The sequence below is a fragment of the Pseudonaja textilis genome, chromosome 9 (assembly GCF_049901715.1).
Source record: "Pseudonaja textilis isolate UNSWEBS1 chromosome 9, rPseTex1.2, whole genome shotgun sequence".
NCBI classification, from domain to species: Eukaryota; Metazoa; Chordata; class Lepidosauria; order Squamata; family Elapidae; genus Pseudonaja; species Pseudonaja textilis.
In genome coordinates this window covers 7,047,828-7,108,775 of record NC_141998.1, presented here as the reverse complement: position 1 = coordinate 7,108,775, position 60,948 = coordinate 7,047,828, and the positions used below count along the sequence as shown (strand labels likewise).

Genomic DNA, 60,948 nt, shown 5'->3' with positions numbered 1-60,948 from the left:
AGCCAACTCACGTTTTACACGTTGCTGTTCCATAGTGTCGCCCTATATGTGTATTGTATGTGTATTGGGTTTTCTGTGTACGTGACTTCCTACTGATGTGTCATGATATTGCAACACATGGGGGCTCCTCTATGCCTTTCCTCCACTGCCCCTGATCCCAGAAACTATTGGGGGAAAAGGCAGAGCTCATACTTGTTGCCCCTCACTGGCCCAGAGGACCATGGTTTGCAGACTTGGTAAGCCTCTCTGTGACCAGTCCTTGGAGGATACCAGCAGACAGAGAATCACTCAGCCAGGGACCCTTGTTATATTTGGAACCCTGGTGGCTTCAATTGACCACTTGGAGATTGAGCAGGGATCTCTAAGCATGTGAGTGGCTCCATCGCTGTTCTTCACATCCTGGCTTTTGATTGAAAAAGCAGTCCCTAGGATGCAAGAGAAACATTACATCAAGCAACCTGGGAGAACCTGTCAGTCAGCAACCCATGCATTTCTTTTGCATACCAATAATGCACAGCTGTGAGTTGAGATGAATATATAGCTACCAGCTCTGGATGGCATCTTCACATCTTGCTGTTTGAGGAAGTCGTACAACATTCTCAGAGACTCTTCCCACCCTGCTTATAATCTTTGTGAACTGTTACCTTCTGGCAGAAGATATAGAACAATTAAAACTCAAACCACACATTTTCTGAACAGTTTTTATCTCAGAACTATAATTGCACTTAACAATGAACTTAAGGACCAGTATCAGTGAGTTGTTGGACAGTATTACTTGGTCTGTTGTGTGGATGCTTGTGTGTTTTTTTTGGGGGGGGGTGAATTTGGTGAGTGGGGATGAGTTTGGAGATTGTCATGTGTGAGTGTGTGTTGGGTCTGGTCAGGGTGTTATGTGAATTTTGTTGTACGTGTATACTGTGCATATACGTACAATAACAATAAAGTATATTTATTATTTATTTATTATATGTTGGAAAGTGACAATCTTTGACCCCTAAGATGACTCCTAATCATCTTTGTTGTTCTTCTCTGCATTCTTTCTAGAATCTCAACATCTTTTTTAAATTGTTACGACCAATCTGGATGCAATATTCCAACTGTGGTTTTACTAAGGCATTACAACACTTCACATGATCTTGATTCTATCCATCCATTAATGCAGCCTAAAATTGTATTCACTGTTTTTAGCAGCTGCAGCTGGCTCATATTTAAGTGATTGATGTCCATTAGGATTCCAAGATACCTCTCACATTTACTACTATTGAGCTATGTACCTCCTATATTATATCTGCTTATTTGGTTTTACCTTGCCTAAATGTGCAATAAAATCTTACTACTCTGTAGTTATGGCGAAAGCTTGTTATGCACCTGGGAATTCATGCTGTGACAGAACTACTGAGAATCTGGGAAGCTTTGCTCCTATAGATGAGTAGCGGTTTTGAATTTAGTTTGGGAACTATTATTTAGATTTGTCTGCTGTAGGTTATCTGCCCATTTTTCTTAATTTCTGAGCTTCATCCTGCAAATTTTGCAATCACACAGTCTGGAGCTAGGTTTAAACCCATTAATAATGTGAGATTATTTTAATAAAAAAAAATTTAAGGCTTAGCTTTTCTGAAAATATGATTCCCACAGGCAATGGATTATTTTTTTTAAAAAAATGAACTTTACCTATTGATTGGATTGAGTGTTTGAGGATATTTTACTGCTAGGTGAAAACTTTCAGAATTAAGGTATATGTGTGCAAGGAGACATGGGTAGAGATTCATAATTAGCTAAGGATAAGTGAAGTTTGAAGCTTGACTTGAGGGTGAAATCTATTATAGCAGTGTGAGGATGAGCAACGTAATGTTTCACTGTGGTTCTTTGTGGGCTAAGTTCTGGTTGTCCTCTTGCTCCTCCCCATCCATGGGTTCTGCACTTCAGGCAATCCAATCCTTGGAAATTGCCCTGAAACCAGGAAAGGAATATGTGCAAATTAAACAGTCTGATCTTTCAGAGAAAGCTAGGGCAGAACTCATCTCCTACAGTATAATTTTCTCAAGAAAAGGAAATCTTATTTGAATACTTCAATTCTGCCAGTTAAGAAATGTGATGGGTCTTTTCATCCGGACTTGAGAATTATCAATTTACTCACAGTGAAAACAATTCACCCTACAGTGTCAAAACTTGGATGTCTTTGATTTCACCTGCCTTTGCATGGTTTACTATATTGCACTTAAATGATGCCTTTTTCTGTATCCTTTTTCAAGAAGGCAGTCAGTGGTTGTTTGCTTTCCAATGATCTGACAATGAATAATAGAACAATAGAATTGAAGGTCTTCTAATTCAACCCCCTTCTAATGCAGGAAACATTATACCTTATCTGATGAATAATTGTCCAATCTCTTAAAAATGTCCAGTGTTGGATCATTCATACTTCTGGACGCAAGCCGTTACACTGATTCATTGTTCTAACTTCAGGAAAATTCTCCTTAGCTCTAGGTTACTTCTTTCCTTGATTAGTTTCCATTCATTGCTTCTTGTCCTGCCTTCAAGTGCTTTGGAGAATAGCTTGACTCCCCCTTCTAGATGGCAACTGGAGATATCGGAACACTGATATCTGTGTCACTCCTAGTTCTTCTTTTCATTAAACTCGACATACCTAATTCTAGCAATTGTTCCAGAGGTTATTCAGCAGGTTCTGACCAGTTCTGGAGAACCAGTAGCGGAAATTTTGAGTAGTTTAGAGAACCGGCAAATCCCACCTCTGACTGGCCCCACCCCCATCTATTCTCTGCCTCCTGAGTCTCAGCTGATTGACTGGGTCTTCTTTTGTTGCCCCGCACAAGAGAAAGGAGTTGGAAAGCAGGTTAGTGGGGTGGGGAAGGAATTGGGATTTTGCAGTATCCTTCCCCTGCCATGCCCACCAAGCCACACCCACAGAAGCAGTAGTAAAAAAAATTTGAATCCCACCACTGAACCATTCCTTATATGTTTTAGCCTCCCGTCCCTTAATCATATTTGTTGCTCTTCTCTGTACTCTTTCTAGAGTCTCAACATCTTTTTTACATTGTGGTGACCAAAACTTGATTCACTATTCTAAGTGTGGCCTTACCAAGGCATTATAATGTGGTATTAACACTTCACCTGATCTCGATTCGACCCCTCGAACATGTAAAGGGAACCAGACTGATTTGAAAATAGCCCAATCATTTTTGGTAAAGCTCTTGGCTCTGACCTACTCAGATAGACCCCACCCCATAACCACGAACAAACAGCTCTATAGTGCCATATGTGTATGATGTATTGTTAAGGGCTCCCTCTGAGAACAAAATACTAGCCATCTTTTTCTGGCTGATTGAATGAACTAAATCTACCCTTTTTAATGCCAGCAGATAATTCACTTCATGACTGCATGTAAATACTTGAGGACCAAATTTGAACATCGACCTTTACTAAATGCAGAATTAGATTTGTTTATTGATAGAAGCAGCTACATCTTTGATTGTCAGGAAGAAAATTTTGGAACAGAATTCATTGCCTTTGAAGATGCCAGCTCCAAAAGTAAAACTAGTTGCATTAAAATGTGTTTTGCAATTGGCAAAAGTAAAATAGCCAATGTTTTTTTCTTGACAGCACATATATCTTTGGTGTTGTAGATGCTCACGGAGCCTTGTGGCTGGGAAAGGGTTTAATTACAGCAAAAAGTAGTCAGATTAAACATGGAGAAGAAAAATTGCAGATTTTAGATGCCATCTAGAAGTTAAGAAAGATTTACTAGTATGATGAAGAGAGATGGGTCTTTTGAGGGAAGTCAAGCTTTCTGGAAAGTGGATCTCCAAAATCACATTTGAGTGAAGTTATTGGTTGCTCCAAAGGCTGTTTCTAGGGTAATACACTGCCCGAAGCCACAGACCTGAAAGTCAATGTCAAAGATTATCAATAGAGTAAGACAGCATTTTCCTACACAACTCAACTCCCTAGAACTAGCCCAAGATATTCAATACACTTCTTTCAGGTTTTATACAGTGTAAAAAGACAGGAAGAAGTGATTCCTGATCCTTTAAGAAAAGCTTTAGGATTGATTCAACACTTCTAAATGGCTTCATTGAACTGGTGACTTTTAGGTCAAAACCAACTCTGCCCTGATTTTTTCATCTTTCTTCCGCCTTCCATATAGAGATACCTTAGATACAGACACAAATTAACAGAATTGGAAGGGACCTTGTAAGTTATCTAGACCAACCCCCTACCCAAGCAGACCCTACAGCATTTCTGACAGTGGCTGATATGTGAAGAAAGACCATTTTGCAACATGCAATCCCTAGTTTTTTGATGAAATGATAATGGCTACAGACAATACTTAGGTACATGCAGGGGGTGGGATTCTACCAGTTCTGTCCACCTACGTAGAACCGGTAGTTCTGAAGAACAGCAGACAGAGAGCATACATAGAACCGGTTCTATGTCTGCTGCTATTTTGGCCCACCCGCCCACCTGGGCTCTTACCTGTCCTTTATTTCCTGCTTTTTCAACCACAGCTGCTTTGCGCAACACAGCTGTGATTGAAAAAGCAAGAAAAAGGGGCTTTTCCAACAGCTGTGCACTTGCACGCAGCGCTGCTCAGCTGTCCAGGCAACTCAGCAGGTCGTAAATTGCACCCACGTGTCTCATGCGCAAAGCACACATGCACACCCAACACAGAGCAACAGAACCGGTAGTTATACCAGTCGGATCCCATCCCTTGGTACATGTAGTTCTGGATAAATTAGATTCACAAAATGAATGTGATTTGAAAGCAGCAGAATTGTTAGAAAGAAATATAGAGTGTACAGATTTAGAACCGAGTTTAATTGTACATGGGTTTCTGAAGTGGAACCCTGCATTTTTTTTTTTTACAATAGCAGGAATCTGACGAAGCGATAAATTGGTTTTTCCTAAAAGGATTGGGGATTGAGAAGGGATGCGGTGGCTCAGTGGCTAAGACACTGAGCTTGTCGATCAGAAAGTTTGGCAGTTCAAATCCCTAGCACCACGTAATGGAGTGAGCTCCCGTTACTTGTCCCAGCTTCTGCCAAACTAGCAGTTTGAAAGCATGTAAAAATGCAAGTAGAAAAATAGGGGCCACTTTGGTGAGAAAGTAACAGCGTTCTGTGCACCTTTGGCGTCACATGACCACACAGATGCTTTTGGACAGCACTGGCTCTTCGGCTTTGTAATGGAGATGAGCACTGCCCCCTAGAGCCGGAAATGACTAGCACGTATGTGCAAGGGGAACTTTTACCTTTACCTTTAAGGGGATTGTAGGTCAATTGGGAATGAATTTATCATACTTAACTGGAAAACACTTTCATCTGTACTTTTTTGGGAAAATAGACAAACTTTGAACATTGTATTTATTATATTTAACCTGACATCAATTGATAAGATGGTATTAAGAAAAAAATGTGAATATTTGATCAAGGATGAATCACTGTTAATACTTGGGCCAATTTGGGAAAGATAAGATGCTGTGGTAAATTTTCTACGCATTAATCAGAATAACAGTTTGTTAACAGAGGGTTAATTTTAATTTTGTTTTTTTATCATCATTCTTGTTAATTATTTTGTCATTAATATAGTATATAGATGGCAAGTTAATAATTTGAAAATAGTTTTAGTAGTTCAAAAATTGGTGTTTCTCAAGAGGTGGGAAACTACTATTGCAGTAATGTATTAATCAGTATTCAACTAGGGGGGATAATATATGTTTATGTGTTAGGAGTGTTGGTTTTTTTTACTTTTTTAATGTCTTGTTTCCTGTTTTTTCTTCATTTGTTTGGGTTTTTTAAACAATTTTTGGAATTTTACATTTTAACTCTTTAAAAAAATAAAATAAAAATATAACCAAAAAAAGAGAATCTAAGCTAGCTTTTAGCAAGATCTGTTGCAAAATTATTTCAGTGATTACCCCTTGGAATCAGATCTTCCAGCAGACAGATAAGAGCTAATCTTTTACTCACCATTCCTTCTCCACACTTTGTTCCAGGTTCAACCATTCCTAAATTGGCATTTTCGTTTGAAAAGTAAAATTTGCACGAGTTCTCTTCAGTTGAATTATCTACGCAGAATAACCTGCCACATTTAACATCCCTGAAAAAGAAACAGTCAGTTCCGTCTAATGAACAAAGTGTCAACTTGTAAAGCATTCCCATGCCTGTTTCAGAGTTGCCATAAGCAAGTGTGTGTGTGTGGGGGGGGAATCTGAAGGAGCAGGGCATCTTAAAACCAGAAGTACATTCCACACTTATCTTACAAAGATTGTAACTAAGCTACCAAATCTTCTGTCCATGAAAATCCTTCAGTGGAGAATGTGACTGATGACACCCAGACCATGAATGTGCTTCATTGGAAAATCTGATTTATGATACACCCAGGAAGGAGGGGGGAAACAGGGTCAGAGGTGACTGTAAATTACATATGCCAGAGTTGGCGTCATACAGGCTATGCCGGATATGTTGCTCCTAATCTTCTGGTTTCTTTTGAAGCTTGGCTCGAGGCTCATGATTTAATTAGGGCAATCACTGGAATCCTGATACAGAGTGGATTAGTGAGATGTCTCTTTTTTTGCTCTTTTGAAAATATTTAAGTTAAAAATTGAAAACAGAGATGGAGAATCCAAAGCTTGCTCAGCCTCAAAATGAACTGGGTTGCATTTAACAGTTAAATGAAAAATTTCACAAGGTGTTTCAGGATTTGGAGTAAAAGTAGAAAACACAATTCCAACAAGCTCACATGGTTTCCCTGTTTATGAAAGTGAAGATAGTTTGAGTCAGGATTCTTATCATCAGAGTAGTAACATATTTATTATCCACATGGAAAACTCCTAAGGCAGACTTAGGCGGGTTGATTTTTCCAGATCTCTAGCCTAAATTTCTGGTAATCTGTGACTTAGTGAATGATGGGGGATGAGGTGGGTTGAAATCTAAAGGTTGGGGGAATTGCACTGAATATTAGAAAGGGAAATTGTTTTGAAAGATGATTATTACTCCATTTCCATATTAGTCCATTAAGATTGAAATAGGGATATATAAAATAAGGACTGCCCTTCTTTTAGTAGAAAAAAAATGGCACAGGATTCTGTGGGTTTGTGTAAGACCTAAAGGCAGAGTGAATTTGCACACATCATGAAAAGGTACTGCAACTAATTGTTTGGATTGGGTTCAATTTGTGGTGCAAATCTCGCTGTTGTGGTTTCTAAGTTATGGTTTATGACTAAGTGCAATTCATATTCTTGTGGCGCTCATACGCTACCTCCCGTTGTTCCTGACCCTCCCTGTAGTTCATGGAGGAGCTGTGGGTTCTGCCTAGATAGCCTCTGGAGGAAGAAAAGGGATGACTCTGTTGAGGTCTACCTCATGGCAATAAGAGTGATGAGATAGCAGTATTTCTATGCTCTTATTGTGTCCTCAGAATGCCACCCAGAGGCATTGTTTCAAGTGAATCCTGGCAAGACCAAACGGCTTTGGGTACATGGGGCGCCAGGACCCAGGACTCTTCATCTTTGACTCCGGATGGGGTTGCTCTGCCTCAAACAGATTCAGTCTGAAACTTGGGGATTATCCTGGAGCAGGAGACAGTCTTGGCTAGGAGATGCACCTGATGCGGCCTTTCCTGGATCAAAATGGCCCCCGTTAAACCACTGCTCTGCTGCTCTGCGAGCTCTATTGATTGCCTATCTGCTTCTGGGTGCAATTAAAAGTGTCAGTGACCACCTCTAAAGCCCTTCATCATGGCATGTGGAACCAAGTTACTTGATCTCATCCCACCGGGATTGGCCCACCCCACTCGTGCTGGCAGAGGCATGCTGCAGGTCCTGTCAGCCCAATTATTCCAGCTGGCCCGCATCCATGAGGAGGGCCTTCTCTCCTTTTGCTCCTGCCTCAACATCTTGCCACACCAATATGAGGTTATCGCTATAAAAGGATCCAGAATTTGCATTGCTAAACAAGTCTATTGTTCAGTGTCTTGCAGCTGGTTTTATGATGTTTTTGCAACTATTAAGTGAATCCCATTGTTCTTAAGCAAATCTGACTTCCCGCTTGGCTTCTCTTGTTGGAAGCTGGAAGAGAACTGCAGCCCTCATAAATACAGGTTGATTGACAAGCATCTGCATTATGATCACATGACTATAGGGATGCTGTCAACAGTGTAAGTGCAAGGACAAGTTGTGAGATACTTATTTTAGTGTTGATGTTGATGGTTGTAACTCAAGGACTACCTGCACTTTCTTATACAGTCTCTTAAAAGGCACTTTTGTCCTCATGGAACTCCCTTTATACCCCACTTTTAACCCAAATGGGGTATAAAAGGGTATATTCCTCTTGTAACCCAAGATGGAAAACAAAGGAAAATTAGCCATTCAGAAATTGGTCCACACTTCTGTTGTTTTAGCGGGAATTAGAATCAGGTTCCCGCAGATATGGACCTGAAAACATTTTTATATTATCCTTAAATGAGGTCATCATCATAGCAGGAAATAATTTAGAGTGCTTACTCTGGTTCACATGGAATGTTTGTACCGTTTTCCTTTTTACAGTAGGCATAATCCTTCCCTTTCTGGTTATTCATAAAACAACCATATGGAGCCACTTCTGCATCTGTAAGAGGGGAGTGAGAAACCAAGACAAATACTGAAGTGTTCACACATATATTGTCTCATATCTTTGTTCACTTTGGGAATGTATCCACAACCCACAAAGCATTCTTCCCCTTCTGTCTGTCTTTCCAGATTTCTGATCTACAACTGCTATCATTTTTTTTAACCATTGGCCATGTTCTCTTGGGAAGTTTGGAGCTTTAAACCAAAAGATGGATTGATCTGGAGAACTGGGCTATGAAGCTTCCAAAGAAAGAACTTCATCTTGAAAAAAATATGCCATCATAATGAGATAATGATTTACCATGGATACCAAAGAAGAATATCTTTGATCAATTGCAACAACTGTCTTTTATATCAGTACCATTCTGAAATCCTAAGGTTGACTTACCTGGCCCCCAGAGGGCAATGCATTGCTTTGTTAAGGTGGGACATGTCCCCCTGAAGCAGTAACCTTGGTTGTTTTGGCATGGGTATCCATCCATTTGGAAGAGATTCATGGGACACTCGGCAGATTGGCCAGTGCAGATTTCATCAAAGTCACAGTCATCCTTTGCTGCCCGGCATAGTTCTCCAGCTCTCCTAAACTGTGGGTGAGAATGAAGAATGCTGCCAACTATCACTCTTTAGCAGCAGAGAGCAAAGTGTCAAACCATGATTCACAATACATTTCAAAGCCTTCTTTTCATCTGTCTTGAGGATTACCAAGCAAGGCATCCCTGCCATGATACAAATGGGCTCCAGGAATTAAAACATTGTGTACGGTGCCTAGAAATCCCAGCCTGTCTTATTTGCTATGAGAAAATGATTGCCATGAGAAGCTCAATTCCTGAAACACAAGGGCTACAAGTTTGCTGACTGTGGATGTCCATGAAAATCAGTTTGGCCCTTATGAAAAAGCAGCAAAACCTCTTATATTTTTATTTCTTTATATTGGAAAAAGGCATTTTGTAATTTTCTCTCATGTGCTGAAAAAACATGGGTATTTTCTGTTCCTGTGAGTCTTGCCTTGTGATGGAAGTATGGAAATAACAAAAGGCCTTGGGCCCCCTCTCTGCTCAAAAAGTTTATAATGCAGTCAACTGGGATCATATATAGAAGGACTGAGAAACCTGCACCTCTCACTCCACTACCTCCAAAATGTGCAACTAAAATATTTAGGGCTTTGGAGAACAGGTAGGGAACCTAATGGTGCAAAAGAAAGCAATTTGACTTCTAGAAATCTCCTGAACCCATCTCCACCTTAAAAGTCATAAAGGTAAAGGTTCCCCTCGCACATATGTGCTAGTTGTTTCCGGCTCTGGGTGGTGGTGCTCATCTCCTTTACAAAGCCAAAGAAACAGCACTGTCCAAAGACATTTCTGTGGTCATGTGGCTGGCATGACTAAACGCCAAAGAAACGCCACAGAACGCTGTTACCTTCCCACCAAAGTGGTCCCTATTTTTCTACTTGCATTTTTTATGTGCTTTCAAACTGCTAGGTTGGCAGAAGCTGGGACAAATAATGGGAGCTCACTCCATTATGTGGTGGTAGGGATTCGAACCACTGAACTGCAGACCTTTCGATTGACAAGCTCAGTGTCTTAGCCACTGAGCCACACATCCCTGTTTAAAAGTCATAGCAGGGAGAAAAAATGTCACACATTATCAGAGACCTCTTAGAACCTTCTAGAATATTAGGAAGGTGAGTTAGGGCACCAATCCCAAAATTGCCCAGCCTTATTCAAACTGGGGTCCCATGCAAACTCAGTCAAAGAAGGATATATATTATTTTCACAGACGTGACTTAACATGCCAATGGAATGCATTTTAAACTGAAACAATGCTGAAATTTTGTTGAACTGTCTTCCCTATCTTCAAAGGTGAAATAAACTGGAAGAAGGGATGGGAACAGGGTTAACATGTTTTTGATCACAGTAAGCAACCCAAAGATGTAACATTTTCATATTATTAGGGAGGAGCAGGGTAAAATCTCTCCTAATGTTAAAAATAAGCAAGCCTTACCTGGCATTTCTCACAGCATGCTCCACTTGCACACTCTGCCTCAGGTTTCAGTTTACAAGTTGCAGCTTCACAGCACTCATTTTTACATATCTGAAAACCAAAAAATATCAAATGACATCATAGGCTTTCCTTCCTGGTCTCTTTTACCTGGTCTTTTTTGAAGAGGGAAACTGCCAAGGAAAAGGATATTTCTGTCATGTGTTTCCTCTTATGAGCTCATGTTGGAAGATGAAAGTGACTAATAGCAGCCTGAGTGTTTGTTGGTTGCCTACCACTGTGCCCCATCCATGCCCCCTCTATCCATGATCCATCCCAGATTTATCACTGCATCACTGGATCTATCAATGATGGATGATGCCCCATCCATCAGTGATGGATGTCCCATCACTGGAGGCTTTCAAGAAGAAACTGGACGGCCATTTTTCTTAAATGCTATCATTTTCTCAGCTCAAGCAGAGTGTTGGACTGCATGACCTGCAAGATCCCTTCCAACTCTGTTATTCTGTGTTCCATGTTATTGTAAAAGAATGGTGGCATTTCTGCAGGAAACAGATTTATCACATATTTCCTATGTGAAGAGAAAGAAACAAAAAAAATATCCACATCTCCTAATTGTGAAGCTCACATAACCTGCAGCCCAAAACTCTTGCTTATCCTGAGTGATTTTCTACTGAGGATGCCAGCCTTTGAGGTAGGCCAGAGAAGAAGCACCAAACATGAATATTTAACACTACCCTTATTCTAAAGTTATGATAATATTTCATTCCTGAAAGGTTGCTCAAGGAAACAGTGAGATAGGTAATGTGGCCAAGTTGCAAGATCCAATCTGGTTCAGTCACCAGGACCAATGATAGTGTCAACTCATAAAACATTCCTATGCCTGTTTTTGAGTTGCCATAAATGAGGGGGGGCGGTTTCTGAAGGAACAGTACAGCAGTTTAAAACAAAAAGTACATTCCACGCTTATCTTACAAAGATTGTAACTAGGCTACTGGATCTTCTGACTATGAAAATCCTTCATGGAAGAATGCGATTGAAGACACCCAGCCCGTGAATATGCTTCGTTGGAGAATCTGATTTATGACACACCCAGGGGGGAGGGGGAGAAACAGGGTCACAGATGACTGTAAATTACATATGCCAGAGTTGGCTTCATTTAGGTTAATGCTGACATGTTGCTCCTAATAAATCTTTAGGATTCTTTTGAAACTTGGCTCGAGGTTCATGATTTAATTAGGGCAATCACTAGAACCCTGACAGATGGCAGATATTCTGGTGAGAGAGATAAGTTCTGGGCTCCAGCATAAGTCTGAAAGCTTGGAAGACAAAGTCTCTGGTCCTGATGATAAACTCAGATTGGCTCCTGCAACATTATCCTAGGACACATATATTTGCCCTCATTCGTAATATGGGAATGTCAACAACATAGGGGTTTTCAGTAGGGAAGGATATTCTTGGTGTTGTAAAAAAACCATTTAAAAAAACACAGTCTTCCCAAAATGTAAGTGAGATATCAGTTCTCTATTCCTCTAAAACTGATATTTCAAATACAACAAACCAATGCATAAATGCATGTGCATGAAGGACACAAACCTATATTACTAAGAAGCCAATCTCTTGGATAGCTCAAACCACTAAGAAAGATGATTTTGCAAGGATTCTCATTTCTGATATAGTTCATGGAATCACCCTTGTTGATTAAAAAAAAATTACCTCTGGAGGGCCACAGTCACATTCTTCTCCCTCTTCCACAAAACCATTTCCACAAATTGCAATTGGAACAATATCTGTGATCATGGGGTCATTGAGAATGCATTGTGCAGCTTCAGTCATGATATAATTCTGATAATACCAGTAACTGCAAGAGCTGAACTCCCAAGGAGGGTTAAAACTGTAAAAATGAACCAATACACGATTGTGATCTCATCCATATTTGGACCAGGAACAGAATTCATTGCAATAACATAAAAAATGGAAAGAACAAATATTTGAATTTTTTATAAAGCTAAAAAGGTAATTAAGAGAACTATATATACCCCCTGGTCTTACTTCCAGATTATTCTCCCTCAGTTTTATTTCCACTAACTTTATTTCCTTTTTTAACAAAATTAATTTGTAATGAGAAGTTCACATGATATTAGTTGCTTAAGCTAGTTTCAGTGGACTACCTTTCATTTTCATTTTTAGTCTCTCTGTAGAAGGGGAGCCTGGAAGTCACACAATGTCATTGCTGATGGGATGAAGGAGAGATGGCAATAATGTAATTAAAGGGGTTTTTTTTGGAGTTGTTACACTTTTAATAATAAATATTTTAAGGCCAAAGGAGAGTTAAGATACTTATTGGACTTCTTTTCTATTATCAGCAACTTGCCACTGGGTTCTGAAAGATTATACTGAAAGAGATACAAATACACTATGATAAATCCACTTTCCTAATGTTATTACAAATAATTACGAATATAATCATTGGCCCTCAAGTTAGAGGGTAAAAGCAAGAACCCAAAGACCAACTGCTTTTGGCCATTAAATAGACAACATGGTTAAGGGCAAAGATGCACCAGACCCATTAGGTGGGTTTTATTAAACAAAATTGTTCCCTAAACCAGGGCATCTGTATCAAACACCAAATCGTGGTTCTGAAGTATTAAAAAATGCAGAAGAGGTGTGATAACATTCTCAATACTTCCTATCTCATCGCCAGTGAATGAAATATGAGACAATGAAGTTCTTTGACAGAAGAAAGCAGAAAATTGTCAACCGGTAGCATGTGCCCTGAGACTATGGAAAAATCTTACACAAAAGGTTACAGGAACAAACAATTTATGAGAAGTTCCCATCCCTTCCTTTCCCTGTTTTCCTTCTTCCTCTCCTTCCCCTCCCCTCCCCTCCCCCTTGCTTCTTCTTCCCTCCATCCTCCTTCCTCCCTCTTCTTCTCCTCCTTTCTTTCCTTCTCCTTCTCCTTCCCACCTCTCTTTTGTTTCTTTAAAAAATAAAGCATGGTAACAACTTCCATCCCAGTTATTAAAATTTGGGTTATGTTTCCTATGCCATTTTTTAAACCACTGTGTTTTGGAGGAAGCTACTGAACGATGGCAATTCAACTGTTGAGAGATATTCTACCTTTTAAAATACAACACATTGTAATCACACACCATAAATTCACACACATTTGACCAGACCCCACTGTTCTGTAATTCTGACCATTTCATTTTTTAAGTTCTCAGCATACTTAATTTAATGATTAATTGCAATCATTCACTTGATTTGAAAGGCATTAAAAGTCCCACCCCCCCCCCCCCAATCCTTACTTTATTGAGGCTTTCATAATGCATGGTCCTGTGTTGCAAGTACAGGAATCTGTATCATGATTCATACCAAGATTATGACCCAACTCGTGGGCCATTACAGCTGCAATTAAAACTGCCTGGATGCTGTTATCCTGGGGGAAAAAAAGAGAGAGAGAGAGTATATTTTTGTCTACAGTTAATCCACCAAGAAACCAGAAGGGACCCCAATTATTTGAAATCTTTGCTCAGGGACTTTCTAATAATAAAAAAGTTAGAAAAATAAATAATTTACAGGGCTGAGAATAGGTTTCTTGCAGAAAGCAGTTATTTTTTCAAAGTTTGATGGGTTCTTTTAGTAGCTTAGAGATGGAGATTTCCTCCACAATTATTTCATTGGAATAAGGAGGCAATAAAGTGTCTACCTATTATGTTTTCTGAGTTAAAAAAAGGAAATATAAATAAAACATTAGCCTCAAAGGGAGTTGAAGGGGTCAGATCCTTTCTCCAAACTGTGCTTTCTCCAAACAGCAACAGGTTTTCTCATTATCCACTGGTTTTAACATGGAAAAGTGCTAAGAAAGTATATTGTTTATCTAAGCCTGAAACAAAAAGATTATGCAAGTAGTCCTCAGTTTATGACCATAACTGAGGCTGGTAATTATGGTCATAAGTTAGGATGGTTGTACAATGGGTCATCATAAGACTGACCCAATTTTACCACCTTTTTGTAGTGTTTGTTAAGCAAACACAGTGGTCTTAAAATAAATGTCACAATCAATCATACAATACTGTGGTTGTTAAATGAATCCATTGTTTGCTTTGGGTTTCTTTCTGCACAAAACCAGAACAAAATGCCAATTTCTGGAAAAACTCATAAATTACAATTACATGATCTCAGGGCACTGGAAATGGCCTTAATTGCAGGCTGATGGTCAAGGGCTCAAAATGCAGTCACGGGATCTCAGAACTTCAAAATCGGGGCACAAGTAGCTTTTGGGAGGTCCATGGCAGTTTGAATAGTCACTAAGACTACTTATACCATTCTTTCAGCTCTTCTGGGTGCACGTGGACCATGACTTCAGAACATGCACAAATACTTGCATCCAGAAGAAAACTTTAAAGCCCTGAAGATCTGCATCCATCTGTCTGTCTGCATTTATTTAGTTTAGTTACTAAACTTGCAGGCAACATCAGTCCAAAAACTACTTAGTGGATTTTGCTAGCTGTCAGGGTTCCAGAAAAACAAACTCCAACACCAAAACTCCGACCCAGGCATTTTCGCAAAGTTCAGTTTTATTACAGTTGTCATACTGGCACATCTGGGAAAACCCGAATCTGAAAGTTCCAGGTTTTCCTCCAATAAGTAAAAAATTACAAACCCACCCCCTGCACCCATCGTTCCATCACATGCCCCAATCACCATCCGTTCCAACTTGAGACATCCCTTCAGCCACTCCTCCACCAGGTGCAGGAAAAACATGACCTTGACTTCAAAGAAGAATGCTATTATGTCTAACCATATACGCTCCCCCCTCCCAACTTCCCAAGCTTAAGAATGTGGCAGCGTGGAACCTTCTGGTGCTAATATGGCTTCCAAAGCTGATACTAGCATTTTCAGAATATTGAAGGCTGAAATGCTCCATAGATGTACGAGTGAGTTGGTCCTTCTGAATAAAAATGACTTTCTTACAGGCTCTTCAAGTATTGAAAGTTTCTTTTAAAAGCAGATTTAGTATTGTCTAATTTTCTCGTTGTGTATTAATTCAGCCATATAAATCTCGACCCTAAATTTCTCAGAATGAAAGAAGGACAATTCATGTCTGTCATCAAGGTTACTAAGAATATTGTTCAGAAGCCTTGTTTGCAAGTATTGCACCATCATTTGACCTCCTCATTTGCCAATTATGGCAGTTTTTCTTTGACCTCTCCCAATCCAAATATATTTTCATCTTCTGATATATAAGTCAAAGTATACAAAAAGCTTGTTCTATGACATTTCCATAGTGCAGGGGTCTCCCATCTTGGCAACTTTAAGACTGGAGGACTTCAACTCCCAGAATTCTAGGAATTGAAGTATGCCAGGCTTAAAGTTGCCAAGGTTGGAGACCCCTGCCATAATGCCTTGTGACAAAACACCATCAATTGAGGAAAGACAAAGAGATGTCAAATACATAAATAAATATGGATGAAAATGATGTGGATCAAAAATGAGAAGAGTCTTTATTTGTAATAAAGTTTGTAGTAAACTTTATTTGTAATAAAGGGTGAAATAAGTTTTCACCAACTACAAACATGTAACGCTTATCCTTTTTACCCACCTGAATAACTCCTACAGATGTGAAATTATTGCACATGCCGCCTATGAAAGCTACTCCTAAGACTCCTTTATCGAAGTGAATACCCCTGTAAGAAAGCAGGTGGGGGGGGGGGGAGATACAATTTATAGAAGATGGAAGCACAGTCTAGAGCATTGGGGCATACATCACACCCTATACCTTTTGCAAACCCCTAGCCTTGTCCTCAGGATGCATTTTCACTACACAGTGATTAGCATGTTATGTGAATCCAGCGCATTAAATTAATTTACATTCTCTGTGTTTCAAAAAGCCCAGATTCAAGGTTTTTTTAAATAATTAAGTTTCTTCTATCAATTTAGCAGTGGTGTTATTGAAGACTAGTTGAGATTGGAAATGCTGGTTGAGTGACAAGTCAAACCAATAGCTGGGGTGGGAGGTGGGGAGAAAAATGGATTTTCTGCATTTTTTACAGTCTCTCTTTCACTTTAATCTGCCCTCTGTCTAGCCCTAACATATTTCATGCATTTTTTGCATGGAGCCTGTAGGATTGTTATTTGTCCAATATGTTATAGATTTGAGCCAATTAACTTGCCAATTTCACATTCATAAATTATATAACATATAGACTGAGCTCACACTGCCTCTATCAACAAGTCACATTAAGATCTATGATATGGATTCACATAACCTGCTAAGCACAGGTATTGTCCAAGAATAGATATTTTATTATTTTTCTTTATTCTTGGTTTATCTGTGGTATAATGGAAACATTCATTTAGCTGGTGCTGAATGGAAACCAATCAGATTAAAATGCTTATGTGAGTGCGGCCAAAGTTATCATGAGATATAGAGTAAAAGGAACTCTGATATCTGTTCCACTGATTTTTGCACTTCTAAGTAAATAAGTGGATATGTCTATCAATTTATTTGAAAAAATCTTATAAATTACATGCATAATTCTTTTTGGACATCAATTGACTTGGTATTCTTCATTTTTACACATTATTAAACATGGGAAACTGTTAGAACCTGCTTTGTTCTGAGGACATCATTCCAAATTTGCCAAAAAATCATTTTTGTAACTGCCAAAGCAGAAATGTCCAATCAGAAGCCTCTGCAGTTCCCTGCATCTTCTAACATCCAGACCAACTTTAAAGTTGTCACCAAAAGAGGATGTTTAATTGATAGAAGAGGATAACCACTTGAGTTTCAATTTCCAAGCCAGGTGAAATGAAATGAGCATCATTCAAATGTTTTCTCAAAACTAGTTCTAAGCTAAGAAAAAAAGGGTTTGCTTTGACCCAGAAACAAAGTTTACACATAGTTTATAACATACAACACAGAGTGAAAACCACAGAGTGAAACATCAACATTCTCATAATCTTCCACTCCTGGCCACGCCCATCCCCTCTCCCCGCAATCAGACATACGTGAGTAACTGAGCATTGTCATTCCTTTTGCGCTTCAGTAGATCTGAATGTCTCCATGCTGCAAAAGATTTCACAATGGGTTCTGATGATCCATTGATCAGAATCTTATCTTCATCAGACCAAACTTCTAAGCCAATCAATATTACATGAATATTGAAAACTTTGTAATACTGTGGAGTGGACAAGGCATCAGTCAGAAACTCAAATAAACATTGAGAAACATTTCAAGACTAAAAGACAACTGACATTGGCTTCTAAAGACAGGCGAACTGAAATTGATTGGGAATCCATTGAAGAGAACCTCTGTAGCGCATAGCTGAGCTATGGAGTTCTTAGTGCTCTCTGGGTTAGTTGCTTTACTTACTATTCATTTCAGGTAATGCAATGTCTGCAAGGAAACCACCAAGGTCAGACAGCACAGAAAACTCCACATTTGAGGTACACTAATAATTTAGTGTGCCTCAATTTAGTGTATTTATAAGGAATGCGGTGTCTCAATGGCTAAGACGCTGAGCTTGTCGATCAGAAAGGTCGGCAGTTCAGCGGTTCTAATCCCTAGTGCCGCATAACGGAGTAAGCTCCCGTTATTTGTCCCAGCTTCTGACAACCTAGCAGTTTGAAAGCATGTAAAAATGCAAGTAGAAAAATAGGGACCCCTTTGGTGGGAAGGTAATAGCATTCCGTGCGCCTTCGGCATTTTGTCATGCCGGCCACATGACCACAGAGACAGCGCTGGCTTTTCACCTCTGAAACGGAGATGAGCACCACCCCCTAGAGCTGGAAATGACTAGCACGTATGTGTGAGGGGAACCTTTACCTTTAATAATTTATTAAGCAGAAGAAATAAATAAAATGATAAAGAAGAACCAGGTGATCTTGCTTTTTAATCAAGAACAGAAGAGGAGGAGGATCAAAGGGGAGATTTCACCCACTGATGTTCCTGTTGTTGCTGATTCTAACTGATCATTAAAATAGAAGATAGTCAACAAAGCTAACATGCAGAAGCAATACAATATGAGTAATTTACAATACAATTTCTTCTACTAAGGGTCACAATCCAACTTCATCTGGGTTCTTCTCTCCTGCTTTCTTCTCAGGGATCGTGTTCACAATCAATTGAATTTGTAATAGACTTATTCTCTCTTTTTCTTTCTAACTTTCTGGTTCAGATTAATCATAGCCCAGGAAGAATCTAGCTAGAGAATACACTGATTGGATTCTTGCAACACTTTTGGACTTTCATCCTTCCATCACAGTGGTTATATCCACATAAGAGGCTTATTAATCTAGTTACTGAATTAAATTGTTTTCTGGAAAAACCTAGTTACTGAACTGCTTTCTGGGCCAAATGAGTCTGCTTTGTTGCATTCAAATCTGGAAAAGTTAAATTCTTGTAGAAGTCTATTTCCTAAGTCTCCTTATCAGATTAATTTTGTTCCATTAACACAGTGAAAATCTGAGTTGGGGCAGGGAGCGGTTTAAATTCAAAAAGTGAACTTTTGCCATGTCTTCTTACCATATTTACATAGTTGAGAATTTCAAATATTCTCATCCTTACATCAGTGATGTTGCCGCTGTACTTCCTGTACTACAGAAAAGACAAAAAAAGTTAAGAAGTGACCATAATTTTAGGGTGTGTGGGGGGTATTGAAGGAGAGAGAAAAAGAACAGGGCTGAGCAGGAAGAAACTTAAAAATCATTGTATTTGCTGAATTGGACAAAAATAATAATTCTATATAAAGCAGTCTAACGAATTCTTTTCTGCTAATTTTTAACCTATATTTGTTCTGTTAACATTAACATTAATCTTTCAGCACCACACAAGTGGCCTCCTCCTGGTTAGAGAAAAAAATTGTCAGCCTACTGAAATGCTTTCCTAAAATTGGATGCTATATTTCCATGTTTAGAGAAACGTAATCTTCACTACACATCTTATTTTTCATATGTTGATAACTTGAATAAACAAATAGTTGAGGAATGTTTCAAAGAAACCCACAAAACCTGGGATAAAATAAATTCAGGTGGGATTTCTGGGTGTCAATCTTGCAAAACAGTCTGGACAAGAAGCAAACAAAGCAGTGCCAACTTTGGGTAGTTATTGTAAATTTACATTAACAGAGGGGGTGTTTTGGCTCAGCAGTCAAAGACACAGAGCTGGAGCGATGGCAGACCCAGATTTTAGAACGAACTGCTGAGCAATGGGTTTAGCTCCTTGCTCAGGTCCTGCCCACCGAGCAGTTCTTAAGCATGCAAATATGATTAATAGGTACCATTTGGGTGGGAAGATAACAGCATTCTGTGTGCATTTAGCATATAGCCATTTTGGCCACATGTCCATGGAAATTGTCTTCAGACAACACTTGATCCTTCAGCAAAAGAGATGTGCCCCACATCCATAGTCAGACATAGCCAAACATGATATGAACAGAATCCTGAAAGGTTAAAGGACGTCTCTCTGTCCTTCCCCTCTCCCCAAACTTTACAGTCCTAGAAACTAGGGCTTGCATGTTTTCCATGCCCCTCCCCCCTTCCTCCTATGGGCTCAGCTGCCTCTTATCTGACCTAGAGTCTGTGGTTCTTGCTGTCTCTCAAAGTCATCCCCATGTCATATTTCCCAGGGAAACAAAACAATGCTTTTGTAAGTTATCTTTTCAGTTAATATTGTCCAACTAGCGCAAAGAAAAAAATGTGAAACTGTTTTGAAATCGTAGCATTAACTAAGCAGCATTCAAAAGAAGGAACATCGTTAAGCTGAATTCATAACATGAATTAACATTATAAAGGAGTATTTTCAATATTTGAAAATTCCGTGTATTGATAGAAAATCATGGAATTCACACATTTTCCGTTTTATATTTTCACAGGGAAAGTTGTTTTATAGCAGAACAAGGAGCTTACATTTTTGCAAAAAAAAAAACTTTATATGGAAAGAGAATATCACTAGTCACCCTGCTGAGGAGGAAGAACCTGATTTTAAATGACATCAGCCTGAGACCAATTTCCCTGAAAAGAGTTTGACTAAGATGTCCCCTTTTGCAATAATACTAAAAGAGGAAGCTCAAACTGGTATCTAAGACTCCATGGGCTCATTTTGTGGTCATGAACATAGTTTTATTTTGCTCCAAAAATGTGCATATATTCAGAGATACCTAAATAGTTATTTTCCTGAAAATGCTGCATTGCTGCAAATTGGTTATCTAAGTCAAATGTGGCTCTTATTTATCCAAAGGATCACTTCTACTTGAGCTAATGGTAGTGGAGAAACAGATTTAATTTAGTGATAGTATGAACAATAACATTGTATAATATTATCTCAACACCATTAGAATTATTTTGAAGATTTATTTTGAAATAAATAAGAAAAAAAAAGGGAAAGCAAAGCATCCAGATTTGCCCATCCACAGATTAATTCCTCGTGAATTTGTTCTGGATTTTAGAATGCTAGATTGCTCAAGTAGAAGAGATATATAAGTCTCTTTTGCTCCTTTTTCTATTTCAAAATTTAATTTATGTTCTCGGTATTCAACTTCCTGATCTTTGCATTTCTGTATAATGTATAATTAAAATTTAGATGGAGTTTGGGAAGAATTAACATGCAAATTAGAATATAATTCAATTTCTAATTTCTTTTCCCTTTGTAAATATTGGTTGAGACCAATAACAAAAAAAATCACAGTATATTTTAAAGCACATTTTAAGATACAATCCAGTTAGAATGTTATGTATGGTAATGCCTTCAAAAATGGCCATATTAAAAAAAGATAGAAACAAAATTTTGTGCTCAATTCAGAAAGAAAATAGAATGATATCCAAGATACTTACAACTAAATTGTCTGCAACCATGTAAAGTTCAATATATTTTTCAGCCTTCAAGTATTCTTCTCCCTAAACAGAACAATAAACAGAAGAGCGTTTAGATATGTTGCTCCCTGCAGCCAACAGGCACATGGGTCATCAGATAATCAGAAAATTGCTTGTTATACTCCCTGGTCAAAATACTTGAACTTTCTGAAATATTGGTACCAGCATTTTGAAGAAGACATTTATATAGAAAGAGCTTGTTAAAACTTTAACACCTAGAAGATGTATGAGTGTATATTACTTGCTTCTTCCCATTATTCTCGTATGCTGGAAAAACATATATTCGTGGTTCTTCAGCATATGGAACCACCAAATACAAGGTCAGAGAGTTCCTGTGTTGAACCCTAGATTGCCAATTCTTTTCTTGCTATCTGACAGCTACTTTCTGCTATACACAAGACCTAGTTTGAATAACGTGACCATAACCTGAAATTGAGACTAGACCATTGAAAGGGCGAAGGTGACTATAAAATAATGGACCAACTAAACACACTATATATAAAACCATAACTTGCTGAGGATAAAGAATCTCCAATTGCCAGAAGACTGAAGCCAAAAATCAAGCAGCAGACTTCATAATCATTATTGCATTGTAACAGCAACTTGTTCAAGTCTATCACATTTTAGCAGAAGAAGTTGAGGTTTTGAACTTCCGGGTATGTTTCAGCCAGTTTCAACCTCTGCCATCAAAAGGGAGGAAGGAATTATTATTTTGGATGTAAAGTTTTGTCTTTGAATTTTTCTGTCTCCAGCAATGGAGGAAAACATTGGGAATATAAGGGTCATCTGTAACAAGATTCAATTTGTCTCTTTTAATTCAATAATTACTTCAATCCAATTTGGTGATTCAAATTGGATTGGAAAAATGAGTCAAGGTTTTGTTTATTAAGTCTTATTAGAACTCTTGGAGGGATGCGATGACTCAGTGGCTAAGACACTGAGCTTGTCAATCAGAAAGGTTGGCAGTTTGGCAGTTTGAATCCCTAGCACCACGTGATGGAGTGAGTTCCCATTACTTGTCCCAGTTTCTGCCAACCTAGCAGTTCGAAAGCACATAAAAATACAAGTAGAAAAATAGGGACCAGCTTCGGTGGGAAGGTAACAGCGTTTCATGTGCCTTCACATGCCAGCCACATGACCATGGAGACGTCTTTGGACAGTAACGGAGATGAGCACTGCCCCCTAGAGCTGGAAACAACTAGCATAGATATGCGAGGGGAAACTTTACCTTTACCTTAGACATCTTGAAACACTTTGATTTAATATTTTAAACCAGTTTCTTTCCCTATCCCAAGTTCCCTATGTATGCATAAAGGAGGTATTTTATTATTTGATTAAATTTTCTAAACTAATTCAGAAAGTTGAGATGATTTGGGGATTCAGATGAAACCATTTTGATCCAAATGTCCAAATTAACTTTGTGTGACCATAGAAAACAATATAAATCTGGAATATGTATTTTCTGTTGAGTGAGCTTCCATATTTTCTTGTATGGAATGACTGAAATAGAGTTTTAAAAGTGTGTGTGTGGGGGGTCTCTTCTATGATTTTTTTTCTAAGCAGTCCCAGAGAATTCTTCTTTTATTTTACCATTTAGAAACAAATAAATGTATCCATGTTCTCCAACCATGTTATGTACTTGAGAGTTTAATAAGAGACTTACTTTTTCTGGAGTAACGAATAACTTTGAGATCTTTTTGATAGGCTCATCTGATTCCCCAGAATTATGGATTGCTCCACAGCTTTGGGGGGTCTCAACCTCTTTTTCCAGACTTTCATATTTGAAGACTGCATGTGCTTCACTGTCAGAAAGCTTCAAGGGTTCAATAATGTACATCTCACCATTATTCTTGAAATATCCACTGAAAAAATAATTGTAGACTCTTTTTGAAAAAGGTGATCAGAGATGGATAACCAGTAGGAAATACTATTTGCAGTTGAGGAGTGAACTGCACTGATAATGTCACCTAGTTGGATAATGAAATGCCTACAAGGAAACCACTAAGCTCAGAGACCACCTAGGACCCTTCGGTGGATAACCAATTTTTAAATGATCCAGTCAACATCCCCATGTGGTTTTGAATCCTTCCTTAAAACTCACTGATTTTTTTATTTTATTTCCTTCCTTTGCTTCTCAAAGATACAGCTATGATCAGAAAAATATAAGCATTTTTAATACAACCATGATATGTCTATACAATATTTGTATGGTGATAGCTTGGTATGGAATCTAATGGTGTATATTTCCTAGGGTTTACAAAAGACAGAGAAAGTTTCTAGTTATAGAAAAATAAGAATAAACTGTCTGAAAGATTACGTTTTTGTGTAAAACTTTATTCTTATAAGGGCAAAATAGGATATAAAGTATTTCATCCATATATACATTGTTATACACCCAATTAATCTTTATTTGGTCATAGACCAACATATAAAGCACAAAAATCACACTTTTAGGATAAAAAAGGAAAAATATAATTGTTTTAAATTATCTTTAAAATGTTAGAGAAAATACTATGTAGAAAGTATAGAAGAATATTTGACTGTGGTCAAGGAAATAAAATCAGACTAATTTGATAATAACAACTTAAGAGTCAGAATGACCAGGATATTTAATAAAGAATATAAATAAGAATTTTTGGCAAGCATCTGCATAAGTGGGTAATGGAGTGAAAAACAGTGCAGAATAACATGGAGTTGGAGGCTGAAACATATGATGAATAGTGGCAGGAACTAGTCTGACAAAAGAAGGGCTGGGTAATAACAGTTTTGCAATATTTAAGGGACTGTCACTATAAAGAGGGGAACAACCTATTCCCCAAAGTATCTGAGGGCAAGACCAGAAGTTATCAAAGAGAGAGACAATCTTAGACTAAAAAAAAATCCTGACATTGAAACCAATCAACCAGTGGGGACAGTTTGCTTAGAAAATTGTCTAATTGTCTTCATCACTGGATGAATGACAAGAGGAGATTGGACAGCCATTTCTCTGGATTGGCTTTCCAATCTCCTCTACTCAAGTCGGGGTCTCCTATTTGAGGTGGAGGTTGAACTAGAAGATCTTGAGGTCCCTTCCAACTCTGTTATTCTGTCCTCTTGTTATTCTATTATATTTAATCATTTCAATTATTCCTCTACCGCATAGACACAGTGTCTGCCCAAAGTGGATTTTTATATATATTTTACTTCAGTAATGCCTGTTGGGAGGACATTGAATATGGTTAAAGATAAAGCTCTTCTGAATTTTGGAATCTTTATATGGATAAGATATCTCGATGGTTGGAGAAGGTGTGCAGTGGTTCAAGAAAGTGTTTCTGGGAAGAACTGAAAAGTCTGCTTGCCTCTTCCTGTACACTTTTTGGCAAGATACACAGTCTGAATCTTTCTTATCTTCTCTGCCTGTAACATCACCTCCTGTATACAAAGGAGACACAAGCATTGAATCTCTTCTAAACAGATCTGATTTAGCTCCCTACTGTGTCTGGCAGTAGCTCTTCTTGATTTCAAACAAAGTCTTTCTTTTTTCTGAACATGTCCTGGATCAAACCCAAGTAACTTGAATGAAAGAAACTGATTTCCAACAGCAGTAATAATATTTACACTCTTGATAAAATGAATAAATGATTAAAAAACACTATCTTACTTCAAGCCGTCACAAGCCCTGATGGCTGCACTTGAGTCAGCATCATTCTGGATGTGTCCATGATAATAGCAGTGGTCCTGTATGGAGGCAAGAGAGCTAGACTAGTTAAAGTTTGTTTGTAGTGTGATTTGATGAGCAGAAATGCAGTTCAGTGTATTCCACAACATCAATGAAAAAATGAGTAAGAGAGCAACTAGTTGAGGGGGAACCTGCTTAGGTTCAAAATGAACATATTGTTCAAAACGAACATAGGATAGGATAATCACAAGTCTCCATTAAAGGAAGTCAAACTTCCTTTAATGGAGCCCCATTGATGGCAAAATGCTGAGAACTTTTGGGCAGACAATCAACAAAGAAATTTAAAAAATATTCAAATAACAATCTTTTATCTCCACCAACTTTGTCTTCTTGGAGGTCAACTCTAGTACTGCACCACAGGATTTGATGAATAATCTCACAAACGTAGAAAAAATCCCACATTTACTAATGATATCAATTAATTGTTATTTCCTTCAGCCCACACAATGAAAAAATTCAGAAGCATACATCAAAAATATAAATACACAATACCAAAAAAGATGCCTATATAACCTGGAAGTCTCCAACTGGTGGTTAAATTTTGATCACTAACATCTTTGGAAGCAGGACCAATGTAGATATCAAAATCAGCAGATTTCTGTTACCCATTAAGTAGGGACAATATGTATGAGTCAACAGTTTTTGGAAACGGAGGACAGATTTTTTTAAATTTTAAATTTTTAAATTTTTAAAAAAATTTAAATTAATTTTTTTTTAATTCTGAGAGGAAGTGGCCATGGACCTAAGGAAACATATTAGTGCTGTGATATTAATGTTCTGGCTGCTTTTAATGAGAGGGAAATATAATGGATTTCTATATTCTGTACAAATAAAGTTATTTTCTCTCACTTTTGCTGTTCCGAACAAATGATTTTGCAGGTATCACTGTACTCTGGTTTAAAAAGCAAAGTACATCCTATCAACCTGATGTTTTCATAACAAACCTTTTTGTGGGGCTCACTCTCTGAAATGTTTGCTTTTAATCAGTAGCAAAGAATTGATTGATTGAAACATTGCCCTAGTAATTGAATAAGTGGAACAGATTGGGTTTTAACAATCCACACACGGTTACACAAAACATGCTAAATATAAGACATTTCATGCATACACAGCCTTCCTGTTTGAATAGCCTGGTCTGGTATATGCCTATTTGGAATATTGTGCTCAAATATTCCTCTCAATTTATTTCCTGCAAGTAAGTCACTCTGGTTATTACCTGAACTGGAGGGCTTGTTGTAATTTCTCTGCCATCAGGGGAATAATGAGTCTCAGTATAATCTTTTGAAAAAAGTCGTCTGGAAAGAATGCAAAGAAGGCATTATTTATACCAGGAATTAAGTAGGAAAAGAGATAATTGTATAATAAGTCTACAACTACCGTATAAAGGCATTTTAAGGATATTGTTTAGTATCAGAAGAAATGAGCAGGTATTTCAATCTCATGAGGACTGCTATTTAAGAGGAGTGAAGCCCGTACTAGATTCATCTTAGCAAAGAGATTTGCACCAAGGAAGCTGTGCAATTCTCTCTATCAAAGCTCAGAGGTGGTATGATTAACCAGGAGAATACATTTTGTATTGCCTCTCCTTTGATTCCTCTGATCTATACAACAATCCAGTGTAGCTGCTACATCTGCAAAGGAGAGTAGCGTAACTCCATTTACTCAATAGTAAAGGGATTCGTACTACTTAGGAAGAAATCAAGGGAAGGGATGCCTTAAATCTCGATTCAGAAACATCTCTCTTGTTTCAAAACAATAGCACTGAGTCATTCTCTACTCCTGGTGTCACATCCATGCCGTTCTCTTGCTATTGCCTTCTATGTTTCCAGTCTAGGCATAGCCTTGGTATTCATTGCTAGTCTCCCACCTCCAGTTCTGCTTTGCTTCCAAGTCCAAACATGGCCATCCAGATGCTACCCATGAAGTTCTACACAGCCTTCATAATTAAGCAGTAGAAAAGGGAAGCACTAGAATTTCTAATTTCTCTAATTGTATAGGATAGAGTGACATATACATACATACATACATACACACACACACATAGGGCAGTTTCTTTGTAGCTTATACTTAATATTAAAGGCAATATATATTTAGAGAGTTCATATAGATTGTCAATAAAAAAATGCACTCTAAAATCCAAGCCAGAACTTTATTTCCAGTGCTCCCACTATGTATCAGGATCTTAAAGCTATTATTAAATTGCAAGAGGGCTGCAGAGATTCTAAACAACTCTTCCCATGTTTACAGCGCAGTGGCTGCTATACTAATTTGAAACATGATGTGGCATTTACTGGTTTTAGGGCAATGAAAATGACACCATTTCTTTTAGCAGTGTTAGCAGTTTATTCACATGTGAGAAATCCAGTCTAGGGCTAAGAGAAATTTCTTGACATTGAGCACAATCAGTGGAATTGCTTGCTTCTAGAAGTTGAGGGTACTCCACTGGAGTTTATAAAGAAGAGACTGGACAGCCATTTGTACATGATGGTATAGGGTCTTCTATTTGAGCACGGGCTTTGGATTGGAAAACATCCAAGCCTCTTTCCAACTATGTTATTTTGTTCCACTAAAAATAATTTTAGTCTGTTTCTATTTCCCATACTGAACCAAATCTGTTAATAAAAATGCTACGGCCTGGCTGAGTGAGTCAATGAAAGACTAAAAGCAGGTTCCAATGGATACTATTATACTGACATAACCAGGTAGAAAATCTGTTTATTATTGTCTTTATTAATATCTGGATTTACAGTTCAAATGAGCATCCCTGAAGCAACTGTCATAGCATTCTTAACAACAAAAATAGGGTGTGTTGAAATCTGGGTCTGTTTAGATCAAGCTTCTTTAGATTTAGGTGCCTCTTTCATGCCTTAATAGGGCATGGCATTTCATACTTTTCATGCTTCAATGTGTACATTCTGGTGAAACTTGAGCAGCTACATAGGGCTCTTAGCAAACATACAGATTGATGAGGTGTCTGTGGAGCAGCATGAATGTATAAACCAGGGGTGTCCAACCTTGGCAACTTTAAGACTTGTGGACTTCAACTCCCAGAATTCCTTAGAACAAATTGCTTTGCTGGCTGAGGAATTCTGGGAGTTGAAGTCCACAAGTCTTAAAGTTGCCAAGGTTGGACACCCCTGGTATAAACAATAATTTTTAAATCCCTGTAATATTTCATAAATAACCTAGGTAATTCAAGGTACAGAAGTTTATGAGTCTTGAGGGGTTCAACCTTACCTAAAAATGTTAGGGTCAAGAAGAGTAGCATTGAAAGTAGGAATAAAAATTCTCAGTTCTGGGCTAAGACATAATTAACATGATCAATAACTATACATCTACATCGACTACATTTAGGTGATGTTAAATTTAATTTAATTTTAATTTGCCAAACAAAGCAATACAATTATTATTTATGTAGGATTATGTCCAAGAATATACATTTTTCACATTGTCTTTGAAAAGTTAAGGGAACTTCTATGTTAACATACTTATTTTTTTCTAGGTTAAGGATCACTGGCTCTCCATTCACTTTAAATTCATATTTCATGGTATCTTCATATAGGGTCTGAAATGCAAAGAGTGCAGTGTTTATTTTTTTAAAAAATAAATGTGTACTCACTTAACTAGTCTATAGCTGTGTCAAATGGAGACCCATAGCCAATTAGATCTAGAGTATTTCATCTGGTGCTTGAAAGGCACTGTAAAAATTTCTTAAATTAAACGAAACTTGCTTGTATAACTTCAAGATCTCCTTTTCTAATTAAACATCTTGGTGAATGATGTTGGGCTGGGACAATGACTTGAAAGTCATTGTGAACTATGGCTGAGGATGGACTTGAATCTAGTCCTCAATAACCTTGAGCTACAACCACCCAACTTTTATATTTCAAAGTGATGCATTCTAAGAAGCTAGAAAGGATAGTTTCACATCTCATGGTTCACAGTTATCACTGTTTCTCATCGTCTTCTATGAAGGATGATCCAAGAGCATAAAAAGGAAGAAGAAATCTTTTAAAGTTACCTATTAATAGTAACTTTATTTCAGGCACAAGTGACCAAATTCACATGTGTAGAGTTCAAACTAACTATTTCATTGTATTCTGCCTAGAGTACAGGAATCTCCCTAGATGGATTGCCCTCTCTTGGAAACAGATAAATAAGATTCATGGAATTGCTGGGGGTGGGGCATAAGTCTTGGATCTTTTGCAAGTCCTCAAAAATGCAATTGCTAATTTCCTGCTTGCTTGATCTCGCCACCCTGTCTGACTGGGCATTTCCCAAGACTTTATTAGTTATAGTCACCTATTAACATTAGGAAATTAATGTTCTAAGTCTCTTCAATTGTGGGTGGATTGGGCAACCATATAAATTTGTTTAATAAATAAATAATCCAAGCAGGCATATAGATTGCACTGCAAAAATCCAGATAGCCATCAGTTTTTTCGGACTTCTACAATTTGACAGACTTTTAATCACAATGAAATGGACTTGCAGAGATTTACAGTCTTATATGACATCTTTACTTGCAGCACTCTCTAGAAATCTCTCTGTGCAAATATAATTCAAAGTGTTCAGATCTCTAAGGTTTAAAACAGAATCAGATCCAACCTAAAAATGAAACAGGTGATATGTCCCAATTACAACCTATCTTCCATTGTCACTTTTTATAGTCTATGAATTCTGACAAATATGTGACTTTGTAATAATTTCCCTTTACAAAATGCAAAATAACCTTCAAAATGAACACTAAAAAGTTGGAATTTCGTGGAAATTTTTTTGAAGAACCTAAATGGCAAAAATTTGAAAATAGTACAGTTTTAACTCTAACTTTGCTTCACAATAATCTTGAGCAAAATCTAGGATCACATTTATCAATGAATAACTTGATGAAATGCAGTATTTTTCCTTACCTTTTCCTCACGCTTCTGAAGTCTTCCTTTGGGCGATGAAGGAACTTTTTGCGGATACACTACTTCATAATCTTTCACTTTCCCAGATTCCAGGATTGTAGAGCTCCCTTAATTGGAAGGAAGGAAGGAAGGAAGGAAGGAAGGAAGGAAGGAAGGAAGGAAGAAAGAAAGAAAGAAAGAAAGAAAGAAAGAAAGAAAGAAAGAAAGAAAGAAAGAAAGAAAGAAAGAAAGAATCACTTTGCTATGTTATTCTACTATTTGCATGTGTACTACATAATTTGGTATTTAGTTATCGTGTATGATGGAGTCTCTTTCTAGTGGAACACAGCACAGAAAATTTATGTGCCTATGAATTTTCCCCTACCAAAAAGAAAAGTTAAAATTCCCTCCTGCTTAGAGCACAGAAAAAGCAGCATTTTCCCTTCTGACTCCCTTTCTTCTCTATAATGTTTTCTCCATCAATTACTGTTCTAATTTTGGAAGCTTCCCACTTGGTAAGGACAACCCCATTTTTCCCTTACTTGTTAAAAAAAAGTCAGGGCTACTCCAGCCAGCTTTTAACCCTTAATTGTGTTTGGGCAACCATTTAAGGCAATTGAATATTATCGTTTGTAATCATATGTGGGGATGGCTTGGGAGACAGAAGAAAAACACTGGTTAATTGGCATGCAAAAGGTATCTCAGCCCACAGAAGGAAGGAGAACACAGGAAGCATATCAGAAGGTTTTCCAGAGAGTAAACATAATGGAGGGAATAAACATTTTAAGATAATTTAGAATCTTGCATTAAGAAAAATCAAGTATCACATTAGGGGGCGTGCATAAGCGCACAAACGTGCCTACTGTCCCTGTCCTATTGTTTCTTTTTTTTCTTATATGTATCCATGTATTCATAACTATGTTTATACTTATACCTATTATCTTGTAAGCAATTGGCAAATCAAATAAATAAATTAGCTTGAATACAGTTTGAAGATTCTCTAAAGATAACAACAATAACAGTAGCTGTGCTTTGCTCAATATTATGCAACTTTAATTACATGGTGTCTAATTGACCTAGTGGAAGAAAATTAAAACTAACTTTGTTTCTTCCTGAATTTTCTTCCAACAAATTTTGTCTCTCTGTCCTCTTCAGTCTTTTAATCCTTTTCTACTCACATTATTGGAAAACCTGCTTTTGTTTTGAGGATCTTAGTTCTTTTCCTTTTAAAGATCTGTTTCCTGATTAACAAAGTTTAAGCAAATACAAAAAGGCAATCTATGAAAATTCATACAAATGCAATCTTTGAATGTTCTTTTGGTGGGTCTATAGAAACTGAAGTGAAACAAATTGTGGTTAATCATCAAAAGAAACAATCTAGTAATCTGTTGGGTGCAATAATCTCTTATCTGTAAGAATCTGAAAAGGGAATCAAAGAAAACAACTTACCCTGATATGGAAAAACCACTAAGCATATAGTAACCAAGACAGCTTGGATCATTTTGGAAGCTGGATTTGGCTGGGGGACAGGGAATCTCTTTCTGCTTTCAAGCCAACCTGAGCAGTTGACTGTGAGAAGCAACTAATTAGCTCTTCAACTTCATTCATGCCTTTATATGAGAAGGTATTTGCTAAAGGATTTGCCCAGAATTCAAAGTTATAACAATAATATTGAAGGGCAGGTTTCTAGCTGGCTTAGCGCATGTCACTCTATGGGAAGAGTTCTTTCAAGGCATGCCCCAAAATAAAAGCCCAAAGGAGGGGATTAATTGGTCACATCAGATCTCTCCCTACCCTGCATGTTAATACAGTTAAGCCCTTGTGCATGGATTTTTAAATGTCAAGCAAACATAGTTTTCATGGTGAGTAATAGGCAATTTTGAGCAATCTAGCATCCTTTCATTATTTTCATTTAGTGCTATTTGTTAATCAGGAAGCTCAACAACCTGACTTGTAGTCTTTGAAAAATGATATTATTGTGGGGAAGACTAAATCCATGTCAATGCATCTACCCAAAGGATCCCTGACTTCACTAGGTAAAGGTTCCCCTGCACATGCATGCTAGTAGTTTCCGGCTCATCTCCATTACAAGGCCAAAGAGCCAATGCTGTCCGAAGGTGTCCGGTAATGTCACTGGCATGACTAAATGATGTATCCCTTGGTGGTGCATTGGAATTGCTTGCCTTCAGAAGCTGTAGGTGCTACAGTACTGGAGGTTTTAAAGAAGAGATTAGACATCCCTGAATGGCATAAGGTTACCTAATTGAAAAGGGTGTTTGAATAGATGTCCAAGATTCCTTCCAATTCTGTTATTCTGTATTTTTAAAGGGTTTTTGAATGGGAATGTTGAGATGAATCACAGGCAAAGGGAAAGAACCTTCTCTTCATTTAGAAACAAGGAGGTATATGAGCCTCTGAAACTGTCATTGGTGGCCAGCTTGTTTTCTTTCAGAATTTCTGCCCAGAAATCACCAGAAGTCCTCCCTTAAAAGGACACCAAACTAATTAAAATTTCAAAATCTGTCTAGGTGAAGAGCTATAAAAGTAGCCTCAAGCCACATCTTATGATAAATTTGACCTTTCTGTTTTAGGGGAGGATAAATGATAAACCAGTATTATTATATATGCATGCCTCTGCAACATAAACTTAAAACTTTAAAAAAAATCTTGATTTGATGCAAGTCTTTTAATTCTTCTCTTGTAATAGAGAAAAGGAAGAAAAGATTTCCTATCCATTGCCTTCTTAATAATGACTTATGCAAGGAGCTTTCTAGAAGTGAGAACTTGGTTCTATTTTAGCATGAAGAAAGAATGATGACATTAAAAAGTACAGAATTCCAGGGTTGAGATAATTTTGTTCCATATAGCATCAGCCTCATGAATCCTCAAGTATACTCTTTCTGCTATGTATTCAAAGTGGTCAGTGATTTGTGTGTGTGTGTGTGTGTGTGTGTGTGTGTAGCATGTGTATATATGTGTATATGTATATGTAGACCTATAATTTTATTTTTAATGTAGGCCAGTAAAAATGACAATAAAGGTTATCTTATTTTATTCCTCATATCTTCTACCCAACTGAATAACCTCACACATCCCAATTAATTTGTCTCTTTGTGTCTCTATATCATAATTCACAAGTTGGTAGTCAAGAAAGCTTCTAGATCATCACATATTTCTCCCCTGTACTAACTGTTTTTCATGTCCAGGAGACTCAGATTAATTTTAAATTATTATTGTTTTCTTTTCTATGAATACAGCTACATTTTATTTTTTGCTGCATGTAAAATATGTGATTCTTTAGCTGTATTCATCTACTAATCATAATATTTAATTGTATTAACATTTTATTTGGTAGAGCTAGAATATTTTTCTTTTTATGATCGGTCAAGCATAAGAAAGCTTATTGACTGACTGATAATGATAATTAGTCGATAAGCCAATTTTCTGTGTTAATCTTTGTTGTTGTTCACTGCAATAGCAGATGAAAAGTTAGTTTCTGACACTTATATCTAACAAATCCCCGTATCTAAATTTGTTGCTAATTCTTTAGCTCAATCCAAGTTATTTTTTTCCTCCATCTCTTCTGCCAGATTCTGGGGAATACTAGGCCTTAGGATTCTGCACCTGTTCTCTTCCTCCATATGGTGTCTCACTTGATAAAATCACCTTTATCTATTTTTTGTCTACCTCTATTATGAAAAGAAAAGTTATACATGCAACTTTTGCTAGAGGAATTCACTCGTGCTAATCAAAGAAATTGTTGTGGCATTTTTCTCTACCTGCTTTTTATTCAAATTGATGAAAGGACATTTATTTTAGAAATATTTTCAAAGAAAAAATCTATTTTGCATTTAGTGTGCAAAGTGTGTGAGCAAATATTGTTTATTCTGGCATTCTTTTCATATTTTACAATCTTCAAAAATAAAGTCTGGGAGAGAAAAGATATACAGAAAGGAAAAATGGAACACTCATTACCCAATGCAGTCTCCTTTTCATTTTTCATTCTTTACTAAATATCCTAGTGATTCTGATTTGTTTTATCTCAAAATGTTATTATCAGGTCAATCTGATTTATTTCCTTCACACGCCCCCCCCCCCCCCCCCCCCCCCCCCCCCCCCCCCCCCCCCCCCCCCCCCCCCCCCCCCCCCCCCCCCCCCCCCCCCCCCAGCCACACCGCAGCCAAGCACTCCTGCACAGTCTGCATCATACACTGTAATGTATATAGTTCATAATTTTTTTTACTTTTTATCTTATTTACTTATAATTTTTATGTTACATTTGGTGGTCAATTATTATCTATTGTCTTATGCTAGTAGTTGTTAGGAACAAAATCAAATTATATTGCTTGGTCAAAGAAAGAAACATAAAATGAAAAGTCATCAGTATAATTTAAGAAAATTGTTACATAAGAGCTATAATCATGAATCCCTATTATTCTCTTACACTAATCTGCCATCTCTTCTCCCCTCAGTGTATACTCACAGCACCAGAGGTGGTATTTAGCAGGTTCTGACCAGTTCTGGAGAACCGGTAGTGAAAATTTTGAGTAGTTCAGAGAACTGGCAAATACCACCTCTGACTGGAGATTTTACAGTATCCTTCCCCTGCCATGCCCACCAAGCCATGTCCACAGAACTGGTAGTAAAAAAAAAATTGAATCCCACCATTGCACAGCACCAATCTTGTGAGTTTGGCTGGGCTGAGAAAAGTAATTGTCCAAAGTCACCCAGTGAGATGCATGGTAACTGGAGACTTAAATATGGATATCCTGAACCCAATCCAACACCTCAAAAATAATACATCTTAAAAATGAATTAGAGATCTAGGCTGGACTCAGCAGATTTGCACGGGATTCAAAGCATGCTTGGACCATTCTTCCTTGTTTCACTACAGCCTTTAAAAAAGAACAGCTGAGCAAAGACCATCAAAGAAGTAAATATTTTCTCCAGGGAACTAATATCACTTTTACCCTATTCACCATCTGATAGAAACTTCACTTCAGGTCAAGCAAAAAAAAAAATGAAAATGTTTGTATGGGCACAAGCATTGAAGGTTGCTGACCAAAAGCCCTCTTGAGTCATAGCACCAACAGACCAGAAGGGAAACCAAAGTTTAATTGGTCACTTAGGATTTGTCGGTAAAAAGCTGAAGGCCCCTGTGAGTTCCCACCTGGACAAGAGGATGAGACTTTACTGTACTTGAGAAGAAATGGTTCCTTGCCAAACCACAATATTCCATCACTGGCAGCAGCCATTTCAAATACACTTATAGTATTGTTGCAGTATGATTAAAGTCTTAATTTTCTTGGAATGTAGACATCAAAGAAAGAAGGGCCAGATTAAAGTCTTTAGAACCATGACCTGTCCCAGGAGACCTCTGAATATCAGCATTGTCCAAAATGTACAGTTCCCATCATGCAATTATAGACATATTGTCAGGCACAAATAACTGAAAACAATCACAGGACATAGAATAATGCTGTTAGAAGAGACCTGGGGTTTTTCTAGTCCAACCCGCTGCCCATGGCAGGAGATTCTATACCATTCCAGAAAAAATAGAGATTCTATACCATTCCTGTTCAATCTATCCTTGAAAACTCCAGTGATGGAGCACCCACTTCCAGAGGCAAACCATTGCATTGATTAATTGTTTTCACTGTCAGGAAATTTCTCTTTAGATATAGGTTGAATCTCTTCTTAATGATCTTCCACATCTTATTTCTTCTCCTGCTCTCAAGTGCTTTGTTGAATAAGTTGACTCCATATCCTCTGTGATTAAATCCTGGAAGACTGCTATCATATCATCCCTAATTCATCTCTTCATTAAAGTAGACAGGCCTATTTTCTTCAGTCTTTCATCATATGATTTAGCCTCTATATTTATGCATTTGGCTTTTCTTTGCTAGGTGTAGGACATTATTTGCTTACCACCGAATTGCATTTTGTTGGATAGGGCCCAGTGTTCAAGTCTTTCAAGGTCATTATGAATCTTGAGCCTATATGCAAAACTGCTTGCTATTTCCCCCCATCCATCCATTTCACATTGTTCTATCTTGCCACTTAGTCACTTCATTAAAGAAATAAATAATGTTGATCTAGGATGGTGTTTTTGACAAGGTCAAGCTGGCTTCTATTAATTGTGGAGGTAACTAGAGAGTCAGCTAAAGTGGACTTAATTCTTAATAATAATAACATAATAACAAAGTTGGAAGGGTCCTTGTAGGTCATCTATAAGTTGCAGGGACTTTGGCAGAGAGTGACCATATCATATCGGAATTCAACATAATGCAGGCACAATTAATTTAATAGAGCTGTTGAGTTCAAAGCACAGAAAAGTTTATTCTTGCCTCCTATGCAATGAATGTAGTTAGTTTATGGTCAGTAGTACACTGGCTTTTGATTAGGGTCAATGGAATTTGCAGAGATGGACTTGAGTCTATTGTGGCAACACAATGACTCCAAACTGATGACATGTTTAACTCCACACTCTGGCTTTATCCACTTTAGTCCCACATCTTAATGAAATATGGCCAAATGTTTTGTTCTTGATTTCTGGGGTTTTTATTTAGATTTCCCCCCTTTATTATTTTTATAAATTAGTTAACAAGTGCACATACCTAAATAGTTGTGCCTCCTGCTATTTAAACCAACAACAATGCCATGATTTCAGTTAGGCTGAAAGAGAATGACTGGCTCCAAGTCACCCACAGTTGGCTTTCATACCTAAGGAAGGACTAGAACTCACTGACTCCTGGTAATTGGCCCAAAATGACCAGCCAATTTCATGCCTAAGGTGAGACTGAGACTCACAATCTTCATGTTTCCAGAGCAAGCATCCTAACTATTACACCAAAATGGCTCTTTGTTACTCCATTTCTTATTCATTGTGCAGATGAATTTGTCCCCCAATTCTAACCACCACTGACAGTGATTTTCCATTTTTGTACTGCAACTATAGGCATCGGCAGAGAGAGTTAGTAAGAGTGTCAAGATGGTAGCCACAAAGCCCTGTGTCTTTTGTATATGCAGGTGAAATGTGTGTGTCCTTGAATGCCACTAATTCTTATTTTGCATAAGCTGCTCTGTACAAATGATACTACGAAGATCAACTGGGAGTAACATTGCACAAATAATGGCCAAGCCTCTCATAAATTGTGGTAATATATCCATCATATTCTGCAAGTTCTTGTACAGCTTTGTAAGATCTGGGGGTATCACAAACGCTCCTCAGAGAGGTCACCACTTGTGATGGACTGGCAATTGAAAAATGATGGGAGACGCAGGGAAGACGTCTGAGCAACTGCCAGCCCCGAGAGCCCCCGGGTAGCAGTATTTATTAAGAAAATGCAAATACAAAATCAAAACAATGACTTCAACATTAGCTCAGCAACATTATCTAGCTAGGCCTCAGCGAAGGTGATAAAGTTCCCGTGAGAAAGCAGGGCACCAAAGGTCTCATGGGAATGGCTCGGATAGGTACTGTGAACTCCCACACAGATTCCTGGCCTCTGAGCTTAGCAGACCATAACAGGATCAAACTCTCATCATAAAGACACTACTGCCCTCATGAGGAGCGTTTGTGATACCCCCAGATCTTACAAAGCTGTACAAGAACTTGCAGAATATGATGGATATATTACCACAATAAATGAGTGGTTTTACAGGGGCATTCTGTTCTCTCCCTCTCCCCCCCCTCTAATTTATCTATTTATCTCTTGTTTTCTAATATTCTTATATGGTGTCTCCAGACAAGCTGGGACTAGCATACTTCCAATAAATAAATAAAATAAATAAATATTCTTTCTTTCTCTTCATATAGAAGACAAAGAGTAGAACATTCTTGCTGGACTTATGAACAATTGCTGCAGCAGTGGAGATTATGTTGAAATCAAGTTTTGATATTTGGTAAAAAAAAAATTGCAAAGATTTTTATTTCATATACTATTCCATGATCTAATTTGGTATGCCTTGTGAATATATTATATGAAATATTAATTTGAAGTGAAAATTGAGATTAAATTAATTAGGCAAAATGTTTCTCTAACATGTTGTGTCCTTTGATTTAGGGACCTCTCCCTTTTTTATGAGTAGCAAATTGCATGATAGCCTTCTTAAAATGGAAGGCTTCTAATTCATAGAAAGCCTGAGAATTTATCTGACCTAGTGAGACATCTAATTCAGTTGCTTTGCTAATAAACAGGATGAAGAAATTGAAGAGGTGATTTTGAAGCAGTCAATGAAATTCCATCCTGCAAGAATTAGAACAGACAAAGTGGTTTTTTTTCCCCCAGAATATATAATTCAAGATTGGAATTTGCCACTGTGAGAGGTGGCACTGGCTACTAGTTTGTCTGGCTTCATAGAACATAGAATCATCATTTATTTCTGAACTTTGTGGTTGTCTACCTTCCAAGCTGCCTGCATATTTTAAAAGAGTAGACACCCTTCATTTACCACAGGGGCTCACAAGACAACATCAGAAGAAAAATACATGTTTTCACTCTTTTGCCTTATGAATGGCCTTGTCCATATAACCTTACCTGGCACTGTCCATTTTTACCTTTACAAAATTTTCACAGGCCTTGAGATGTTGTTTTGCTGGTCTTCCTCATTATGGCATTACACATCAAATCTTCATTATGTTTGTCATAATGATCTTTTAATCTAATCAGTAGCAAGTACAAGAAGTACAAAAACTAGCACAGTAAATCACATCCGTGTCAAGAAATTGTAACAATAAACATATACTGACATTTAGACTTTCTCATGGCAGGGATTAGGAAATAATAAGAAAACATATACCCTAATCATTACTGCAAAAGAAACTCTTTGGCAAAATGAAGACACTAAAACCCTTATTGACATTTTACTGCTGTCCTCTAGACAAGGTGATGGATTTTTCCACTGTGGCATTGGTTTTACAGTTCTTACAGTTTTATCTAATGGCACAGCTTCTATTCAAAAAATAATAATCCTAAACTTCACAGCATCACCAAGCTCATTTCAAGATTTTAGTGTTCATAATTATGATTTCACAAGTTAGTGTTCTTAAGATAGATCTTCAGATTTCAGCATTTTTTAAAAAAAGAGTATGTATGTAAAAGAGTATGTATGCAGTTTACTTTGAATTCTGAATTCATGGGCACTCTTCTTACACTTGGAACTAGCAAGCATCCTGTTGCCAAACATTGTCCATCTCCCACACTCTACACTGGGCTACCCTTGATGACTATTTGGAAGCTACAGTTGGTCTAGAATGCAGTGACACCAACACTTTTGGAGACCCCTTGGGTGGCACATGGGTGCAATACATCTTTTTTTCCCCTGCAAAGTTTGGGTGGTTTAGGGGCTATAATTTATCAGTCCAAAACTTACAGGATCAGCTGATTGGTAAAAAACCAGTCATGAGTTTCTTTCTGTCATTAATGGAAAGCAATCACATAACCTGATTTATGCTATCCACCTGATTAATGGCATAACTGAGAATACATCACCAGTTTCCCAGTTCCAATGGCAATAAGAAACCAATAATCTTCAAGTGATGACTGGGAAGCTGGAGGAAGATCCATAGTTCCCAGGGCTGCCTCTCAAAATTGGTGGAGAGATGACAAGAATGAGACTGAAGTCTATGCCAAGATGACTTTTGCATATATGAAGTTGAACAAAGATATGCTTATTGAATAGGAGACCATTCTACCAGTGTCCAACTTCCAATCTAGCAAGCCATGTGGCTTTCAGAGGAAAAAGTGCTCCAACCATGCAGAAAGTGTAAGGATTGCCAGTCAGCTGCCATTGAGAGGAGGAAGCATAGCATAGCAACTAAGGTGCTGAGTTTGGGTTGGGTTGATCCAACTCTTAGCTTTTTCTGCAACCATGGATCACTATTAGCTGATTGCTCTCTTACTCCAATCTCTCTCAAGTGGTAATTATTGTAGAGATATAAAATGAGAAGGACCAGCCTCCTCCTGTGCTCTGTCTTGAGCTACAAGAGAAAATGCATAATAAATCAATCATCTCAGATCAATGGGATTGGTCCACCCCACCCATGTTGGCGGGGGGGGGGTGCTGCCTAGGAGAAGAGCCTTTTCTGCCCTGGCTCCTACCCTTTGGGATATTCTCCCGCTGGAGGTGAGATCTCTACCCTCCTTTTTGGCCTCCTCCTCCTTCTTTTGTGCAATTTCCATTATTATATGTAAAATTTCCATATCCTCAATGGCAGTGTACTGTCCGATTACAATTTCTGTTTAAATATGAACAACAACCCTTAAACACACATTAATTATAGTCATTATTCACTCAATCTATTCACCAGAATCTTCACTTATCCTTGTTAAACAGTTTCCATTATTTAATTAAACATTCTGTTCAGTTTTATCATATAATTAATTAATATCACATAAAATCACATTTATCACCATTATCCTCCATATCTAATAATCACATTTCCTTATCCTATTTATTCAACATTCATATTTAGTTATATATTTACTTCATTTTTATTTACATATCCTCCTTGATTTTAATTTTCTAACTTCTGCTTCCATTTTCTAACCATTGATAAAATAGTTCCCAAGTTAAAAAGTATTCCATGTCCTTCTTACCCTGGATCTTCAAAGTTAATCTATTCATTTCAGCACAATCTAATATTTTTTAATTACATTTTCCTCTGTAGGTATATTTGCATTTTTCCAATTTTGTGCCTACACAATTCTCACTGTTGTTATCACATGTAAAATTAAATATGTGATTCTTTTATTATATTTTTCCAGTAAAATACGCAACAAAAACATTTCTGGTTTTAAGTCTATTTGTTGTTTTGTCATTCCTTCTAGCCACTGTTTTATTTTTGTCCAATAATTTTTTGCCCTCAGGCAAGTCCACCACATATGATAGTAAAAATCCAGTATCGGTTTATATTTCCAACATTTGGGAGATACATTTTGAAACATCTTTGCCATCCTTGCTGGGGGCAAATGCCACCTATAAAACATTTTGTTATGTCCCTGGAACTTGAAGAAGTTCCCTCTCAGGTCCGTTCATGCTGCGGGGGCGTTTGCTCTCTCTCTCATTGGTTGGTTCTTCCCAGCAGCCAGCTATAAAAGCAGGCTGCGGGGTCCAACCAGTTGCTGATCGCTGCGAGCCAGTTCCAGGCTTGGCAAGCACGTTCAGTCCTTTATTATTCTAATAAAGTATTGTTGCATCCATGCCCTGGTTCAGCCTCTCATTACCCGAACTTAACACTGGCGACGAGGATGGGATGGCTACCAGAGGCACAATGCAACCGCTGAATCACTAGCCGCTGATCCGTAGCCAGAGAGAACGATCGGCAGGCGATAAGAGCAAATGCTGATCCGCAGCCAGAGAGAGCAGTCAGCAGGCAACGAGAGCGAACGCTGATCCGCAGCCAGAGAAAGCGGTCAGCAAGCAGCGAGAGTGAGAAGCGCCTGTAGCCGCTAGTTAGCCAAGCTACAGGGAAAGTGAAGCACTGCGAGCCGCAGCCGCTGCTTCTTTAGGCGCGAAATTCAAACGGCTATCATTTGAATTTCCGCCCTAAAAGTACAGCGCGGAGCTGTATTACTAGTCACTGACGCCCACGCAGGCGCGAATTTCGAAACGCTGCCAACGACCGTTGCAGCCTAACCACGTGTTACCCAGAGAGAGAGAGAGAGCTGTGAAAAGCCTCTCCAGAGCTGAAGTCACTTGCCTGCCACAGGCACAAAAACCGTCCTGCTGCTGCCCCAGAGAGATTTTTTTCAACAGATTATCCAACCTGATTTTTTTGTCATCATGAACTCCAACCCAGTTTTCCTAGCGTTCAAGCCGGATGAGGAGAAGTGGGAGTCATACAAGAATCGCTTTAACCATTACATCGACGCAATTGGGTTGGCTGATGCAGGGGAGCACCGGAAAAAATCATATTTCCTGATCTACTGTGGAGCCATCGTCTTTGATACTGCCACGGCACTCGTGGCTCCACGTGAGTTAAAAAACGTTCCCTGGACAGAACTGTTAGAAATCCTCACTAACCACTATTCTCCTAGGCCCTCACAGATTGCCAGGCGGTTCACTTTCCGAATGAGGAAGCAATCAGACAAAGAGACCATCAACCAGTACATGGCTGCCCTCAGAACTGCAGCTCTCCATTGTGGGTTTGGGACCTACCTGGAGGACATGCTCCTCGACCAGCTAGTCTGCGGAGTCAAGGACCTTCACCTCCAAAGGCGCCTACTCGCTAAGAAGGACCTCAACCTCGCGCAAGCCGCCGAGGAAGCCCTGGCAGCAGAACTGGCAGCACACTCAGCCACCGAAATCCAAGGTCCTGCTTCCAAGCAAGGTGCAGTTTCAGTCCACTCTGAAGAGGTGGTCATCGAAGAGGACCCCAGCGATGCAGCTGACATCCACCGCCTCGCCCACGCCAGACACCCGCAGGTAGGAGCCAAGCAGGAAAGCGTCAGTCCACCCAAGCACATCACCCTGTGCCTATCCTGTGGTGGATCACACCTGAGGACCACCTGCAAATTCAAGGGAGCCACTTGCAACATTTGCCACAAAAGGGGCACATCGCTAGAGTCTGCCAGGCCGCTCACAGCTCGGCACAAAGGCACCCCTCCTTTTCACAGTCTGGACCCCAAAGGCAAGTATTGAACTGTCGCACTCGCCACCATGCTAAGCACGCTTGCCATGCCATTAGTAAAATCTCTCTCTCCGCTTTTGTTAGAAGGTAGACCTTGTCGCATGGAGGTTGACACGGGTCAGCGCTCTCAATTATCTCTTGGAGCACCCTCAAGAGACTACAGCCCAGTCTATCCAGGAACCGGCTCCAGAAGTGCCAGTTTAGCCTGAAGGACTACCAGGGGAAGGACATTCCTGTAATCGGCAGAGGCAAGTTTCTTGTTAATTTTAAAACTTTCAAAGCCCACCTACCTCTAGTGGTAGTTAACGGAAATCTCCCCACACTCTTGGGGCTTGATTGGTTTCCCCATCTCGGCCTAGGGTTGACAGGAGTCCATGCTGTCTCAACCTCTGACACTGACTCCTTATTCGCTGATTACTCAGACGTATTCAGCAATGAACTAGGGTGTTATAACGGTACCCCCATCTCATTCTCAGTCGACCCCCAAGCGGTCCCAATCAGGCTAAAACCCCGTAGAGTCCCATTCGCTATTCGGCCTAAATTAGATGCAGAACTGGATAAATTATTAAAACAAGGGGTCATTGAGCCAACAGATTTTGCCAAATGGGAGACGCCCATTGTCACACCCCTCAAAAAAGATGGTAGCCTGAGAATTTGCTCGGACTACAAAACCACAATTAATAAGTTTTTACAAGTTAGCGCTTACCCAGTGCCCGTCATTCAGCATTTATTACACACTTTTGAACCTGGCAGCATTTTTGCCAAATTGGACATGTCTCAAGCGTATCAACAGTTCCCTGTTGACAACCAAACAGCGGAACTCCAGATCATTGTCACCCACAGGGGTGCTTTCCGGTGCAAGCGTCTCCAATTTGGCGTAAGTGTTGCCCCAGGCATTTTTCAATCCCTCATGGAGCGGATTTTGCAGGGCCTCCTGGTGTAGTACCCTACTTCGATGACATCTTAGTCTCGGCCAGGGACAGGCCCCAACTCTTCCAGAGAGTTCGAGCAGTGTTAGAGAGGTTCAGACAGCATGGCCTCAAGTTAAAAAAAGAAAAATGTGCCATTGCCACTAGACAGGTGGACTTTTTGGGTTATAAAATTGATGCCTCAGGCATTCACCCCCTGGAGTCCAAGGTTAAGGCAATTCACGAGGCACCCACTCCAACCTCCAAAGCGGAACTGCAAGCCTTCTTGGGGCTATTGAATTTTTACGCGTCATTCCTGCCCCATAAAGCATCTGTGGCGGAACCCCTACACAGACTTTTGGATAAAAAATCGGCTTGGCATTGGGGACACAAAGAAGACTCCGCCTTTCGCGCAGTCAAATCACTACTTACGTCGGAGGCGGTCCTTATTCAGTTTGACCCCAACCTTCCATTAGTGTTAGCAGCGGACGCATCCCCTTTTGGAATTGGGGCAGTGTTAAGCCACAGGCTCCCCAATGGCTCCGAGGCCCCCATCGCTTTTTTTTCCAGGACGCTCTCTGCAACAGAGCGCAATTATAGCCAAATCGATAAGGAAGCTTTAGCAGCTGTCGCAGCTGTGAAGAAATTCCATGAATTTCTTTTTGGCCACTTTTTCGAGCTGGTCACGGATCATAAGCCTCTCCTGGGTCTACTAGCTGGGGACAAACAGACCCCTCAAGTCCTTTCTCCTAGAATGACGAGATGGACCCTTTTCCTAGTGGCATACTCGTATAGACTCACACACCGTCCAGGTAAAACATTGTCCCACGCAGACGCCCTCAGCCGCTGCCCCCTGCCTGCTCCAGCTGAGGATCCTGCACCGGTCCATGCTATCTTTGAGGTCACCCAATTGGACCTTCCCATCACTGCCCTTGACATTGCTGCCAAATCCAAGGCAGACAAAACGATCGCCCAGGTACTGGACTGGGTGAGGAGGGGTGGCCAGGCGGTGATGTTGAAACCAAATTTACGCCTTTCAAGACCCGCCTACAGGAATTATCCAGTTTGCAGGGCTGTTTGCTGTGGGGCACACGAGTGGTCATCCCGACCTCACTGCGTACCCGAGTTCTGGAGGCGTTGCACGAAGGACACCCTGGCATCGTCAGAATGAAGGCATTAGCACGCAGCTACGTATGGTGGCCGGGCCTCGATGAAGACATCATCAGATGGGTAAGCTCCTGCCATCCCTGCCAGGAATCCCGTCCATCCCCTCCAATTGCCACCCCCACCAAGTGGGAAAGCGCCAGCGCACCGTGGTCCAGGATTCACATCGACCTAGCTGGCCCGATGCACGGCAAAATGTTCCTGGTGATCGTGGACTCTTACTCTAAGTGGATTGACGTGGCACATCTATCCACAACCACCACACAAGCGATTACCAAGGTATTGACTCGCCTGTTTGTAACACACGGGCTACCAGACTCTATTGTTTCCGACAATGGCCCCCAGTTCGCATCAGCAGAGTTCAGCCGTTTCGCTGCCAACCTGGGCATCCACCACATCTTCACGGCCCCATTTCATCCTGCCAGTAACGGACTGGCAGAAAGAGCCATTAGGACCACTAAAGAGGCTCTAGCTAGGTTCAGTAAGGAAGACTGGCACCACAAACTCTCCCGTTTCTTGATGAGCCAGCACTCAACCCCATGCACAGTCACTAATAAGTCCCCGGCTGAGCTCCTGATGGGTAGACGCCTGCGGACTGTATTGGACAGGCTTCACCCACATTACTGCCCTGACTCTCCCCTCGCTTCCACATTGGGGGTTAGGCATTTTGTCTTACAGGAACCCATGTTTGCGAGGAACTTCGCTGGTGACCCTCTGTGGATCCCGGGCGAGATCGTGGCCATCACCGGACCCAGGTCGTATCGAGTCAGACTGGAGAACGGCCGAGTCTGGAGAAGGCACTTGGACCAGCTGCGGAAGCGCCACGACACCCTCGTTAGCGGTGACTCAGGGTTACAGACCGGAACGAGGCCACAGCATCAACCCCACATCAGCACCAACTCCGGTGACCTGCTTACACCAGCAGCCGAGCCAGGGAACCCGAACACGGACCGCGACCACCAGATGGCCAACCAGTCTGAACCAGTCAACGGGAACACGCCCCCAGTGACCAACCCTACGAGTCCCGAGCCAGCCCTGACCGAGGGACGCGTTCGTGACTCCCTACCGATCCAGCCGTCCATTGCAGACTCTGAACTGACAGACAACTCACCAGAGTTGCGCCGTTCTGGGCGCCAGCACAAGCCTCCTGCGTACCTCAAAGACTATGCGTGTTCGCATCTGGGGGGAAGGGGTGTTATGTCCCTGGAACTTGAAGAAGTTCCCTCTCAGGTCCGTTCGCGCTGCGGGGGCGGTTGCTCTCTCTCTCATTGGTTGGTTCTTCCCAGCAGCCAGCTATAAAAGCAGGCTGCAGGGTCCAACCAGTTGCTGATCGCTGCGAGCCAGTTCCAGGCTTGGCAATCACGTTCAGTCCTTTATTATTCTAATAAAGTATTGTTGCATCCATGCCCTGGTTCAGCCTCTCATTACCCGAACTTAACACATTTTGTACATATTTTTTTATAAGCTGTTGACATCTTCAATTTGTAATTCCTTTCCCAAAGTTTTTGCCATTTGTCTAATTCTATGGTGTACCCCAAATTTTTAGACCGTACTATCATTGTTTCTTTTACCTGTTCTTCCATTTTAAAATTCAATAAGTAGCTATATATTTTTTTATTAATTTGTCCTCCATCCCTAAAACTAACCGGTCTAGTTCTAAAGGTTCTTTATAGAATCCATACATTTCTGCATCTTTATTTTATCTTGATTGTATTTGGATGAATGGCCACCAAATCAATTCCTTGGTTTTCCAGTTTCGGCTTGAAAAGCTCTGCGGGCTTTTCAGGATGAAAAATGGACCCATTTCATCACTTCTGGTATTTCCAGAAATACAGGAAGTGACAAAACAGGCCTATTTTTTGGCTTTCCTCAAGCCTCTGGCAGGCCAAAAAAGGCCTAAAAATCAGCTGGGAAGTGCACGCATGCGCAGTGAGCTAAGTTTGCCTGGGGCTCGCGTGCCCGCACAAATGGCTTTGTGTGCCACCTGTGGCATGCGTGCCATCGGTTTGCCATCATGGATATATCGTGTTCTTCTAAGGTCAATACTCTTTTATTCCTCAGATTTACCCATTCTTTCACCCATGTAACTTCCGAGGCCTGGTAATAGAGCTCCCAATCTGGTAACCCAAATGCCCCCTTGTTTTTAGCTTCTTGTATCATTTTCAGTTTTATTCTTGCTTTTTTCTCTTGCCAAATGAACTTTAAGATCAATTTGTTTAAATCCTCAAATAACATTTTTCCCCAATTTTTATCAGAATTGTTTGAAACAGGAATAGTAATTTCGGTAATATATTCATTTTTATTGTAGCAATTCTTCCTACCATCAATAACTGTAGGTTTTTCCATTTTTCCAAATCTAACTTTATTTGTTATACTAGTTTAAAATAATTATCTTCTCTGATAGTAACATATCTTGCTGTTAACCAAATTCCTAAATATTTTACCTCTTTAGTTATCTGATTGCCCATTTTTTCAGTCAATTTATTTTTATGTTTATTTGTAAGATTCTTTACAACATTTTGGTTTTTTGTTTGTTTATTTTTAATCCTGCTACTTCACCATATTCCTCTATTCTTTTTAATAACTTAGGTCCTGTTTCTAATGGTTCTTCTAGTATAAATACTAGATCATCCACAAATGCCTGCAATTTATAGTTTTCTATTTTTATTTCCATATCTTTTATTTCTGAATCTTGTCTGATCTTTTTGGTCAAAACTTCTAAGTCAGAATAACTGAATAAATAATAAAGGGAACAGAGGGCATTCTTGTCTTGTACCTTTGCTAATGTTAACATCCTCTATCATATCCCCACTTACTATCACATTTGCCATTTCTTTAGAATGTATTGCCTTGATCATATTTATAAATTTATTGCCAAAGTCCATACATTTTAATTGAGATATCATGAATTGCCAATTCAAATTATCAAAGTTTTTTTGTGTATCTAGGAAAATCATCGCCAACTGTTTTTCAAAGTGTACTTCATAATATTCCAATATATTCAAAATAATTCTCATTATTTTTAATTTGTCTTTTGGGTAGAAAGCCGTTCTGATCTGGATGTATAAATTCATTCAGAAGTCTTTTCAATCTCTCTGCTATTATTGAGGCATATATTTTATAGTCTACATTTAATAATTATACTGGTCTATAGTTTTTTATCTATTGTAAGTCTGAATCTTCTTTTGGTATTAAAGTAGTATTTGCTTCTGACCAAGTTTTGGGGAGGTTGGTGTTTAACAAAGCTTCATTATAGACCTCCAACACTGACAACTCTAATGTATCTTGTAAATGTTTATAAAGTTTGGCCAGTAGCCCACCTGGTCTAGATGTTTTATTGTTTTATTGTCTTTTAATTGCTTCTGTTAATTCCATTATTCTTTCATTTGCATCGCTTATGCTATTTCTTGTATCTTAGGTAATGCAGAGAAAGCTCCAAGTATTGTTTTATCCTGTCTTCTGGTACTTTTTCTAGACTATAAAGTTTTCCATGGAATTCCTGGATTATTTTCTTTTTAATCTTCATTTTGGTGGTGGAGGATCCCCTCCTCATTCTAACAGTTTATGTATCATTCTCTTTTTTTTTTTTTTCAGCTTATACACTAGCTTGGGTTATTTGCATTTTCAAAAAAGTTTTGTTTTGCCATTTTAATTTTTTGTGCCATTTCTTCTTTTTCCATTTAATTTAATTTGTGTTTTGTTAATTCCATTTTTTTTCTTTTATGATGCTCTTTTGCAGGCTTTTCTGCTGTTCTAGCTTTTTTTTTCCAGCTTTTTAAGATCTTCTTGTAGTATTTTTTGTTGTTTCTTTTTCTTTTTCTTTTTTTTGCTATATATATATATATATATACAGTATATTATGGCTAATCCTTGCATATATGTCTTGGCCATGTCCCACACATTTTCTCTTTAGCCTTCTATAAGGCCCTGAAAACCTGGCTTTGCCAGCTGGCCTGAAGCCCCAACTGGAGTTCCCCTTTCTGGAGGTGGCTGTTGGATTGGGAAAGACCTCCCTCTTTCCTTGTGTACTTAGTGTTCCCCTCCTCTCCATCTGTTAACAATATTATTATTCACCTCAACTAGCCTTGTGGTGCGACTGGAACAATCTTGAATTAAGCACACTAAGTCTACCACTACCTGGTAGATTTTAAGAGAAACCTTCCTATACTAACACCTCTTACAATACTAGACAACACAGTATCAACAATAGAGATCTTCAAGTTTCTAGGTTCTGTCTTATCTCAAGACTTAAAATGGACACCTAACATCAAAACTGTTGTAGTTGAGCAATGAGAGGCTAGACCAGGGCTTTGGTGCAACAAGACTTTATTGGAACAATAAAGGACTGAACGTGTTAGCCCTGCCTGGAGCAGGCTTCCAGCGATCAGCGGCTGGCCGGACCCTGCAGCTGGCTTTTATAGCCGGCTGTTGAGGGAGGCCAGCCAATGAGGGGCAGCAAACGCCCCCGCAGCATGAACGGACCTGGGTGGGGACTTTGGCAAGTTCCAGGTACATAACACCCCTTCCCCCCAGATGCGAACACGCATAGTCACTTAAATAAGCGGGCGGTCTGTGCTGGCGCCCCGAGCGTCATAACTCCAGTGAGTTACCAAGTGTCTCAGAGTCCAAGGAACCCGGTAGGGTTGGTGATGGGGTGCAGCCTTGATCTGGGGTTTGCACTGGCACCGGTGTGGTGCTACTGGTTGGCGATGTTGTGGTCCCGTCTACTGGTGCCGGTGGCGGACCCATCTGGCAGTCCCGGTCTACTGCCAACTCTCCTGGTCCGGGTGTAAGTGGTGCAGTGGCTCTGGCATGGTCCTCGATGGAAGCTTGGTGTGGCACCTGGGGGTCGACCTGAGCCCACGATCCGACACTGGCGAGGGTACCCTGTCGTTTCCTTAGCTGATCCAGGTGCCTTCTCCAGATGCGGCCGTCTTCCAGCTGGACTCGCACGACCGGGGCCGGTGATGGCTACTATCACTCCTGGGATCCACAGCGGGTCTCCGGTATAGTTCCTCGCAAATACAAGTTCCTGCAAGACAAAATCTCTGACCCCGTCATTGAAGCGAGAGGGTGTCAGGACAATAGTGAGGGTGGAGCCTATCCAACACAGTTCTTAGGCGCCTACCCATTAGAAGTTCTGCAGGGGATTTGTTGGTGACCATGCAAGGGTTCGAGTGTTGGCTCAGCAAGAAACGGGAGAGCCTGTGATGCCAATCTTCTTTGCTGAATCTGGCTAATGCTTCTTTTGTGGATCTAACGGCTCGTTCTGCCAATCCGTTGCTGGCAGGATGAAAGGGAGCCGTGAAGATATGTCGGATGCCAAGATTTGCGGCAAAACGGCTAAATTCTGTTGAGGCAAACTGGGGGCCGTTATCTGAAACAATGGTGTCAGGTAACCCGTGTGTTACGAATAGGCGAGTTAGAGCCTTGGTAACTGCTAGCATGGTGGTTGTGGATAGTTGGGCCACATCGATCCATTTTGAATATGAATCTCGACCACCAAGAAGGTCTTGCCGTGAATTGGACCCGCTAAGTCAATGTGTAGCCTTGACCAAGGTGCGTTGGCACTCTCCCACTTTGTGGGGATGGTGACTGGAGGATGGTCTGGATTCCTGGCAGGGTTGGCATGAGCTTACCCACTTGACGATGTCGTCGCCCAGGCCCGGCCACCAGATGTAGCTTCGTGCCAACGCTTCATCCGGACGATGCCCGGGTGGCCTCGTGTAGTGCCTCTAAGACTGGTGTGCGAGTGAGGCCGGAATAACCACCGGTGCCCCACAGCAGGCAGCCCTGTATGCTAGACAGCTCCTGTTGATGGGTCTTAAAAGGTGTGAATTCGGCTGAGAGGTTTGAGCCCGGCCACCCCCTCCTCACCCAGTCCAGTACCTGGGCGATGGTTTTGTCCGTCTTGGATTTGGTGGCGATGTCGAGAGCGGTGACAGGGAGGTCGAGCTCGGTGACATCGAAGATGGCGTGGACCGGGGCTGGGTCTTCTGCTGGAGCTGGCAGGGGGCAGCAGCTGAGGGCGTCTGCGTGACTTAACGTTTTTCCTGGGCGGTGGATGAGCTTGTACGAATAGGCCGCCAGGAACAAAGTCCACCTCGTCATTCTGGGAGACAACACTTGGGGGTCTGCTTGTCCCCGGAAAGAAGACCCAGGAGAGGCTTGTGGTCCGTGATTAGCTCAAAGTTGTGGCCAAACAGGAATTCATGAAATTTCTTAATCATGCCACTGCGGCTAAAGCCTCCTTGTCGATCTGACTATAGTTACGCTCTGTTGCTGAGAGCGTTCTGGAAAAGAAGGCAATCGGTGCCTCAGAGCCGTTGGGTAGTCTATGGCTTAATACGGCGCCAATCCCAAAAGGGGACGCGTCCGCGGCTAGTACCAGTGAAGGTGTGGGTCGAATTGAATGAGGACCACGTCAGATGTGAGCAGTGATTTGACTGCACGGAAAGTGGTGTCTTCCTCGTGTCCCCAGTGCCAAGGCGCTTTTTTATCTAAGAGCCTGTGTAGAGGCTCTGCTACTGATGCTTTGTGAGGTAGAAATGATGCATAAAAGTTCAATAATCCCAAAAAGGCTTGTAGCTCGGCTTTAGAGGTTGGCGTGGGTGCCTCATGAATTGCCTTGACCTTGGACTCTAGGGGTGGATGCCTGAGGCGTCAATCTTATAGCCCAGAAAGTACACCTGTCTAGTGGCAATGGCACATTTTTCCTTTTTTAATTTGAGGCCATGCTGTCTGAACCTGTCTAACACTGCTCTGACTCTCTGGAAGAGTTGGGGTCTGTCCCTGGCCGAGACCAATATGTCGTCGAAGTATGGTACTACGCCAGGGAGGCCCTGTAGTATACGCTCCATGAGGGATTGGAAAATCCCGGGCAACACTTACACCAAACTGGAGACGCTTGCACGGAAGGCACCCCTGTGAGTCACAATGGTCTGCAGTTCCGCCCGTTTGGTTGTCAACGGGAACTGCTGATATGCTTGCGACATGTCCAATTTGGCAAAAATGTTGCCAGGCTCAAAGGTATGCAGTAAATGTTGAATGACCGGGACTGGGTATGCGCTAACTTGTAGAAAGCGGTTGATTGTTGTTTTGTAATCAGAACAAATTCTCAGACTGCCATCCTTTTTGAGGGTGTGACAATTGGCGTCTCCCATTTGGCGAAGTCTGTCGGCTCGATGACCCCCTGTTTTAATAATTTATCGAGCTCTGCGTCCAGTTTAGGCCGAATGGCGAATGGGACTCTACGTGGTTTCAGCCGGACTGGAACCGCTTGGGGGTCAACTGCAAATGAGATGGGGGTCCCTGTATAGCACCCCAACTCATTGCTGAATACGTCTGAGTAGTCAGTGAATAAGGAGTCAGTGTCAGAAGCTGAGACAGCATGGACTCCTGTTAACCCTAGGCCGAGGTGGGGGAACCAATCAAGCCCCAGAAGACTGGGGAGGTTGCCGTTAACTACCACTAGAGGCAGGTGGCCTTTAAAAGCTTTAAAATTAACAAGGAACTTGCCTTTGCCGAGCACTGGGATGTCTTTTCCCTGGTAATCCCTCAAGGAGATCTGGCACTTCTGGAGCTGGTTCCTGGATAGTCTGGGCTGGATTTTCTTGAGGGTGCTCCAAGAGATGATTGAGAGCGCTGACCCGTGTCAACCTCCATACGACAAGGTTTACCTTCTAATAGAACAGAAAGTGTTATTTTACTAATAGAGTGACAGGTGTGGTTAGCATGGTAGCAAGTGTGACAATTGAGTACTTGCCTTTGAGGTCCAGAATGGGAAAAGGAAGGAACCTTTTGTGCTGAGTTGTGCGCGGCCTGGCAGACTCTAGCGATGTGGCCTTTTTTGTGGCACTGGTTACAGATGGCCCCCTTGAATTTGCACGTAGCTCTCGAGTGAGGTCCTCCACAGGATAGGCATAGGATGATGTGTTTGGGTGCGCTGTTGGTTTCTAGCCTGGCTCCTGCCTGTGGTTGTTTGGCATGAGTGAGGCGGTGGATGTCTGTTTGCTCGTTAGGGTCGTCTTCATTGACTACCTCTTCTGAATGGACGGTGGCGCAGGTTTGTTTGGGAACGGGGCCTTGAATTTCAGTGGCGGACTGTGTTGCCAGCTCCGCTGCCAAGGCTTCCTCGACGGCCTGGGATAGGTTGAGGTCCTTCCTGGCGAGTAGTCGCCTCTGGAGGTGAAGGTCTTTGACCCCGCAGACGAGCTGGTCGAGGAGCATGTCATCAAGATAGTTCCCAAACCCGCAGTGGAGGGCTGCAGTCCTCAAGGCGGCCATATACTGATTGACAGTTTCCTTTTCTGCTTGCTTCCTCATCCGGAAGGTGAAACGCCTCGTGATTTGTGAGGGCCTGGGGAGTAATGGTTGGTGAGAATTTCTAGCAACTCTGGCCAGGGGACATTTTTAACTCACGTGGAGCGATGAGTGCTGTGGCAGTATCAAAACGATGGCTCCGCAATAGCTGAGGAAGAATGACTTTTTCTGTGCTCCCCAGCATCAGCCAGACCGATAAGCGTCGATGTAGTGGTTAAACGATTCTTGTATGATTCCCATTTTTCTTCTTCCGGTTTGAACGGTGGAAAGGCTGGGTTGGAGTTCATGATGAGGACTCCTGTGTGATATGCTGTTTGAGAAATCTCTCTGGGACACAAATGGCACTTGTGCTCTTGTTAGTCTAGTGACTTCAGCTCTGGAGAGGCTTCATAGACCTCTCTGCTCTCTCTCTGGGCTACAATTGGGCTGAGCTGCAACGACTGTTGGCAGCGTTTTGAAATTCGCGCTCCTGGGGAGTGTAGGCGGTGCTGGCTTGCCGCCTCTGGTAGCGCTTTGAAAATCGCGCCTGCGTGAGTGTCAGTAGCTCGGAATAACAGCACCGCGCTGTATTCCGACTAGGAATCCAAACGACAGCCGTTTGAATTTCGCGCTCTTTTTGTGCTGAGCGGCTGCGGCTCGCAGCGCTTCACTTTCCTCTGTAGCTTGCTAACAAGCGACTACAGACGCTATTACTTTCGCTCTTTGCTGACCGAGCTCTCCGGCGGCGCGGCTGTGGCTCAGCGGTTATTTTAGTGATTTCAGCTGTTGCGAATTGCCTCTGGTAGCCATCCCATCCTCGTCGCCAGTGTTGTAGTTGAGCAATGAGAGGCTAGACCAGGGCTTTGGTGCAACAAGACTTTATTGGAACAATAAAGGACTGAACGTGTTAGCCCTGCCTGGAGCAGGCTTCCAGCGATCAGCGGCTGGCCGGACCCTGCAGCTGGCTTTTATAGCCGGCTGTCGAGGGAGGCCAGCCAATGAGGGGAAGCAAACGCCCCCGCAGCATGAACGGACCTGGGTGGGGACATAACAAAAACCATCTTTTTTTAAAAAAGCACAACAAATAATGTTCCTTCTGCACCAACTCATAAAGCTCAAGCTGCCCAAGGAGCTGCCAATACAGTTTTACAGAGGAATTATTGAGTCTGTCATGTGCACCTCTATAACTGTCTGGTTTGGTTCTGCAACCCAGACAGACACAGATTTCAAAGGATAATTAGGACTGCAGAAAAAACAATTACTACCAACCAGCCTTCCAGTACCTTGAGTACCTGTATACTGCACTAGTCAAAAAGAGGGCTATGAAAATATTTAGAGACCCCTCGCATCCCGGACATAAATTGTTTTAACTTCAACCCTCAAAATGATGCTATAGGGCACTGCACACCAGAACAATTAGACACAAGGACAGTTTTTTTCCCCATGACATCCCTCTGCTAAACAACTAATTCCCACAACACTGTCAAACTATTTAGTAAAGCTGTATTCTTCTTCTTCTTCTCATCTTTCTTATTACCTATCTCCTTTTCTACTTATAAGTATGGTTTTGTTACTTGTATCTTCACAATTTATATTGTTTTATTTAGTATGATTTATCTTACTTATTTAGTATCCTATGATTATCACTAAATGTTGTATCTTATGATTTATGATAAATGTATTTTTATGATGACCATGATAATTTATCGCTTATAGCTTTTATGTACACTGAGAACTTATGCACTGGAGACAAATTCCTTGTGTGTCCAATCACACTTGGCCAATAAAGAATTCGACTCTAATATTACTGCTGTTATTTTTTCCCTTTTCTTATTTTAATATGTACTAGTTTTAATGTTTATAAGCTTTCCAAAATCATCTCTGGACAAGATGGGCAGCTCATAAATAATAATAAAATAAATAATAAAATAAATAAAATAATATATAATGAAATAAATAAAATAATAAAATAAAATAATAAAATAGAAAGAGACTTCGGAAAGCCAGCTCCTCTAATATCTATTCTTAACCACCCCACCATGAACAATTTTTTTTTAAAAGTTTAATGAGTTGATAATGGCTGTAGAAAATATGCAGAAGTATGTATTTTTGGATGAAAATAGATAATAAGACTCTGCATTGAAAGTTGCAGACCAAGAGATATCTCCACATCCAGACAACTGAATTGAGCCAATGTGCCTCTTTGAAGTTTAAGCCTACATCTCCTTGTGATATTATGGGTTTGACTGAATGGGAAAGTGACAAATTCTTTTTTTCTATGAAGACTGTGGAAGATGGGGGAACAGATTTATAACACCTAACTGTAAATCACTTCTGTTTGGATTTTGTTGGGAAGATATACCCAGAGTGGAGACTGAACCATTATATTTAATTCAACAACAGAAGTTCAAATATGGCATTAAGAAAAAAGTGTGGATATTTGACTCGGGGAAAATTATTTTTAACTTTTGGGAGAGATAGATAGGATGCCATGGCAAACCTTTTACAATTCTATTACACCACTTTGTTAACAGAGAGATTTGAAACTTTAATTTTGTCTTTTTTCTTCCTATTAACTATTTTGTCATTAATATAGGCCTGGAAGGGACCTTGGAGATCCTCTAGTCCAATCCTCTGGCCAAGACAAGAAGCTTTATAGGATCCTGGACAAATGAATGTCCAGTCTTTTCTTGAAAGCCTCCAGAGATGGAGCACCCACAGCTTTTGGGGTCAAGCCATCCCACTGATTAATTGTTCTCACTGTCACAAAATTTCTCCTTAATTCCAATTTGGCTATCTCTTTAACTCAGATAATCTTAACATGGCTTGAAAGCTAAGGAGGGCTGACTTGAAAAATACCTAGGGGAGCAGCCATCAGGAGAAGAGTAGGAGTGAAAGTGGGGGTTCTAAAAGCCAGTAAGAAGAAACCACCTTCTAGCATCCAACAACTCTATACCTATCTCTATACATAAGGTGGCATTTTGGATACATTTTGAAATCATTGGTGTGGCTTTATACTTATTTTGAATGGTTTTGAGAAAATTAAGCTTTGAAAAAGAGCAAATTTGGGAGCTATAGAGTAGCTGAATACTTTAGTTTAAAAAACCCTGCAAGCTGCGGAATTATAATGGCTCAGTCTATAAAAGTTACAATATCTGAGGAGGTACCATGTGCAACACTTTCCCAGTGAAATAAATGAGCATCCCAGGACAGAGAAGCATGAAATTAAACTCTAAGATATTTATAAGTGCACACCAGCTTAACTTGAGTCCCATTTGCTTACTATCTATGAATATTATGATAGTGTAGCAATATTATGACAGTGTAGCATCAGCCTGGAAGGCCCACTAGAGTTGGGATTCCTCTAGCCCCTTTTCTATACCTACCTGGGCTCTTTCCCACTACACAGTCACTCACCAGGTGTCTCAATGTCCATCGTTCTGGACATAAGTCCACTCTGATCTCTCGCCCAGTCATGTCCACTGGCCCAGCTCAGGTCACCTCTGGTCACCGGCTTGCCCCCTCGCCTTGTCAGCTCACCTTCACTTTCTCCACTCCTTCCTCCCTCAGTGGAAGCTCCAAGACTAATCTAACTAAAATTTCTAACTCTTCCATTTCTAATCTTGTCTGCGATAAAATGTCCCCTTCACCTTTCGGGATTCCACTCAAAATCCATTCAACTCTCCCCTCAAAAACCTTCCCACCCAAAACCTGACAGAATTGTTCTATGTGGGTAACTTGGAGTGATCTAAATTTAATGAGTTAATCGGAGCTAATTGGAATATTAATGGTCTGAAAGTGAACTTTAAAGCCTATGTATGCGAAGAGGAAGTTTTTAAAAAAGATCTATTAGTATGTTTTGATTTTAGGAATGTTTTTAAAGAAAAGCTTAAGGTTTTAAAATGGTTGACAAAGAAGTATTTTTCCCTTTAAGGTTAAATAATCTGAAAGAATACAGGGAATCTTGTTAATATAAATGATGATAGTTGATAAAGATTATTAAGTGCAAATAGAAATACGTATTATTTGCAAAGCAAGGAAGATGAAGCAGAAATGCTTAAATTGATTGATTCAAAGAGGAGAATATATTTAATTATGTTTTTGATTTGGATATCACTTCTGGATGTTGTGTTTGTGGTGGAAAAATACATATGAAACTTCGACTTTGGTTATGCTGATTAGATACATTAGTTGTTACAGAAATGGCTAGTTATATTCCAATATATACAATTAAAAAGGCCATAATGATGTTACATACTGTGCTAAAAAGAGTCAGAAGTCAATGCCTTTTTCTTTCTTTCCTTGTACCTCATATTTTTCTTTCCCCCTCTCTTTTTTCTTCCCTTAATTTCCTATTCCTATTTTTCTTTGTATTTTATACACTGATAAAATGTTTCTTCCTCCCTCAACTCTCTCTCCTCAAAAGTATTCTCACCAAAACCTGACAGAAGCCTCCCACCCCTTTCTCTGCCTATTCTTCCCTCAGTCGAAACTCCAGGTTTCCCCCCCCCCCCACACACACACACACATTAGGCAAATGTTAAAACTCTGGTTTTCTGATGCTTTGTTGATAGCTTTTGTTCTATGCAGAATAAAGCTAGCGCCCTAACCTCCCAATCCTGGGGTCACTATGAGAGGGGATCCCATCTGAGATTACATCAGAATCCCTGGCACAGAAGTGATCTTCCCATTTTCCTGCAGATGTTTGTGGTGTTAGGACTACAACATCTGTCTTTAAGGCACCAATGGATTAAATGCCAAATCCAAATGGAGTTCATACATTTTGCTGCTGGAATTAAATTCCTCCAATTCTTTCTTATAGCCTGAGTTTTCTTTATCTTCAAAAGGTCTTTTATATTTTTCCAGAACCTTGGCTAACTGGGAAGCCCTCAAAGGATTTTCATCATGAAAGGAGGTTATTGCAAGAAGCTTGGAAGAAGAGGGTGGGAGGAGGAGGAGGAGGAGGAGGAGAACAGTTCTGGCCTGCTCCCATGAAAACTGTAGAGTTGTGTCCAAGAGTTGACCTCTTTTTAACACGATTTACTAGAGAATAAATGCATTGTTTCTACATGAAGGAAATGTAGCACTGTAGCACAACAGGCAGGGTGTTGAGGAGCAGAAACAAAGGGAACTAGAATGGTTGAAGGCCCTTTGGGAAACATGACCTTCCCTGCAACTAAGATGAACCTTGGAGAATCTGGTTCCAGGCTGGCCTGGTTCTTGTTAGTCCTGGAGGATGATAAGCCCACCAAAGGGGACAGATCACAAACATTTGCATCTTAATAAGAAAGACATGGTCATATTTATTTTTATAAGCAGTTTTATTTAAATATATTTTAAATAGAGCTATTGTTCCAAATACATATTTCACAGATAACATAATATTTTAAATCACAATTTAATTAGACATAAAAGTGTGCAAAGGAAAAAAAAACACTACCAGAGACTTCAAGGAAAAAATTCCTTGAGTTTTCCAGATTAGGGTGGGAAGATATGTAAGATTTAAGAGAAGCCCCCACTGCCAATAACTGCCAATAACAATAAAATAAGCTCAAGTTAAGGCAAGTTTGAAACAAACCCATAAGCATTCTGAAAAGAAGACAGAAGAACATCTTTATTTACAGTAGTCAAACAGTTGAGAAATTGCAAGGCAAATTTCAATGCAGTTGATCTGCATTTTAACTTGAGAGTTTTGACCAGACTAACAATTTGCAATTTGCTTCTAACAGTCCTATAGGCCTGGAGGAAAAACTATAAGGGAATAGCAGAGGCTAAGAAGAGAATTAGAATCCTACTTTTCACCTGCAAGTATTCTTTTTCTCCAACACACTGTTTTTCCCACGAAAAATCCTCAGTTCTGAAGATGACACGCATGTGAGATATATACTAATGAACACTAATATTCTAATCGGTATAGACTAGAAAATCCAATCTCATGGATAAGTCTGTAGTAGTCCTCAATTTACAATTATTCTTTCAGCAATTTGAAATTACAGTGATTCTGAATGGGGGGTTATGACGTATTTGGAATTCCCTTCCCAACCAGCACTTCTTGTACAGCCTTGCTTTATTATCACACCACTCAGCGATGGAAATTTTGGTCTCAGTTGCCATTGTAAATTGAGGGCTATCCTTTATTTAAGTTCAAATATCCCTTCCTCTTCTGATCTAGTGATCAATCTTGCTAAATTTAGATACAGGAAAGGGTAGGTTGTTGACAACTGTCACCCAGACAGTATATATGCTCCCTCACTCCTAACAGAAATGATTATTTCTATCTGATTCCAAAATTGAACTTGAGATTTCCTACATGTAATTTATGTATGCACACAAACCTAAAATTAAAAAGCAATATATTTAAATCTATTAAAACAGCCAAAATCCTAGATGTGTTCCAAAATCCACAAGATGTCAGTGTTCTACAATGAAATAATGAGAGCATGCAAAGTTTTGGCATTCATATATAAGAACATGTAAAAAGTTGAAATCTTTTAAGATTTTGCAACCTTGTATAATTCCAATTCATTTTTTAAAAATATAACATACTTAAAGAGACTGTCCATACTTCCTCTAGAATAAGATAATGCCATTCAAAGAGAAGGGATGGAACAGGTACAATCAGTACAGATAAGGCACATTTTATGGTGATTTCCACATGTCACACTGGGCTATTTCTGGTGCAGAGGACATGCAGTGGAGAACAATGTCCCATGCACTTCAGAAATGCCCATGTTTCTTCGTTCATCAGGCAATGTTGGTTTTCATGCCAAGTGCATACCTCTCCATGCCTTGTTATATCTTGACCAATGATTATGCTGCTTAGAAAATTCTAAGTGTCAAATCTATCTCTCTGACCATTTGAAGGCACCAACTTAGAAAGCTATTTACAGTATGGAATTCTAATTGTAATTAATTGTAATTGTAATTGCTTGTAAGTTGTTGTGCTCAAACATTGGAAGCTTTTAAGAAGAGATTAGACAACTATTTGTCTGGAATGGTATATGGTTTCTTGCCTGAGCAGGGGTTTCGACTAGAAGACCTCCAAGGTCCCTTCCAACTATTATTCTGATTGGCAAATTGACCCAACTGCCTTCCAGCTGAAAATTCTAATGCTGTCCTGGTCATGTCTTTCATACTTGCAAGGTACACCCAACTTAGACTGAGAAATATGTGCACTCCATCTTTGATTCATTTAGAGGATGTTATTTTTCTCAGCTTTTGTTTCTTTGTAGTGTGTTAGAAATCCCGTACGTGTACTGACAAATGTAAGTCACCAGATGCAGCAATCAAGGTTGCTCTCCATGTCATTCCTCTCAAATTCTAATTCAGCTGACATTTCCTAAACATGTACAGGTTGCCTCAGTTTCTTTGATGCCTTTGCACCTCCTGTTGAGCAAAATGGACAGTAAAAAAGCACTGCAAAGCAGCAGCCTTGTGGTACCCAGAGAAGGTGCGTCATAATTCCTTCCCGTTCTGGGTATTTCCTGCAATAGGCAAAACAACCTATAAAGTCATGTGGATCTGGACTAGGGTATCAAGTTTGGTTTTTTTTTTTTTGGCAGTGATTTTTTTTCATGTGCAAAATGAAGAAGGGAGAGGGAAGAAACATGAATGGAGTAAAAACTGAGCAAACAGTGCAACTTCCTCTTCGACACAAAAATACAATGGAAAATCACAAACAGGATCAGCCATTGAAAACCTTACAAACTCAGAAAGAATTTTAGATGTGGAGGATTTCAGGAGCAGCCTTACCTAAAACACAACTAAAAAATACAAAAAAAATTCAACAAAATTACATACATTTGGTTCTGTTCCTTGACCTCTCCCCCTGCCCC

The 60,948-nt window shown here is 39.9% G+C and overlaps 2 protein-coding genes across 2 annotated transcripts in view; both read right to left on the bottom strand.

The window, feature by feature from the left end:
• Positions 1-3,438: 3,438 nt before the first annotated feature.
• On the bottom strand, positions 3,439-31,709 carry LOC113445651 (zinc metalloproteinase-disintegrin-like NaMP). Its single transcript, XM_087938873.1, has 17 exons — positions 31,556-31,709; positions 30,128-30,234; positions 28,706-28,782; positions 26,434-26,512; positions 25,140-25,216; positions 23,163-23,361; positions 21,461-21,523; positions 19,155-19,226; positions 17,639-17,808; positions 16,230-16,314; positions 13,933-14,063; positions 12,338-12,515; positions 10,625-10,714; positions 9,012-9,207; positions 8,519-8,621; positions 5,985-6,114; positions 3,439-3,898 (listed from the first exon to the last, which is right to left on the bottom strand). Exons 1-17 carry the CDS (start codon positions 31,605-31,607, stop codon positions 3,827-3,829), a joined length of 1,881 nt encoding a protein of 626 aa, XP_087794999.1. The 5' UTR covers positions 31,608-31,709; the 3' UTR covers positions 3,439-3,826.
• A 28,943-nt stretch (positions 31,710-60,652) lies between these two features.
• LOC113445598 (zinc metalloproteinase-disintegrin-like NaMP) overlaps positions 60,653-60,948 on the bottom strand; it is a 54,332-nt gene continuing 54,036 nt past the window's right edge. The window contains exon 25 of the mRNA XM_026714876.2: positions 60,653-60,948. This exon is cut by the window's right edge and continues 1,628 nt beyond it. The gene's annotated coding sequence lies outside the window, so the exon portion shown is untranslated.

Bases quoted from the DNA above. Each gene is read 5' to 3' on its own strand.
- LOC113445651 (XM_087938873.1), bottom strand. From the start codon at position 31,607: ATGATCCAAGCTGTCTTGGTTACTATATGCTTAGTGGTTTTTCCATAT. The intron at 25,217-26,433 runs GTAATAACCAGA...GCCTCCATACAG, and splicing joins CAACAAGCCCTCCAGTTCAG to GACCACTGCTATTATCATGG. The intron at 9,208-10,624 runs GTAAGGCTTGCT...TCTCACCCACAG, and splicing joins CATGCTGTGAGAAATGCCAG to TTTAGGAGAGCTGGAGAACT.